This window comes from Peromyscus californicus, unplaced genomic scaffold (genome assembly GCF_007827085.1).
Source record: "Peromyscus californicus insignis strain IS unplaced genomic scaffold, ASM782708v3 Scaffold_14__1_contigs__length_90479793_seg_2, whole genome shotgun sequence".
Lineage (NCBI taxonomy): Eukaryota > Metazoa > Chordata > Mammalia > Rodentia > Cricetidae > Peromyscus > Peromyscus californicus.
Window position 1 is genome coordinate 53,231,278 of NW_026294436.1, and position 72,089 is coordinate 53,303,366.

Sequence of the window (72,089 nt, forward strand, 5' to 3'; positions counted from 1 at the left end):
CCCAGAGAAGCCGTGGAGGGATGGAAGGAGACCAGGGAGGGGTGGTGGGTAAAATCGATGCCTTTGATTCTTCCATGAATAAAGCATAAGAGAAAACAACCAAAGGACCCTGCAGATTAGAAGAAATTTAATTTCAACTAATTACATGCATACAGCTCTTGGATTTTTATTTTTAATGTAAAACTCAGATGCAATTGATATAAATTAGTAAAACTGGTAGTTGGACACTGGGCATAGAGGATATTAGATGATTACCATTGATAGTTCAGCTGTGAAAATATATACTATGTTTTAAAAGTTTGGGTGGTTTTGTTTTTTTTTTTTTTTCGAGACAGGGTTTCTCTGTGTAGCTTTGCGCCTTTCTTGGATCTTGCTCTGTAGACCAGGTTGGTCTCGAACTCACAGAGATCCACCTGGCTCTGTCTACCAAGTGCTGGGATTAAAGGCGTGCGCCACCACCGCCCAGCTAAGTTTGTTATCTTAAGAGTTATGTTCACAGAGTTGGTGACTTGGCTCAGCAGGTAAGACATTTGCTGCTATGTTGGGCAAGCTGAGTTCCGTTCCTGGACCCCACAGGGTGGAGAGCAAGAACTGACTCCTTATAGAACTGTTTTCTAACCTTCGCATGTGCACATGTGAGTGCACATGTGTTCACACATGCGGTTATATACCTGCATATTTATTTATTATGGATGAAATACTCTATTGGGGATTTATTTGAGGTGTGGCAGTGGGCAGGAGTGTAAATAAAATAAGATTTTCTTTGGGTTGGTATTTATTAAGGCTGGGTGAGGCACACTGTACGGTTTATTATACTATTTTGTGAATATGCTTGAAAATTTTCATAATAATTTTTAAAGTTTTTTATCTAGTTTGGCCATTGAGCTTTATTCTTTGAATTGCTTAGTGAATAGCACCATAAATATGGGAGGACAGGATATAGAGAAAATTGAAGGTTATATTAAAATTCTTCAATGAAATGCACTAGTTCCCAGGGCAGAAATGGCATCTGGATGCAGCAGTGAGGCCCACTTGTTTGTACCCCAGGACAGAAATTACAGTGTTTGTTTAAACCCGAACTGAACAAACCCGACACTGTGAGAAGCCACAGCCTGCCTTACCCACACTGTTGGCAGAAGCCCCTGCCTCAGCGGGTGCACACATCCAGATTCTTGGATGTTCATCAGGACCAGATTGAGTCTTTAGGGCTTCACCCATCACCAAGCAGAAGGATGTTCATGCTTCCCTCATCACATATGGCACTGAAGATTGAGGCTTCCTGGTGAACATCTTAGCCTTTGGCAATTGTGGAGAGCACACATCATTTGCTTAAGGCCAGTGGGTGGGTCGAGCTTAGATCCCCCAGTAAGCTTCCCTTTCGTACACAAGGAATGCCATTCTTCCAGGTTATGTGGTTCTTGGAGTGAAAAAGAGCTCCAGAAACCCACCCATATCCACAGCATCCCCCTGAAGTCGCTCAGTCTCTTACTATGAGTGCAAAATCTTTGAGGGGCAGAAGAGGAGGCTCAGTGGTAAGCGGGGGTAAACTTCTCGCCAGGTGAACAGGAGGACTGGAGTTCTGACTCCCAGAACCCATGTAAGTGCCAGGCAGGAGTGGTGTCCTGATTGTAACCCTGTGCTCTGGAGGCAGAGATGCAGAGAAACATAAGCTGTGAGCAAGTTGACTTGCTAGACCCACCTGAATTGTGAGCTCTGAATTCAGTGAGAGAGAGACTGTGCCTCAATTTATAAGGTGGAGAGCAATTGAGGAAAATACCCAGCATCAAACTTCAGCCTCCACACAGGCATGCACACCACACACCTGCACACATATCCAATCACGTACATGGGGGCATGTATATATGTGCACATCATACACACACACACACACACACACACACACACACACACACAAATCTCTACTGAGACATTGATGGCAATACATCACAATGGGCAACTGCTCTTAAAAGGTGTTATGCTCAGAACCTCGCAAGAGAATAAAGGCAAAGGGGATTTAAATCATGTTTTTAATATCTCCTGATATCATCCTACTAGTCAGAAAAAGACAGTAATCTCTGATTTTACATTTATATTTTAATCTCTTGAGGAAATGGCAAATATACCGCCATTGTGCCAAGCATCTATTTTACTTTTCACAGGTTTCTAGTTGATTACAAAGCTTAGTCAAGGCTGACAACCCTTGACTGGAAGGCCTTTACCACCACCGGTGACAACATGAAGCTTTGTCTGTGAACAAGGTGCCCAGTGCTTGTCACATACCCATATGTGAAAAGTCATGGAAGGAGAAAGGAGAAAATGCAAAGTGGTCTGAAAACCTCAACGATTTAACCGAACTAAACTCATCAGCATTTCCTGCTTCCTGATGGCAGTGTGCTCTGATCACCTCTGCAGGTTGCCGTCCAGGGTCTGGCTTCCTCTCCTTTTTGTCTGTTTCTACCCAAGTGTTTACAGAGCACTGAAGAAGGATCGGGAGACTGCTTTCAGTCTTAGTTTAGCCATTAATTTGCTAAATTAACCTAGTCAGAACCAGGGCTCTAGTCATCCCTTCTCTTCTGCAGACATGGCCACGGCCGCCCTAGAGTCCATGGTGGTGATAATAACCTCCAGGAATTCTGGACCTGCATCCAATGTGTTTGCTTTGATATGTTCCCTCCTGCTGGTTCCATCCCATTGCCTTAAGCTCATCTCTTTCAGTGCCCCGCCCATTGGACTTCCGTTTGTTTACAACCTCTGTCTTGCTTCAGACCCTGCTGTTCAGAACTCACAGACATTCAACCCCATCTCCACCATCACTCTAGCCCACCAGAATCCCCACCAGCCTCCACCACCCCCCGCCGCCCCCCCCCCCCCCCCCCCGCCACCTCCCTGAGGTTGGACTGCTAGGCCCCTACTCTTAACAAGAAGATGGGGCCCTGTTGGAGAAGACTTGATAAAGAAAGAAAAGAAGTTAGCCCCAATTAGAGTTGAACCCTCATTCTGCTGTGTCCTGGCTCTGTGATACTCCTTAAACTCTTGCTCCCTGTATTCTGTGTGTCATGCTATCTATAACTCAGAATAATAGAGGGAAAGAGTGACATCATATATAAAATGACTATGATACAGTAGGCAATACTGATATGTAACGCTTCACTTCTAAATCCAAACCTATAGCCTGCTTTTTTTTTGACAATAAAGATGAGTCCTTTCAGCGTTTTTCCATGGCCAGCAAACACAATGTTTTGTCAGTAGAGGATGCTAGAAGAACACAGTTAGAGGGTGGAAATTTCCCCCTGGTTCCTTTGTGTTTTGTGGCAGTATGTTTAACATGTACAGCTCTTACAGTGCTCAGCTCCTGCTGTGCAAATGTCTTTCCTAGGGCAAGGTTACTGCTGGGTGTATAGCCACCCTAACACCCAGCTTCCAAACAGTGCATGACTTCCTCAGTGCTGGGAGCCTACAGCATAAACAGTTTCTCCAACGCCTGGCTCTGGCAGCAGGGAGAGCCTATCATGAGCCATGTCCTGCCTTGAATAGATTCTCCAATGCCCTACTTCTGCAGTAGGCCCAATGCCTAGCAGATTACCTTTGCCTCAAGTGTCTGCAAGGGAGTGCATTTCCCAGGCACCTACCCGTCATAAAGGCTCCTGCCTGATTCTTTGTGAAATTTTCCAGCAGGTTCTTAGGTGCAGGGCCTGGCCATTGACAGCTTCCCTCAACATCCCCGAGGATGATAATTTCCTAGCAAAGCTCACCCTGCTTGTTGCTTTTTATCTGTTATTCTGAGGACTATAATGCTTCTATTTGAGGATGAGGGGAGGGGCTTTCCCTGAGCACTCTATCAGTTTGAGTGGTGGTGATCGCCCCCTTTATCCAAAGCCTTATATTCTTCCAAGATCTCTTTGCTTGTAAATAGTCAGTCTTTTGTTTCTTCACCCCCTGCTGTCACTAAAAAATCAGTTTGTTTATGATTTATTTTGTTTTGTCTTGTGAAACAAGAGTCTTACTATGTAGCACTGGATGGTCTGAAACTTACTATGTAGACCTGATTCTGAGCCTCAATCTCGGCCGCCTTCCTGCCTCTGTTTCCTGAGGGCTGAATTAGAAACTCCTCTAAAATTTCCTTGTGGAGTTATTGTGTGGCCTACAGGCATGTAGTCCCTGCTAGGTGAGTTCAAGACAGAAGATTTCAGTCCAGAAAACCTCGTGTATTTCTGTTATCTATTCTAAGATTTGAAAATCTTCGGTGTAGAACATGTTAGGTCTCCTGATAACAAGAAAGTACAATGTATGCCTTATTAATGCCAAAAGACATAGTAACAAAGCCCTTGGCATACGATATTATAGATTCATATTAAAGCATGGCCAGACTCAGAGCCAGCAATAATCTTCATCTATGACATTTACTCTACAATAGCTTCCCTGCTGACTTGCCTTCTAAAGTATTCCTTTTGATTTCATCAACGAGTTCGTTCTTTTCTGGAATGTCCTTCGGTGCGGTTTCATGGGAAGATGCTGGATGAGATCCGACGTGAGATTTCTTATCGTTGGAAAACAAAATGTTCTTAGACCTCAGGAAAAAGTCGGTGGCAAATCGTCTGCGTTAGTGGTTGCCAAAGAAACAGAACAACAAGTGCGCGCGCACGGAGTCTGGACAGCAACGGTTGCAGTGCTAATTCCTCCAAGCTGGTAGTGATTTTAATTTCCTGTCAATGGGATGGTGTTGAGAAATGTGTCTTAAAATTAAGGACAGTCCCTTTCCCAATGAGTCACTGGTAATTGGTGCCTTTGAAAAGACTGAGCAGGACTTATGACTCGAGGTTTCTCTCTTAATTTGCATTTTTAATTAGATGAGATCTCAAAGGGTTTCTGAGCCTTTTTTCTTTTTGCCTCTTGCATTGCCTTTTTTGGGTTGTTGCTCTCCAATTAGAATTTGTAACAAATGAGTTGCCGGCATATAAATGTCAGCTCTGAGGTAAAATATTATTGTTGCTGGAGACCGGAGCAGGGCCCTGACCATTGCTTTTTAAATGAAAGCACATTCCTCCGAAGAGAGATAATCAGCTGGGCCAGAAGAAAAGAGACTAAGGTTTAACAGCAGTTAGAGTCCTTCATAGGCATTGCTTTCTCTGTGGATGTTGCAAGAATTCCTGACACTAGCATACAGCTGCACTTCAGAGAACTCCAAATCCCTGTTCAGATCTGCACAGAATTAGGAAGGAGACAAATTCGAGAACCCACGAGAAGAAGCTGGATCCATCGATTTCCCAGTGACTTCTGGACAAAGTGCTTTCGGTTGAGTCTGCTCTCTCTCTCTCTCTCTCTCCCTCCCTCCCTCCCTTCCTCCCTCCCTCCCTCCCTCTCTCTTTCCCTTTCTTTCTTTTTACTCTTTACATTATGTGTGTGTTTAGAAGGGGGTAATGTGCACATGAGTGCAGGTGCCCATAGAGGCCGGAACACTGCACTGGGTCTCCTGGAGCTGGATTTACAGGAGGTTGTGAACTGCCCGGCATGTGAGCTGCCTGACCTAGGTGCCGGGAACCAAACTTGGGTCCCCTGTAAAAGCAATACATGTTCTTAACCTCTGAGCCATCTCTTCAGTCCTCAAATCCTGTTTGAAAGTTGGAAAATGACAGTAGAGCCAATATCTAACTAGCCACAAATGGATGAGCTGAAATGATCAGTGTGAAGTCATGTTTTCAAGCTCTCAACTCCACTCACTCACATGCATTCACAAAGCCCACACTATTAAACCTGGTGTTCATAAGACAAGAGACATGGCTCATAGCTTCTGTGGTCACAGTCGACATGGACACAACTGCCCCAACCAGAGCATGTTAAATGTGCAGTGGCCACAGGCAAGGCGGGCTGAGCCTCTGTCACTCTAGGAAAAGATCAACTGAGCGATTTTTAAAGTCTCCTAAAGAAGATGATCCTGTAAACTCCCATGACAAGCCATGGAGCACACTGCCAGGAACCATTTCCTCGCATCTAGTGCGAGCACCTCATGCTATGGGTAAGCCATTTCTCCCTTGTTCTGTTCTCCACTGAGGGAGAAAACAGCCGCTCCCCATCCTGCTTAGGTGAGCCTTTTATAGGCTTCAAGCTGCTGCCTGCCTTCTGTCTACTGTGACAAGAAAGAAACGGAGCTGCCAACGAGGATAACAATAATAATTTTTACTTGGAGATGGAATTATTATTGCTATGGTTACTCATAGGATTTTTTTTTTCCAATGGGAAAGAGGCATTTATTCAGTACTCCACTTCGAAGAAGAACAAAGTGCTCCTAAGTCCGCCTCGCTTTCGATGCCTTGTTGATTACACAGAAACGTCAAACCAGGACCGGTCAAAATATGTCCCATTGCCATTTGGACTGCAGTGGAGGACGTGAGAAAAACCAGTCCTCCTCTCAATTTCTGGGCTTCAAATGTTGACTGCTGGAGCTAAACAGAACCACCATATTATTAAATCAGGGCCTTTGGAGACAGAAACAAGAGTGTGACTTAGAAGTTAGAGCTGCCATTAGGAGAAAAGGAATCTGATTGTTTGTTTCTGTATTTGTTTTTGTTTTTATAACCACTCGGGGGTGGGGGGTGGGTTAGAGAGGTCACAAAACATTCAGGACAAGCCTATGTGTGATGAGTTGCCTGCATCTTGTGATTTAAAGAATGCCAGCCGTGGCTGGCTTCCCAAAAACACAGCCTCTACTGGCCAGCCAAGGGCACACCATTCTTCCATTTTTCATTTCTATAGTTTAAGTCGGAGGAATTCAAAATTAAAGTAAAATTGCCTTCAGGGACAAATAAGGTATTTAGTCATTATCAGTTCTTAATTCTTGGACCTGAATTAGTTTGTTAGTTACAGCCAAATGCAGGACACTGAGGAAGCAGATTTAGGACAGAGGTGGCTGTCTGTGCTGAGCAGCAATGAGGGAGGGAGGGCTGGAATGAGGCTGATGGGACCTTGGCCTGCTGACAAGTTTAGGTCGGGGGTGGTGGACAGGGAGTGCCGTAGAAAACAAGCTGACCAATTTCCCCACTTTCCCTGAGCCTTCTATTTTTATATTCTTACACTACACGTTACTCAACACTAGCGTTTTTGTTAATAAAAATTAAGTTTGATAAATTCATTTCAGTCCCAAGTAATTTTTGCAGTTAATATATTCTCATTCACGCATTCATCTGTGTCCTTTGAATGTGGATTGGGGATGACTTGAACAATTAGAGTGTGACACATGGTACATTATTCAAGAATTAAAAACACAGAGTTAACAATAATTTGAGGAAACCGCCATCACGAGAGCCCTGGAATGGGTGTAAGTGTCACAATTCCCAGCGAGAACAAAGACCAAGGAGGAAAAGGACCATTTGACTTTGCCTACATTACTTCTCCCCCAAGGCTGTGCAGCATAGCACCAGGAGAAACCCCCATCGTCCATAGATATGGCTTCTCTGTGGACACCCAAATAGGGCCCAGTTGAGCTGTCCATCCTTAGACACATCAGCAAGCCTACTAACTTGCAATCTCCAGCAGCAATCAGCATGTGCCGAGTCTCTGGCTACGGCAAACAAGGAAAAGCTTTTGGTGCTGAAGTGGATACGGCAACGCTTACATTGCTGATAATTTCTTCAAAGATGCAGGCACCAACAAGAAGCTATAGGATCACAAGGGCGTAAGGAAACATAGCTCCACCAGAGGAACAAAATGAATCTCTAGCAGCACATGCTACAAAAACAAAGAAAAAAATCTGAGACATACCAGCTGTCTGGCAAAAAAATAAAAAATTAAAATTAAAAACAACCAGTTTAAGAAGGTCAGTGATCTGCAAGAAAAGAGAGATACAAGCCTGTGGTGGTTTGAAAGAAAATGACCCCCAAAGAGAGTGGTATTATTAGAAGGCCACTAATGTGGCTTTGTTGGGGTAGATGTGGCCTTGTTGGAGGAAGTATATCACTGTGGGTGTGGGCTTTAAGGTCTCCTATGCTCAAGCTAATCCCAGCATCAGAGACCACTTCTTGTTACCTGCAAGATGTAGGGTTCTCAGCTCCCTCTCCAAAACTGTGTCTGCCTGCACGTCACTATGTCCCACCATGATGATAATGGACTGAACCTCTGTAACTGTAGCTGCCACTTCAATGAAATGTTTTCCTTTATAAGAGTTGCTGTGGTCATGATGTCTCTTTACAGCAATAGAAACCCTAACTAAGACAGAAGTTGGTACTGGGACTGAGGTATTGCTGTGATAGGTCTGACCATGTTTTTGTTTGGAGGAATTTGGACTTGGGCACTTTGGGTTAGGAAAGCAGTGGGATGCTTTAAGCACTGCTTAATGAGCCATACCAGTAGGAGCATGGAAGACAGTGGTGCTGAGAATGATTTGAACTGTGGGGATCAAGAGGTTTCAGAGGAGAAGAGTGTTAGTATGTGGCCTGGAGGCTGGTCTTGTGATATTTTGGTGAAGAATGTGGCTGCTTTCTGTCCTTGTCTGAAAAGTCTGCCTGAGGCTAAAGTGAAAAGTTTTGGATGAATTCCATTATCAGTAGAAAACTCAAAACAGCCTAGTGTAGACTCTGTCATGTGGTTATTACCAGTAACTCTGATGAAGATTTATAATGAAAGGGAGAAAGCTGAGCAAATAAAAATACAAGATGTACAGATTGAGAAAAGAGACACCAGGAAGTGGAATAGAGCTAAGTCCTGTGTTCAAGGACATAGACAGATTTGAAAATAGAATAAAGGGAGTGCTGACCTCAGGACAAGATCCCACCCAGCTAAGATTCCAACCTGTGAAAAGGGATTGAAGAGAAGCTTAGAGCCAGGTGTGGTGCTCCATGCCTTTAATTCCAGCACTCCAGAGGCAGAGACTGTTGTATCTCTGAGTTTGAGGCCAGTCTGGTCTGCAGAGCAAGTTTGTTCCAGAACAGCCAAGATTAGGCAATAAAGGACAGAAAGCTGGTAAAGATGTAATTGAACACAGGGGCCATGTTCCAGCCCCAGCAGGCAGCTGAACTTGGCAGCTTTGGTCATGTCTTTCTGGATTTAGAGTTAAAGATAGAAAAAAAAATGGGTTATGGAATTTGCCTCTGCATCTAAGGAAAGCTGCTGAGGCCAGTCATGGGGCTGGGATGTCCTTGAAGGGAGGCCTAGAGAGGCCATTGCATGAAGCTGTGAAGGTGAAGCCTGGATTGCCTTGGAGACCCCAAGATGTTGGAGATGTCAGCATTATGGAATACCTGCCAAGGAGAGCTGCTTATAGTGAGTGGAACCAGCTCAAGAGAAAGAAGTATATTGCAGTCAACAAAGCTGAATGGAATTGGAGATCTGAAGAATATTTTGACATCAGACATGGAGATGCAGAGTTTGGAGTTTGCCCAGCTGGTTTTGGGTCTTGTTTTGGTCTAGAATTTTCTTACTATGCTTCTTTCCCTATGTTTTAGAACAGTAACATATATCCTATGCTATTATAGGTTGGAAATACGTGCTCTGTTTTTTTTTTATTTTGATTTTACAGGAGATTACAGTTAAGAGATAGCATGAACCTAAGAAAAGACTTTGAACTTTAGACTTTTAAATAAGTTTGAGACTGTTATAGACATGGGGACTTTTGAAGTTGGACTGAATGCATTTCTGCATTATGATACAGCTATAAGTCTTAGGGGGCCAGGGAGTGGAATGTGGTGGTTTGGAAGAAAGTGGCCCCCAAAGGGAGTGGCACTATTAGGAGATGTGGCCTTGTTGGGGTAGGCGTGGTCTTGTTATAGGAAGTGTGTCACTGTGGGGGTAGGCTTTGAGGTCTTCTGTGCTCAAGCTATTCCCAGTGTCACAGACCACTTCCTATGGCCTGAAAGACGTAGGACTCTCAGCTACCTCTCTATCACTACATCTGTCTGTACACTGCCATGTCCCATCAAATAATAGACTGAATCTCTGAAACTGTAAGTTATCACCTCAATTAAATGTTTTTCTTCATAAGAGTTTCCATGGTCATGGTGTCTCTTCACAGTAATATAAACCCTAGCTAAGACAAAGCCCAAATATATCAGAAAAATAATAAGTGAACGAAACTAGGGTGGCCAGTGGATACAAAATCCACACAAAAAGGACAAATTCTAAAGCAGAAGAACCAAATAATTGAGCTTAAAAATTCAACAGAGAAGTTCAGCACCAGAAGAAAAAAGAATCACTGGTAATCTGTATATCTGGCATAGAATGAATATTCATAATATATACAACTTAATACCAAATATATATAGCAAAACAAAGGTTTAAAATACATGCAAGGAACCAAATAGATACTTTTCTAAAGAATAAACACAATGGCCAATAGATGCATAAAAGATGCTCAACATCACCAATCCTCAAGAAGAATTTAAATCAATGTCACAAGCAAGTACTGCTTATACACCTGTTAGTGTGTCTACTATATTGAAAAACTGAGAAATGTTGGTGAAGATGTAGAGAAAAGAGAACTGTTGTATGCTGTTGGTGGGAATGGAAAGTTATGCAGCTACCACTGAAAACAGAGTGGTTCCTCAGGAAAGTAAGCACTGCAGGCTAGAGCTGTCTTTCTTTCTACTGGATATGTATCGGAAGGCACTCAAAGCAAGACCTTGAAACATTGCTGAACTCTTTCACACTCATCGCAGCAATATTCAGAATGTCAACACCTAGAAGCAAGCTCAGTGTCCACAGGGAGGTAGATGGTGAAAAGTGTAGTTCAGCAGCCAACATTAGGACAAGAAGGAAATGATGCCATTCACAATAGCAGATATAAATATGGAGGACATCGCAATGAGTGGAATAAGCCAGATGTGTATATAAGATACTGCTTATGATGACTATCAGAGATCCAACCGAAGAGTGAAATGGTGGGCCAGACAGGTCTATCTACCCTTCACAGTATGTTCTCCTTTCCTAGTTCTCGTTGACTTTTCTTGGATACCACCAGAAAAATCACTAAAACATATAGCAGTAACTATCTGGTCAGTCATTAGGAATGTGGCTCATTCTCATCTCATGAAAAAGAGATACATTCTCATTAGGAGCATATCTGCTAAGGTAAGTTATTGCTGCAAAGGATAGAAAAACAAAACAACCTTAGCTAAAACAAAGTAGAACCTTCTCCACTCTCAGACATAGTAAGACTGGAGTCAGTAGGTCAAAGGCTAATGTGACAACTCTCTGTCATTAGGAAACAAGGCTCCTTCTGTCTTTCTTCATTGCTACCCTTAGCTAAAAGAGTATTATACCAGCTCATGGGCCATTCAGTAGGATAGGTGAATTTCCAGCCTGCAGGTCCAAAGAAGGAGGAACAACCTTGTAGCTAGAGTTTTCCTGCCTGGCCCACAGTCAGGACAAATCTCTCTCACCTGCCAGTCCCACAGCCACTCAGACCCGACCAAGTAAACACAGAGACTTATATTGGTTATAAACTGTATGGCCGTGGCAGGCTTCTTGCTAACTGTTCTTACAGCTTAAATTAATCCATTTCCATAAATCTATACCTTGCCACATGGCTCATGGCTTACCGGCATCTTCACATGCTGTTTGTCATCATGGTGGCTGGCAGTGTCTCTCTGACTCAGCCTTCCACTTTCCAGCTTTATTCTCCTCCTTGTCCCGCCTACACTTCCTGCCTAGCCAATGGCCAATCAGTGTTTTATTTATTGACCAATCAGCAACACATTTGCCATACAGAACATCCCACAGCACTTTCCCCTTTTTTTTTTCAAAAAGGAAGGTTTTAACCTTTACAAAGTAAAATTACATATAATTTGGGAATTTGGGCGTAGCTTCTCTTACTACTTCCTGCTGGAGGGGGGCGCTGTATCTTATGGGGACACAAAGAAAATTTTAGGATTATGGAATAGTCCATGAGGCTGTATTGTCTGAGCCAATTGCCTTCAAACCATTCTGGATGTTGGATCATCTGGGCCATGGTGTCATCAGAGACCTTTCAGGGGGTCTTGGCTGGTCAAACCTGATGTATCTTAATCTGGAACAAATCCATAGCCTCTGGCTTTCTGTGGGAACAAAAGCAGAGATTCTTTTCCAAAGCAACATATCCTTATATCCAAATTTTGAAGTCATGGTATCTTTAAAATATACATATTGGTTTAACTCAACATCTTTTATGATCAAATGTTTTTCTGCAGTTAAAAATCCCAAAGACAACACAATCCAGATTCTCTGTGTAATATCCATTTTTACGTGGCTTATTTTTTATACTACCTTTACTGTCTCTTTAAAGACTTTACTTTTTAAAACTATGTATTTGTTTCTATAACTCTATATATCACCTTTTTTTGTCTCTTTCAAGCCTACATATCTTTTACACACATTGTAAACTATTACATCTGAATCTGTCTTATTGTGAATCTATTGCTTTAAACTGTAGCAGCTGTGGCTGCTGGCTCCACCCACCTCAGCTTCCCAACATGGTGGTGGTTTAACCAGCTCTGGGAGCTATCGTGGGTCTATGCTTTTATCCAAGCAGCATGTAGCCCAGAAACCTCTTTTTTTTGTTTTGTACTAGCAAAGGCTAAATCCACCATGCAGCTTAATGTGCTACTTGCAGAGGCCTCATTCCCGCCATAGGGCATACTCTAGGAACCCACAAGTAGCTCAAACCAGCAGCTGCCGCTCATTTGAGAGAGACAATTAGGAAGCTGTTTTTAGCTCCATTTTAGAATCTTTTTTTCTCAGTTTTTAGGTGGAAACTCTTGCCACTACATTGGGCGCCATTTGTAGCTGGAGACCACCGCCAAGTCCCGCCAGTCCCAGAGCCCACTTATAAAATAAACACACAGACTCTTACATTATTTAAACTGCTTGGCCATTAGCTCAGGCCTATCATTGTCTAGCTCTCACTCTTATATTCAGCCCATTTCTATTAATCTTTACTTTGCCATGTGGCTCGCGGCTTACCGGTACTTTACATCTTCCTTGTCTTGGCGGTGGCTCCAACCGGTCTCTCCTTCCCTTTTTCCTTCCTCAATTCTCCATGGGACTCTTAATCCCAAGGTCATGGGTTCGTGCCCCACGTTGGGCGCCAGATATTGGTGAAATTATTAAGGCCACTCCATGTAGTTAAAAGGAGATTTATTTAATGGCGTAACTTACAAGTTAAGGGATAGGTAGGTCACAGGGTCTGGGGAAGGTGTATCGCAGTCCAGCAGTGTTCTCCGGAGCTCTGCTTGGCCCACCATCACCGTCCAAGGTCCCCGTGTACCACCCATCCAGATCTCAGGTCTCCAGGCGCCTCCCTTGGCCCCACCTTGTAGGCGTGACAGTTGCCAAAGTCTCAATGGGGGTGGAACTTCCAGATCAAAGCTGGAATGGCTACCCACTACACAACCTAGCAGAGGAAGTTTTCTATCTATTTTTCTGGTGCCACAGAAATTCCTACAGGTATACCCAACCTATGGCCTGTGGGCCACATGCGTGCCAGGGTAGCTATAATTGTGCCCCTACAAAATTGTGAGCTTACTTAGAACATTATGAGATTTGGAAACTTTTTGGGGGGAGCTGGACTCCATGGTTCTCGTGTGAACTTTGTCGATGACAAACGGAATGTCAAAAGATTGGCTGCTCCTGCCAGATCCCATGCATATGCCAGAGTTTGGTTAACTCTCTATCCTTAACTGCTGGAAGATATGGGGGAGGGATACATTCTTAGGGGGGCATTTTTGTTTCTGGCCCCAGTGACATATAAGAAAGTAGAGGGAAGCTTGTTCATAGGGAACTAACCATCTCTGCAGGTCATGTAGAGCATGTGGATATGCTCACACACGTGCAAGGACTTTCTCCTGGAAAGCACATATTCTGTTCAAGGTCAAGAACTAATGGTCTTTCAAAATACTCTCCCACACATGCCAATAAGGAGAGACCACTGGACCTGGGACTGCTGTCCTTCCTCCTTCCCCCCAAAAAAAAATGCATGACAGAAGACATAGTCACGAAGCGATAAAAATTTGCTTCCTGTGCTCACAAACCAGCTTGCTTTAAAGGGCTGAAATTTCCCAACAGCATTATAAATTTCCTTTGAGATGTTTCCATGGAACCAATCTCTCTGTTGCTTCCTCCTGCAGAGACGGGGTGTATTGTGTTTTTCCCAGGAAGCATGCAAAATGGGATAGTTGGCACACAGCTAAAATAAGTTCTCTAGAGACTCTTTTAGCCTTAGACAGATGCTGTCTCTCTATGAGGCAATTTGGAGGGAAGAATGCATCCTTACCCATCTGAACGAGAAGTCCTAACATCTAGAAGGGTCTTCAGATACCCCTGGGAACACTAACCGTAAACACAGAGGTGAGGAGAGCAAATGGAATTGGAAGAAGTTTAGGGAAGGACTGGGAAAGAGGGTCACCCTCTTGAAAGTGAGTGCTGTATTTTTTTTTAATGTCGGATCCGCCAGCAAACTGCTGGCAATAAAAGGAAGATTCCCAACTCACCTTGGAACGTGCAGATACTTTTGAATTTATGAGAAAGGACATCTGTGGAGCCTGAAAAGGAAATACATTCAAAGTGGGCAAAGAGATTTGCTTTGGGATGTTTTCTGGACTAGAAATTGAGATTTGCTCCAGGTTTATACTGGGACCTTTCTATACATTGTTCAAATCCTTGAATTCCCCTATCAAATTAATCTCTGAGGACTCGTGTACTGACATCTGCACAGTTCCAGAGAAAGGAATTGTTTCCTAACCCACCTGAGACACTTTCTAGTCACCAAGATCCTTTTTCAGGGGTGTTGTCTTGCCACTCAGTGGGGTCATGTGGGTGATTGGCAGCCTTGTGGTCACTATCATAATTAAGCTATGACATAACTTCCTATCTTAAAATCATAACTCCAGTAGATGAATTGATTTTCAGAGGCTGTGGTGTTTGAATATCATTTGGCAAATATGCATATTCTTTTTTTATAAAGCAAGAATTTTAATTTTTTATTGATGTGTATATGTCTTTATGCAAGTACATGCAGGTGCTCAGGGAGGCCAGAAGAGGGCATTATATCCCTTGAAGCTGGAGTTTGAGGCAGTTGTGAACCACCCCTTGAGAGGGCTGGGTACCAGACTCTAGTCTGAAAGAGCCCCCAAAGCTCTTAACCACTGAGCCATCTGCCCAGCCTCCAAATATGCACGTCTTACGTCCACTTCATGGGTGCTTTAGGACTGCTTCTGAGGAAAAGAAACAAATTTTGAAAAGAGAAGTAATTGCAATTTTATTTTTTAACTGCATATGTATTATAACATACACACATATACATATACATGTGCGCGCACGCACGCACACACACGTATACAACAGAAGGTTTAAGTCTCTGCTGGCGAGACAAACTCCATGGAGCTGGATCATGGATCAAGCATTTAACTGCTGTGTGTCTGTGGACAAAATATTTGTCTTCACAGTGGCCTGGCCCTCTTCACTGCCTCTGTCCCATTTCTCCTTGCTTCCACTTCTCCTGGGCTACAATCCTTAATGAAGTAGCATTGCCTAGGCTGTTGCCTCAGTCTTGCTTCATGGGGAACCCAGCTTACAACCAAATCTACAGTTATCCATTTTAACCGAGACTGACTTCTTTTCACACAGAGCTAGTGTATTTGCATACTCAAAGCTCCTGCCTTGTATGGTGACTTGATCTTGACCATGGTTTGAATGTGTATATCAACATATTTCTTTGGTAAAAGTTCAATTTACTCCCTCAGTGTTTTCTTCAATACTAGATGCTTCTCTGCAAAATATGGAGACATCTTCGATTTAAAAACTGCCTGCCTCATTGTAGGAGCCAGAGGGCCAAGGACCCCATAAAAACATGACCTACAGAATCAACTAAGCAAGGCTCATAAGTGCTCACAGAGACTGAAGCAACAGTCATAGAGCCTGAATGGGTCTGAGGTAGATCCTCTGAATATATGTTATGCTTATGTAGCTTGGTGTTCCTGTGGGACTCCTAACTGTGGAAGTGGGGGTGTCTCCGACTCTCTTGCCTGATCTCAGGACCCTTTTCCTCCTATTGGATTACCTCATCCAGCTTGGATATGTGCGCCTACTCTTACTGCATCTTGTCGGGCCGTGTTCAGTCGACATCCCTGAAGAGCCTGCTCTTTTCTTAAGAGAAACGAAGGAGGAGTGAATCTGGAGGAGAGGGGATGAGGGGGCACTGGGAGGATAGGAGGAGTGGAAACTGAGGTCAGGATGTAATGTATGAGAGAAGAATAAATAAAAATAAATAAATAAAGTTGCCTGCCTCTTTTAGATAAATACAACTGAAAATCTGAGAGGTTATCTCTCAAGTATTGTCAACCCTAATTCTACCTAAAATATCCAATACTCTGTCCTCAAGGTTCCTTGTCATGGGGACCTCATCATTCTAGCCCTCTTTACTCCCTTATCTCATGGGGTGATGAGCCTTTCTTTGATCTGTCTATGGTGGTCCTCTTACCCCCCACTTCTGGTAATGAATTCTAGGACTTCTGTCAACTACTGTCACATAACACCTTTAGCATTTGTACTCTGTTATTTATACAGACTTAATGGGACATGTAGCAAGATATGATGTGAATTTGACTCAGGTGTATTGGGGATTCCTAAATAAGCCTTGGCTCAATATTATTCACGAGGTTGCTATTTATTATTGAGTTATGTTTATGACTCTATGGCTATATAGAAAATAATATCTACTAAAAGACCCAGCATGCTTTAATAGCTCTTTACTTTCTCTTCTTTCTCTCATGCTGACTTAAGAAGCCCTTTCCACCATTTTTTTTCTCTTGCCTAGTGACTAATTCTGAGACAGATGTGCCCTGCTTTTATTCTATCTGGGTTTGTTCTACCTCTTTTTTCATGATGGGAACAATCTGTGATGTGGGAAAATCATTCAAGTATTAACCTGACATCTCAGTTCCCCATTATTACCCAAGATGAAAAACTACAAGGAGGTAAAATTTCACAAAAACAAATTTTGGATTTGTATGTGTGTGTCGGGTGGTAGTTGTATGTCTCTGTGTTCCCTGTAAATGTATGAGTCTGTGCATGCATGTAGGCCAGGGGAAGACTGGGTGTCCTGCTCTGTCACTCTCCATCTGAATCCCTTCAGACAGGGTTTCTCACATTGAACCTGAAGCTAGGCCTGTAGCCAGTAAACTCCAGTGATTTCCTCAATGCTACATTGGGGTTACAAACATGTGCATGACCTCACCAAGCTTTTTACATGAGTTTTGGGGATTCAAACTCAGATCTTCACTCTTATTCACTGAGCAATCTTGTAGCAGGAATCTTAAATGATCTTATTAATAACAACAAACCTGAGGCCAGTTATTGGGGTGAATGCTAGAAGACCAGAGAAGCAGAACAAGCCACAGCTACCTGACCTCGCCAGTTCCTCAGCTGATCCTGTTTCCTCAGACTGGAAGCCTCTGAGTCCTTATCCAAATGAATCTCAGCTGAACTGTTGCTCCAAAGCCTGAATGCTTAACTAACCAAAAGCTTAACCAGCTGAAAGCTTCTAGTTTCTGATCTTCACGCTTTATATATCTTTCTGCTTGCTGCTATCACTCCCTGGGATTAAAGGCTCACTTTCTGGGATTAAAGGCGTGAGTCATCAAGCCTAGGTGTTTCCAATGTGGCCTTGAACTCACAGAGATCCCAGATGGATTTCTGCCTCTGGAATGCTAGGATTAAAGGTGTGTGCTACCACTGCCTAACCTCTATGTTTAATATTATGGCTGTCCTGTTCTCTGACCCCAGGTAAGTTTATTAGAGTACACAATATTTTGGGGAACACAATACCACCACAAATCTCTTTGCTGTACTTTAAATGGACCATTCCACATCAATATTTGGCAGAGAGAAATGAGAAGTAGGACATTTTTAAGCCACAAAATGTGACCTTTGAGTAATGGAAGTATGACCTTTAAGGACAAAGGGGTGAAAACGGTTGTCATATGTGTTGGCTTGGAAGAAGTGCTGAGTGAGAAGAAAACTAAATTCTCAGGAAAGGCAGAGGAGACCCCACAGGTGCACCTTAAAGGGGAGTCTCTGCATCTTATCCTACCCTACCCGACTCCCAGTAACACCTTCCCAAGGAACTTCCTGAGGCATCCTTGTATGCCGGCAGAAGGCTAGCAATAACAGCATGTCCAACCTATGCAGAGAGGGTAGCCTGACCGGTCTTCTCATGAGCTTATAGTGATGCTGGAGAAAAGTCAAACTGTCTTGGGTATAACTCAATAGAAGTAACCTCAACAGATCTTCAGTGGCCTTGTAGTTGGGCTGTGAGGTCTGCGGTGTGGCAAATGACCAAGGACCATGCTGAAATATTATTATGGCTGCCAGAGGGAGTGGAGGGTGATACACACTATGCATTTAGCTCGAGAAACCCAAGATGCTCTCTATATTAATTGCACTATTAACCAAAATCCCCAAAGCCTCATGATGGATTGAAGACCTACTATGTGGCTGAGCTTTGTCTGAGCCCAGATGGTCAATATAACTACATACAGATTATTTATCAACAGAGCTCTCTGGGAACATGAGGACAGGTTCTCTTTTCTACATTCCTTGAAGCCCCATCAACCCTTCAGCTTGTTGATCTCCACTCACCATTTCCAACTAGGGCTGTTCATTTTAAAAACAGGAAATGCTATCACTAGCCTGAAAGAATACAATCTCATATTTAGCTGCTCACTTTTCCCTTGCTATATGATATTGTCTGCCAGCTGGGCAGTGGTGGCGAATATTTTTAATCCCAGCACTCGAGGCAGAGGCAGGCAGATCTCTGTGAGTTCAAGGCCAGCCTAGTTTACAGAATGAGTTCCATGATAGCCAGGACTGTTTCATAGAGAAACCCTGTCTCAAAAAAGAACCATAAATAAATAAATAAATAAATAAATAGATAGATAGATAGATAGATGGATGGATAGATAGATAGATATTGTCTGCCTCTTCTGGTGGTTTAAAAGAAAATGGCCCTCTAAGGGAGTAGTGCTGTTAGGAGGTGTGACCTTGTTGGAGGAAGTGTATCACTGTTGGGGTGGGCTTTGAAGTCTCTTTTGCTCAAGCTTCCCTCAGTGTGATAGTCAACTTCCTACTGCCTGTCTGTCAAGATGTAAGGACTCCCAGTTTCAACATCAAGTCTTCCTGCATGCCACCATGCTTCCTGCCATAATGATAATGGACTGAACCTCTGAAACTTTAAGTGAGTCACCCCAAGTAGATGTTTTCTTTATAAGACTTGCTGTGATCACGGTGTTTCTTCATAGCAATAGAAACCTTAACTAAGACAGAAGTTGGTACCAAGACTGGGGTATTGCTATGATAGGCCTGACCATGTGTTTGTTTTGAAGAATTTGGACTTTGGTACTTTGGGTTATGAAAGCAATGGATGCTTTAAGCACTGTTTAATGGGCCATACTAGTAGGAGCATGGAAGACAGAGGTACTAAGAGTTATTTGAAATGTTGGGCTCACTCAAGAGTTTCAGAGGAGAAGAATTTTAGTATGTTGGCTAGAGATTACTCTTGTGCTATTTTGGTGAATAAAGTGGCTTCCTTTTGACCTTGTCCTAAGAGTCTGCCTGAGGCTAAAGTGAAGAGTTTTGGATTAACTCTGTTAGCAGAAGAAATCTCCAAACAGCCTAGTATAGACTCTGTCATGTGGACATTAGTGGTAACTCTGATGAAGATTTATAATGAAAAGTAGCAAGCTGAGCATAGTAAATTACAAAAAGTACATTTTGAGGAGAAAAAGAGTACCAGGAAATGGAATAGAGCTAAATCCTGTGTTCAAACAGATAAGGGGATTAAGAAATGGAATAAAGGGAGTGGTGACCTCAGGGCAAGATTCCACCTAGGGAAATTTCCAACTTGTGAAAGGAACTAAAGAAAAGCTTAGAGCTGGGAGTGGTGGTGCACACCTTTAATCCCAGCACTGGGAAGGCAGAGGCTGGTGGGTCTCTGAGTTTGAGGCCAGTCTGGTCTGCAGAGCAAATTTCAGGACAGCCAAGCTTAGGCAATAAAGGACAGAAAGCTGGTAAAGATGTAATTGAACTAGGGGGCCATGTTCCAGCCCCAGTAACCAGCAGAAGTTGGCAGTGTAGGCCATGTGGTTCTGGAGTTAAGAACAGAAGAAAGGAACTATGGAATTTGCCCCCAAGAACAAAGAAAGCTACTCACAAACCTAATGCCAGGGAAACTCTTAGGAATCCACAAGAATGACCCCAGCTAAGACCCCTAGCAATAGTAGAGAGGGTGCCTGAACTGGCCATCTATTGTAATCAGATTGATGAATACCCTAATTGTCATCAGAGAACCTTCATCCAGTAACTGGTGGAAGCAGATGTAGAGATCCACAGCCAAGCACTGGCCCTAGCTCCAGGAGTCCTGCTGAAGAAATGGAGGAGGGATTGTAAGAGCCAGAAGGGTAAGGTCATGACAAGAGAATCCCCAGAGACAGCTGACCTGAGCTCAGGAGCTCATGGACTCTGGATCAACAGTTAGGGAGCCTTCATGAGACCAACCTAGGCCCTCTGCATGTGGGTGACAGTTGTGTAGGTTGGTCTGTTTGTAAGGCTCCCAGCAGTGAGATCAGGACCTGTCCCTGGCACTTAGCTGGCTTTTGGGAACCTGTTTACCATGCTGGATTACCTTGCCCAGCCTTAATGCAGGGGGAAGAGCTTGGTGGGAATGGGATGGAAGAGGAGGTAGAGGAAATTGTAGTGGGTATGTAAAATAAATGAAAATAATGTTAATTAAAAAAAAAGAAAGAAGAAAGACACTGAGGTCAGGCATGTGTCAGGGGTGTCCCTGAATGGAGGCCTAGTAAAGAGGCCATTGTGTGAAGCTGTGAAGTTGGAGCCTAGATTGCCTTAGAACCCAAGATGTTAGAGATGCCAGAGTCTTAGGATACCTGCCAAGAGCTGCTGACAGGGAGTGAAACCAGCCCAAGAGAAAGAAGTGTGTTGCTGCCAGCAAAGCTGAACAGAGTTGGAGATCTAAAGAGTGCTCTGACATCAGACATGGAGATGTAGAGTTTGAAGTTTGCCCAGATGATTTTCAGTCTTGCTTTGGTCCAGTATTTCCTCACTATGCTCCCTTTCCTCCATTTTGGAATGGATGCCACCCAGTGAGTCAGTCGACTTCCTGCTGCCTCTGAGTCAAGATGTAGGACTCTCAGCTTCAGCACCACATCTGCCTGCATGCCGCCATGCTCCCTGCCATGATGATAATAGACTGAACCTCTGGAACTGTAAGTGAGCTCCCTCAGTTACATGTTCTATAAGAGTTGCCGTGGTCTTGGTGTCTCTTCACAGCTACGAAAACCCTAAGACACCTCTTCACGGCATTTTTCTTCATTTTGCTTTTCAGTAAGGGGGAGAAAACGACATTTTCATCCTATTTAAAGAAAGATAGAAATGCACTCAATGGTATATGAACTGAAAAAAAATAACTAAATCAGACCAATACTCGTTTTAAGCATTTTCACAGATTAAATGCTAGATGAGTGTTCTAGGACACTTTAGAAGCAAAAGTGGCTCTAAGAAAAAGATGCTTTGGGCTGGAGAGTGTCTGCTTGCACAGCCAGGGACAGATGAGATCCTTGGGGAAAGTTGCGGAATGGGGACATTGCTCCTTGGGAACACTGACCAAGTACTCCACACATAGTCAGATACTCTATCTAGCACCACTGTGCCCTTTGGCTTTTCTCCTAGGAGATGAGATGCAGCATCCTTCTACGGCTTCCAGGGAACTGGGGGGCTCATCAATTTCAACCTAAAGCTATTAAAACGTTACTTTGGTAACAATAATTAAGGTGTTCAGCCAGGGCTCCCTATAGATCACAGTTGGAGTCAGGGTCATATTTTTCTCCTATAGCACCTCAGGTGTCTTAAATTAACAAATAGTCAAAGGAGAGGGTGGGCAAAATGGATCTGTGAAAGGAAGGAGAAGGGGAAAGGAGTCACTAGTTTACAGGGCATCTTTTCCTGTTTCCTCCTTTAAAAATATTTTTGAGGTGTGTGTGTGTGTGTGTGTGTGTGTGTGTGTGTGTGTGTGTGTGTGTGTTCATCTGTGTGCATGAGCATGTGTGCACATGTGTATATGTAAGAGTGGAGGAAAAGATTACATTGGGTGTCTTCCTTAATTGTTCTTTACCTTATTTTTTGAGACAGAGTCTCATTAACTTAGGGCTCAACAGTTTGGCTAGAATGACTGGTCAGTAAGCCCCGGACGCCTTCCAGACTCTGCCTCCCCAGTGCTGGGGTCATAGGTGCATGCTGCTGTGCATGCCTTTGTGAGTGCTGGGGGTCCAGACTCAAATCTTCATGCTGACGTGGTGAGCACACACAGACTTAGACATCTCTCCAGCCCAAAGCATCTTTTTCTTAGAGCCATTTTCTCTCCGAATGTATCCTAGAACACTTATCTTGCATTTAATCTGTGAAAGTGCTTAAAATGAGTATTGGTCTGATTTAATTTTTTCTTTCAGTGTGAGTTTTTAAGTCATCAGAGACACTACAGTTTTCCTTCAACTTTGGCTGATAAAATATGTAATAATAATGCTATATATAGGCTATGTGTCTCATACCGCACTCTGAGAAGCACCTTGTCATCTAGGTCGTGTTTCTGGAATCTCATTCATAGTTCCATTCTTCACCCTGGTTCCCAACACTGCCTGTATCTTCAGCTTCACAAGAGAACCCCATTGCCCACTCTGCTACCTTCTAAAACTCCAGCAAAGGCATCACCACGTACAAATCAGCCTAAGGAAGTTTCTTACAGAAATGTCCCTGGTATGGAATTCTGAGGACACCTGATATTAAAAACAAGGCTTGTGGACTTTAAAACTTAGGTACATAAAAACCACAAGAAGTGACCAGAAAACAGAGTCTGCAGTCTACGCGAGGCTGCTTACTAGGGAGAACTGTTTTTGCTTTCTCTCGTTCTCCTTGGGTGCGTAAGGATTGCAAGGTCTGTACTGCACTGTGCATGGAAATGGTTGGGGATCCTGAAAAGGATCCAGGAATCTGCTTTCCCAAACTGTAGGTTAGCATCTGATGCAATGTAATAGCTATAAGCATGGATTCTAGAAACCTAACTCTTAGTAATGACATGACCCTGACCTCAACACCCACGCAGCTTGTTTCCTCCAACTGGTAAGTGAAGACACCCACCTCAAATTTGCTGTGAGATTTAAATGAGATGATGTGTGAGAAGGAAGCCCCACACACTGTATTCATATTTGGTTGAGTCTATGATAGGTTGAATTCTTGGTCACAGTTCTGGAGATCTCTCTTGATTCCTGATCCTTGTCATATGACTTGCTTGGTCAATGGCATCTGGGCAACCCGTCATCAGTGGCCAGTCCCTCTCCTAATCCCTCAAAGGAACCATGTGTGTCTGTCCTTCCTCCTTCACCTCCACTCTTGTCAGGAGAAGATGCCTAGTGAGCTGATGGATCCACAGAGGATGAGAACTTAGAATGAGTGTGCCTTCAACTTCAGTATCATTAAAACGAACATTTCCAAGACTATCCCCAGAAATCCCATTTGGTAAGTCATTGTATTTTAGTGAGTTCCCTGGGGCTGTTGATGATGTCAGTCCATCTGGTCTCCTTTTTCTTCTTGCTTTCTCCCTTCCTCTGTTCCCCTTTTCTTTTTCCCTTCCCACATCCCTTTCGGTGGGTGCATCACCCTTGCACCAAGGTCCTGAAATAGACAGAGATGAAGTTTGTCCCTTCAATGAGCAACATGATTGACTTGAACATGAATTTTTAGAGCGTGCTTCTGGGGATCATTTTAAAGAGTTTCTAGGAACATCAACACTGAGAGGAGAGAGATAGAGAAGAGAGCAGAGAGGGTGGTCCAGGGAACCACTGCCTTAGAACTGCCCACTGGAGTCCAGCTTGTTTCCGCCAACTCCCACCAAGCCCTGGGATGTAGTGCTTATTTATAAAGCAAATGCTAATTTCTAGACACCACTGACAATGTCTGCTTATTACACAGCAGTAGCTGAGCAAAGTAGGTAACTGCTCAGCCAAATTATAAATTATTGAATATATGATCGCTTTTCCAATAACCAGACTTTTTGGAGCAAGGCAAGAGGCAAGCTCTAAGTTCTGAAGAGATGATAGGCCAGCTCTAAAAGTCTTTAAAAGTCCATGGAGCAGTAATTTTTCTTCAGAACAATTCCCTGCCACTTACATTGTTATCATTTTTCTTTCCTTCATTTTTTTCATTACTCTTTTCCTGCTTTAACTCAAAATGTTCTAAGAACTTGAAAGTTCTTTAGAAGCAGATCTGAAAGTGAATTCAAAGTCATGCTAGTGACTGATGGAGCGACCTTGTTTTGTACCGGAATATTTTAGGGCATACCCCATCCTATAATACAAGGGTGAGACAGAAATGGAAGGGAGGTGAGAGGAAGGAATGATGGACTTACAAAGTCCGGGGAGCCTATACAACCTCAGTTCTGGAGATCCAGCAAGAGGGTAGAACCTCCTTCCTTATGCCCCACACTGAAGAATTATTTATCCGAGCAGACAACTTTCTCCCATAGGCTGTAAGTCCTCAAGGACAGAGATCTTCGCCTTGTTCTCAAACACTTACAATCATGCCTGGGACATACTAGACATTCAACATATTTGTTGAATGAAAAAAAAAAATAAGCCAAATCCCCCAGAGCTTCAGGTGGTTTCCGAAGGTAGTAGTTTGCTGGGTGTGCAAACCATCCCTGACTTCCCCATCACGGTGCTTGCCTGACATGAACAGGGCCACACAGCAGCTCGCAGCTCCCAGTTCTGCCTGTTTCCCCCACGATAACAGTAACACTTGAGAGCAGTAGACACATGCTCTGCTTAGACGCAGCTGTTCCTTTGTTCTGAGAATCCTTTATTAAGTCTCATTTCTCACATGGCTTTACTTCCTTTAAGTCTTCATCGCTCCACGATTCCCTCCCATTAAAACATTTCCAGCACTACTTGGGGGTAGATGGGGGAGGGTGCGGCTTTATTTTTTTTTAACTCTTTAAAATTTATCTTTAATTGACAAGTAATAACTGTGCTTATTTCTGGGGTGCAAGGTTCCTCTTGGACCTATGCATGCATTACAGACTTTGCTGGGTATAGCATATTGAATTTGCATATTACTGTCACATTTATATGCAATATTATAGAAGCATGGTATAGCCCTATACAGAAAGTGAATAATTTACCCAGGACCATAGGAGTAGCTGGAGGTGGAGCTGAGACTTGAACTTGCTGACAGAAGATTTTTCCTCCACTGCTCCAAAATGTCTGAAAAGTATTTAGTCTTTTTTTCTGGGCCAATCTTAAGCTAGTGATGCCAGTAAATTCTATTTAGTTCTCTGGGTCTACAAAGTGGAGTGTTAACTGCTATGCTAATGCTCCAACAGGGTAATAAAGATGGCTGACACATCTAGAACACTCTAGAGCCTGGGAAACACCCTCAGACACAGTCCTGTTCGATATCAAAGGCCTTGCCCTGGCTGAAGTGATGGCTTCCTTGGCAGGTGCCCTCTCCCTCCAGAATGGGGAGATCCCCGATGTCACCATGATACATAATGCTATATTGGCTCTGTTGCTCTCCAAACCCGGTGAGGGCGCAGACTGAGCTGGACCAAGGCTCTGAAAAAGCAGAAATTATTCTCGGGGTCTCAGACTGGAGCCTGGAAGTGAGATAATTGAAAATGGAGCAAGAGCAGCGAACAGGAGGCAGAGAGAGGAGGAAGTCTCGACATCACTGAGGCAAACGCTGACAGGAGTGTGCACAGTAAAATATTTTACTACGAAGCAGAATTACTCCAAAGACTGATGGACTCGCTCGTGAGACCCACTCACATTTATGAAGGTCATAAGTTACCGACGCCTGGCTCACTCACAGGAGCACAGCCATCACCTTTTATGGGTGAAACTTCCTGCAATATATTAAACTCTCCAGAAAACAGACAAGGGGTTTATGGCAAACGATAACTTTAATGCCTAGAAACCATTTGGTGATTTTGGGAGGATTATTAGTAACAAGGGCAAGATGCTGAGCTGTTTCCAAGCCCGGGCCCTCTCTCTCCTGCCTGCTTGCAACAGTCTTCGCTTCCCTTCATGTTTCGGCCAGAAATGTGGAGCGCGAGGCCATTTGTGGTCGAGTGGAGTGGGGAGAAGGTGTCTAAGCAGGATAGAGCCTCAGGGGGTGAAAAGTACTCGTAGCCTTTGGGTTATGAGCTCATGAAAGGGGGAAAAAGGAGCCTTGGGGGAATCTTTAGGCTGTGGCTGAGACTCGTTGGAAACCCTGTGTGAATATTTCTATTCATTTGAAGGAAGTAACTGAAGGACAAGGTGGGGGTGTCGTCTCAAGAAAGACCTTGTTCTACCTCAGGATTCAGAGAGGGCCTTGCTCATCGAAGTCTGACTATTCCTGGGCACTCCTCAGAGCCTGAGGGCCTCAGTGAGCCAAAGTTCCTCCCTGCATGCAGCCTTGTTTTCTTTTTCTTCCTATCTTTCTTTCTTTCCTCTCTCTCTCTCTCTCTCTCTCTCTCTCTCTCTCTCTCTCTCTCTCTCTCTCTCTCTTTCTTTCTTTCTTTTTTCTGAGACAGGGTTTCTCTGTGTAGTTTTGGTGCCTCTCCTGGATCTCACTCTGTAGCCCAGGCTGGCCTCGAACTCACAGAGATCCACCTGGCTCTGCCTCCCGAGTGCGTGTGCCACTGCTGCCTGGCTGCAGCCTTATTTTCTGTGATAAGGGCCTAGAGTTGCCCCTCTGAAAGTACAGCCTGCTGCTGTCACTCAGGGGAGCTGGTTTCTTTATCCACAGTGGAGACAGACACAGTTCTCCCATGGAGTTCTTTCCTCAGTGCTTACCTGCATCCCACACCCTGCTCTAGCAGCTCTGACCCAGCACTGCAGACCTCAGCGTTCATTCAGTCTCTCCCACTCCTTAAAAGAATGTTCTAAAAGAATGTTCAGGGGGAGGGAGGAGAGAGGAGAGGGGGATCTGTGGTTGGTATGTTAAACGAATAGAAAATTTCTTAATAGTAAAAACGAAAAAAAAAAAAAAAGAATATTCAGCTCATTCAAGCAACTGAGCACCAAGCATTGAATCATCCTGCAGAGAATCTGCAAGAACAAAATCAGAGCTCCCCCAGAAGGCAGAGTTCAGAAGCCTGGCCTCCAGTCAACTGGCTGAGAGAGCCTGCAGGACCCCCACTTCTCCTCTGAACAGTGAGTGGGTACAGATAATAGTTGCTTGCACATTTAAGGCCCGTGTGCCAACCATAGCTCTAAATTATTTACAAATTCAGACTTGTTGAACTTCCGTGACTCTTAAGGTAGGCATTATTATGATCCCTGTCTTAAAAATACGGGCCACTTTCCTTACCACCTGGCTCTGTTTCTCTCCTAGACTGAATCAGTCTCATGTAGTTCAGGGTGGCTTTGAATTCACAGAGATCCAGATGGCTCTCTGCCTCCCGAGTGCTAGGATTAAAGGTGTGTGCCACCGCCGGGCGGTGGTGGCGCACGCCTTTAATCCCAGCACTCGGGAGGCAGAGCCAGGCGGATCTCTGTGAGTTTGAGGCCAGCCTGGGCTACCAAGTGAGTTCCAGGAAAGGCGCAAAGCTACACAGAGAAACCCTGTCTCGAAAAACCAAAAAAAAAAAAAGGTGTGTGCCACCACTGCCTGGCCTCCACAGTGACACACTTCCTCTAAGACGACCATACCTATTCTAACAAGGCCACACCTCCTAATAGTACCACTCCCTCTGGGGGCCATTTTCTTCTAACCACCACAATAAACAAATACTAGTTACAATTATCACTATGATTACTAGAGACATTCCCATTGTTAATATCAGTCTAGTGAACACATATTATATTGGAATTTTTAAAGAAGTTCATATATCTGAATTTCCAGCAAATTCTTATTTCTTTATCTCAATATCACTTATAATTGTCAAATATTTTGCCAAAATAGTTTTCAAATTACAAGAATTATTCATAGCAAATCCCTACTAATTTTAGGGATTACTCTTGAAAACACTGATTATTTGTTAATTCTCTATTGTAAACTTTTCCTACACTAGGTATACTTAAATTGTTAGGATTCAGTTTCCATATTAATCATTGCTTGCCTTCTGCCAGAAACTCTCTGCTGTAATCTGAAATTGGATTTACTGGTTTGGGTATCATATTTGATATGTTTCTTAATGATCGTGATTTTAGTATCCTATCTACATATGAAAACAGAGTATTTTCATCTACTCCTGGGCACTGGAACCCTGTAAGGAGGCATCTTACCATCTCCACAACTAATTTGGGCAGTGACTCCTTTCTGCTGAGGGGGTCTTGATCCCTGAAGAAAAACAAAGAACTAAAAATAATTATTCTTCATTTTTTGGTAGAAATGCATGAGAAATCTGTGAGTACTGAATGCCTGGGCAGTGCCAAGGTCCACATGGAATGAGACATATGAAGTGTCTGTCTCTTATGCTCGAGTGAAAGTGCTTCTTAAAGTCCTCCCCATCTTCCCTAGGACACATTTTGATTCATGAAAATGATTTCATCCCATGCAAACTCTTGTTTGTTCCTATCGAAAGCAGAGGATGAAATAATCGGTGGATTTTTTTTTTTAATCATTTAAATATGCTTGAGTAGTCTCTTTCAGGAAATGCATTCTGGCATCTAATCCTGAATTTGTGCTATACAACTAGAGTTTTCAACCTGTCTTATCCTTTCTTCATCAGGGTGGAGATAACTTGCATAGGCTGATCCACTGTTGTGTGATATGAGTATCTTCTTATAAGTCAAGGGTACCTGCTAGTTATCTGCTGCACAGTGAGTAGTATCCAGACCCCATAAGCTACACACTGAACCTTACCTCCCTCCAAAGCTCACGCTGAAGACCTAACACCCAGTATGACTGCGTTTGGAGACACAGACTATAAAGAGGTAATAATGTTAAATGAGGTTGCGAGGACAAGGCTTTGGTCTGATGCGTCTCCTTCTGAAAAGGCAAGTTAAGTTCTCCTTCCCTCTCTTCTTCTCTCTCCCTCTCTTCCCCTCCCCCATCATTCTTTCTTTGTTCTCCTCATCTCTCTGTCTTGTTTCTCCTCTTCTCCTCCCACCGTGAGGACACAGCAAGAAGGCAGCAACCTGGAAGCTACCATGAGAGGCCTAACTGAGAGCTGGCCTGTCAGATCTTGGTCTGGCCTCTCAGCCTCTAGTACTGTGAGAAACAACTTCCTGCTGCCTCCCATCCTGCCTGTGATTTCTTGTTATGGCAGCCTGAGCTGACCAACGTGCTGTGGAGTAGGCATGAACATCAGATCACACTGCTGCACTTAAATCCAGAGCTGAGTGCCTAATTGTTGGTTGGCCTTGGACAAATGACTATTTTCTTACAATCCAAGTCACTTCATCTGTAAAACAAGGTTTTTAAATTTTATTATGCCTGCCTCGAAGGGTTGTTCTTTAGATTAAAGGAATAAGGTGTGAAGTCGGTTGTTTCCTAAGTTGGCCACCCTGTGGAACCATCTAGAATTCTTCTAAAACTGTTCACGCCTACATTCTACCTCTATATACTGTAAAGAGTCTTTTAAATGTGCATACAGCTTCACAAGTGACTCAAAGGTTCAGCAAGGTTTGGAAACAAGGGCATTATTACAATACTAGGTTCAGAGCAGGCATCCAGCCTCTATTGCCTTCCCCCGCCCTTGCTTACTTTTCTGTGATATAGTGTCTGATGGCTGATCATGTCTCTGAATAGCCAAGCATGGTGCTCTGTTGCTTACGTCTGGGTTGAACAGGTTGGGTCATTCTGGTGAGAACTAATGGCTTGAAAACATACGGGCGGTGGTGGTATACGCCTTTAATCCCAGCACTTGGGAGGCAGAGACAGGTAGATCTCTGTGAGTTCAAGGCCAGCCTGGGCTACAGAGTGAGTTCCAGGAAAGGCTCCAAAGCTACACAGAGAAACCCTGTCTTGAAAAAAAAGAAAAGAAAAGAAAACATAAAATCCTTGCTCTCATGGTGCTGACGTGCTCATGAAGTTTTCTATATAAACAGTTTTTGTATCTGTTCGTCCATGCTTAGACCGTCCAGTTCCCAAGGACCTGCGGTCTTTACCACTGCCTCCAATCAGTATGCAAACTTGCCTTCAATCTCACTTCTCTTCTTTCCTCCCCATCCTCCAATAAACACAGCTCTGACTGGGACCTATCCCAGCTCCTGAGTCCTCAGACCCACAAGAACTGCTGTCAGAAGGAGGTGGCTGCACTTACCCGCAGGTCTGTCACTTAATAGGGAGACTGCACCTGTCTTCTGTCCCGTGGGGCTATTACCTCTCAGCTGGGCACTCCCAAGGGACACTCCAACTCCCCAGTTCCATAATCTAAACATGAGATTATTCACTTGCCTAAACTCTCAGTCCTCAGAGCCTTATCTTCAGCCTTGACAACTAATTAATAACTTCCATTTTCCTGCTAAGGAATTGTAGGGAGATAAATGCCGGTCTTTCAACCCCTAGTTCTCATTATCATCGATTATAACATTTCCCAATTCAGGACAAGTCCTCTGCCCTGGATGTTTCCCTTCCAGCCCTAAGGGTCATGGATGATGATATCCTACTTCTAAGTGCTTCTACTATCTGGCCTTCAAGTTCCAAGACAGCCTCAGTGCCATGCTTCCCAGCAGAGCTGTGGGAAAGATACTGGAATCTTTGCAAAGACATTCACCGGTTCACCAGTCTTGTGTCAGATTGGGGCTGTGTGTCACACTTATTTTGGAAACCTTTATGTTATCAGTCACCATACCAGTGACCTTTTTTATATTCATTTATCTTACTTTAGGAGTACGAGTGTTTTCTCTACGTATATGTGTGTTCACCACTTGAGTGTCTGGTGCCCTCAGGGGCCAGAAGAGGGTGTTGGATCCCCAGAACTGGAGTTACCGATGGTCATGAGCCACCATGCAGGTACTGGAAACAGAACAAAGTTCCTCTGCAAGAGCAAAAAGTACTCTTAATTGTTGAGCCACCTCTCCAGCCCTGCCAGGAACTTTGTTATGATTCTGTCTTTAAGAATGTCTGAGTAGGTGAATACAGGTGACTCTAAATAATCCTTTCTGGTCTCTGACCACTGGGGTCATTGGTGCAGATTTTACAAAATACCGATTCCCAGGTCCTGTCCTACATCATTAGATTAGAATCCTTTAAAGTAATGTCTGAAGTCTGTAATTAAGGAAAAGTAAAGGCTTTGGATGGTTTTGGAGTCAGGTAGGGCTGAGAGCCGTTGGCATGGTGATTAAGAGTCTGAATTCTGGGCCCAAATGTGGAATAAATTTTTATAGATGTCATACCTCACCTAGCACCTCACATCTCAGAGGGACTCATAAATCATAATTAAAACTGGCCATTATTGAGCACCTATTATATGTAAGTGATGCACTGGATATGAACACACAGTATTTCATGCTGTTCTTACAAAAGACAGCTACCCACACCATGTCCAGAGAGACTGAGCCTTCCTGCAGAGCGGTGGTTCTCAACCTTCCTAATGCTGTGACCCTTCAACCCAGTTCCTCATGTTGTGACGACCCCCCAACCATAAAGTTATTCTCATTGCTATTTCATAACTGTAATTTTGCTACTGTTATGAATCATAATGTAAATATCTGATATGCAGGATGGTCTCAGGTGACCCCCGTGAAAGGGTTGTTCAGCACCCAAAGGTGCTGTGACCCTCAGGTAGAAAATCACTGCTATAGAGGAAAGCCTGGGGCCCGAGTCATCTTCCAAAGCTAATCCCTATTTCACATCACACCCTCCACACACACTTATGGAATGTGTGGACCTCAAGTATTACAGCCGCAGAAAATAGCAGAATCCCTTTTATTCCTCTTGTCTCAAATGCAACGCCACTGTCTCTGTTGGGCGTATACAATGAGTGCCCAGTCATGTAAAAGCGGGTGAAAACAGCACCAGTTTTAGGTAGACGCCTGCGTGGCAACCAGGAAAGTTCAGCTGGCCCCAAATGGATAAATTCTGATTTTTAAGCTTTCAAGCTCTCATTAACTTGTGGCCATATATGGAGTTTCAGACCAGGACTGAGCAGGAAGAGCTTGCAGCCTGTGGAGAGCTGGGAGGAAGTGCTCTGGTGATGAGAGGGAGGAATCGGATTGGAACTGAGTAGGCAAGGGCTTATGGGAAGATTCTGGTGTGGAGCAGGGTGCTCAGTCATTCACCCAGTGCCTTTCACCCCTAGACAGTGTTTCATAACACACAGTAATTCAAATTGTATTTATTGTCATTATGGATATATATGCTATGGGAGGGGCACGTGCTATGTCACATATCGGAAGGTCAGAGGAAAAGTCCGTAGAGGCAATTCTCTCCTTCCTTTGTGGCTTTCCAGGGATAGAACTCCAGTCATCAGGCTTACTCAAAAAGTGCTTCACCTACTGAGCCCACATGAACCACAATCTTAATGGCCACAAATAGCATTTCATGGTTTACCTTAGGCCACACATACCAATTTGCATAGGGAAGCTAACATTTGAATTTGGATTCCAGAAATGAACATAGACTCTCAGGTAGACTAATGCAGACAATTGGCATGTCTAAGAAGGGGCAAAGGGCAATCGATAAGGCCCCAAGCTCACTTAAAGGAGCTGTTCTGGGAAGGAAATGACACTGAGCTTGGCTGCTATGATCAGGCAAAAGGCTGTCGGTCATCAAAGGTCTGTGGGCAAACTCTAAGCCCTTCTGGTCCCTGCAAACGAACAGTGTGCTCTGAATTCTGCACCCAGTCCTCACAACAAGGATTTCTGTGACTTGCGGGTCAGAGAATCTCCTAGTTTCACAGGTTTAGATCCCGGGGGTGGGGGTGGGGGCAGTGATAAGCTCTAGTTTAGCTGCCTGGTTTCTGCTTTGTGCACACTCACAGGCAATATAAACACACACACACACACACACACACACACACACACACACACACACACACACACACAAGAAAACAAAACTATACACAAGCATGAACAAACATATGAATACGGGCATATACAAACACACGCAGTCATGTTCAAACATGCATATGTAGGCATGTGCAAATACAGGCAAGCGTAATCATACACACTCATACACTCCAAGCACATGCCCTCACCAGATTCCCACCCCCTGTATGTATGTACTACCTCCCTTGCCCAGCTCTTTTACCTTGTAAAGGGACATTCAGGATGGCTTCATTGCTGCCCAAGACTAAAATCAGTTGAAGTGTCGTGCTTGGTGGCTTCACCAGGGCATCAAGAACCAGATGAATGGGAGTTAAATGGTAAAGGACATATCTTGAGGGGGTAGCTGTCCTTCAGAGATACGGGAAGACAAGGGGTCCTCACAACAAAGGACACGTCTCCCTTTTAGTTCATTCCTGGTGCCACCAATGATCCAGAAATTGAGTCTTAACGCCTCATTTGTTCAGAAGTACATCTTCCCTTGAATTGGTAAATGATGCTCAGTGACACAGGGAGACCTTCACGGCAAAGGTTTCGCATCGCTTTACCTGTTAAAATTCTCTTAGTTCATTTTAATTAAAAACATTGTGAGCACTGTTCACATCATAGAGCCTCCTCGGGTTTAAGTGAGAGGCTTTCCAGCCTTGACAACAGATGGGGAGGGAGCGGAGCAGGGACGGAATGAAGGGTGATGCCCGGCTTTACCTAACGTAGCAGGTGTGCAGTGACTGGGGTAGCATTATTATGAGCGGGACAGTGGTTTTCGGGACCTCCACTCTCTGACTGAGTGGCTCTGACCTTCTAGACAGACCCTCTGGGTCCCCCACTTACCTGCCTCCCCAAATGGACAGCCCTCTTTTTCCTCCCAGCTTCACAGTAGTCTGATGACTCTTTCTTTCCAGCCTGCCTTCGCTGTCCTGTGACTGCTCTCTCTGTGATTAAAAAGACATGACATTCATGTTCTTTAAAATCCTTTCCCAGATACCATCTAATTTTTCTCTACACAATCTTCCTCTTAACCCACGAGGCACATGCCCAGGATTGCTTTTCTTCAGGTAGTAAACTGTGAAGACCGCGGTATGACTGCTCTATTTGTGCTATTTCTAGACAACGCAGTCTGCCTTCCTTATTGATGCGTATTTTAGAGTCTGCATTACTTACCGGCAGAGCCTAATGCACAGTGTGATAGTCAAAACAGTAAGCCCAGGGTATGCTGGAAGCCTGTGATCCTGTTACTGAGGTATTATGGGGGCTCTGGTCCTCAATCCCTATACTTCAAGCTTTCCGACCACAGGCTAACCTGCTTTAGGAGGCAGTTAGAGGCCTGTCACTGGAGGGGTGTGAACCGTGAGAAGATGGTCTTCTGGTGTTGCTGAGGGAACTGATGGAGAGAGTAGGGTGTAAGAGCAAATCCCCGCACTTCCAGTCAACTGTGATACTCTCACTTTATGAAAGGGTCACAGAAAGGTCTTGCTAAAACTGTCCTCTTCTACAAACACTTTGCAGCCCAAATTTTTTCTAGGGTTGTTCCCTGCCCCCCCCCCTCTCTCTCTCTCATGATTTTGTATATGTGTGTGTGTGTGTGTGTGTGTGTGGCGGGGGGGTGCTGTGTGTGAGTGCAGGCACGCATGTGCCACAGCACATGAGTAGAGGTGAGAGGAAAACCTCAGATGCCAGTCTTTGCCTTTCACCTGGAGACGGTCCTCTTCGCAGTCCTCAATGCGTAGGCCAGACTAGCTAGCTTGAGAACTTCCAAGGATTCTCCTATACCAGAATTACAAATAGAGTCTCCCACATCTGACCTTATGTGGTTCTGGGGATTCAAACTGAGGCTCTCATACTTGTGTGACAGTTGCTTTGTCTACTGAGCCAGAGCTCTAGTCTCAAACATTGCATTTTAAGGGAAACATTTGGTGCGTTTAAATTCTGCTAACCACCCTTGTCCTCAAAGAAAGAAATCTTTGGACATTTGTTCAGTTTTTCTTCCCTTAACACTACACAGCACCAGCCAAGTCTCAAAGCAAACGCCCTGTTTGCAACTTTGGAGGCAAAGCCCTTCCAATAGAGCAGAATCCGTCAGTCAGAAGCTCTGGAGTCAGCAAAGGCAAGGCAGGAGGATCTGCTCCCCCCTCCTGCCCTGGCTGATGAGTTCTCCCTCCTCCTCCCTTCTTTCTAAACCTCCTGCGGCACTTTTAAAATCCAGTCCTCAGCATCCTCCAGGGCTCTTTCCCCAAGCATCATTTGGTCTCGGAGAATGCAAACTGTTCTAATGTTAGCCTGAGGAAGCATTTCCCAAAGTGTGATTAGAGGAATACTTGCCTTAATAGGTACTTCTGGTAAAGAGGTCCTTGTGCTCAAATATTGCTGCGTGCATTCTTCCCCTTTGGAAAATTCCAGTGCACAGTAAAATTCCAACACAGTGAAAGTTTTGAGCAGTCTTGTGCAAAGAGACATGTTCCACATTTTAAACCAGAGTTTCTCAAATATATTTGATCATACTAGATTTTCAGAACACTGGTTTGTGTGTATATGGGCCTGCACATGCATGCATGCATGCGTGTGTGTGTGTGTGTGTGTGTGTGTGTGTGTGTGTGTGTGTGTGTATGTGCATGCATATTCACCTGTGTGAGGGAATTCATGTACACACATTTGGAGACTAGAGGCCAACCTTGCGCAATGTTCCTCAAGAGACACCCACTTTGTTTTCTGAGACAGGGTCTCTTACTGGGATGTAACGTTCACTGGCTAGGCTAGGCTGGCCAGTGAGCTTCAACAATCCTCCTGTCTCGACTTCCCCAGCACTGAGATCACAAGCATATGTACCACTACACCTGGCTCTTTTTATTAGTGCTAGGGATCAGACTCAGGCCCTTGTTCTTGTAAGGTAAGCATTTTACTCTTTGAGCTATCTCCCCAACCCCTAGGACATTAATTTTTATTGGAGGGGAGGTGGTGGGGAACTGACCTATGGCTAGTGAGTTAGTACTTAAAATATCTGCAAAGCCTTGCTTAGGGGAAAGGATCCTGCTATCATTCATAGTTAGGAGGGCATGGTTTTAGTTTTATATTGTTTGGATTGACTGGTACCCACCTGCATCTCTAGGCATAGTGACATCAATAAGTGATACCACCAGGGTCTTTCATCAAAAGCAGAGCCCTGGCACTTCCCTCTGGAACAGTCTTTGATGAGTGCTACTGACTTATCTCTGAGTCACTATTAGTGACATTCAGGGCAGGATGACCTTCCTATTCGGGGCTGTGCCCAGGTCTCATCTGCAGGTTCCTCCAGCAGCAGGTGTATTTCATCTTCCAGCTCCAAGGCATTTGTCCTGCAGCACCTGGTGTGGAGCGATAATTTCTGCCACGGGGATGCTCCTGGTGAGCCACTTGGCAGGAGCCTGGGGCTCAGAGGCTCTCTTCACAAATCTCTAAATCAACTGGCCATGCAGATGCTGGAGCAGCAGCAGCTGTTTCTGAGGCAAAGGCCATTCATCTTCTGCCTTTTAATCTCTTGTTTGTGGGGATCCTGGAAGAGTGCAGGTCTCTGCCACCACACATGGTATGCCTGGGTGCTCACCAAGATTCATCCAGACTTTAGAATGTGCGAGGTGCTCTCAGAAAGCCAACATGTGGATGGGCAGCATCTTTTATGAGCAGGGCTTGGAGTTAGGAGGTTTCTATTTTAAAGACCTCAGGAAATACTGAGGTCCTGCTCTATACTTTCTATTGTGTGAACTCAATACAAACTGGGGATTTATTGTGCTAAATCCTGTGCTAAGAATGGAGGAAGATTTGGGGGAAAAGCAGGAGATGCCGAATCTGACTTTCTGATAAGATAATGATATCAGTACTTAGAGAGGACTTAAAGTAGAGGCTTTGGTTCACCCCAGCAATCTCCAGCCTCCCTCACACTACCCTAGATAGCTCTGATGTGAACAGAAAAGGGAGAAGCACTTTGTTAACATGGTACAGACAGCATCTCCTGTGCATGGTCAGGAAGCGTCACCCACTTACTGTCTCCAAAGCTAAACGCTTGGTCTTTGCTTCTAGCCCAGATGTCCCCAGACCTGCTCATCTCAGTTAATAACAACTCCAAATGCCTTTGGACAAAAGTCTCCCTGTCATTCCAGGCACTGTCTGTTGCTAAGTTATTAGACCTACACCCCAAACTAGCCCACACCTAATTCCTCTCTCAACCTTCACTTCTTAAACGCTGCCTAGCTCGCCATGCTGTCAAACCAGTTTTGTGACTGACAGGTCTTCCTGTCACTGCCTTCACTTCACCTATGTCCATCTTTGACTCAGCAGCCTCACTGATTCTTAAGAAACTAAGCAAGAAAATGCCACCCTTCTGCACACAGCTCCTCTGATGCCATCCTTCTTTATACAAGGTGCAAGCTACAGCCCTTCCATCATGCACAGGGTTCTCCATGAACTATCCCTCCTGCCTCCTTCCCATTTCTTTCCCTGCCACGCTTCTCTCTTCCGTCCCTACAGTACTTTTCCAAACAGATTGGGTGCACTGCACCTTGGAACTTTGTGCTCATCCCTTTTGCCCAGAAATCTTTTTTCTCGGGGTCTCTACAAGGTTGGTTCACCCCTCTCATTTCCCAAGTGTCTGCTTCCATCACCCATTCCTCACTCTCACATAAAGCACCTACTGTTCCCCATTGTTGCCTTGCTGTTCTAGCAACTATCACCATCTGCCACAGGTTATTGTTCCCATTTATGTCTCCTTCTCCCTTCTAGCTTAGAAGTGTCTTAATAGTTGTGGTTTTCTTGGTCTGACTCAGTGCAGTGTTCCATAGGACAGGGACAGACAGGCATATGGAAGCCACTCAACAAATACACATTAAGTGAAGAAACCAAATGATAACAACACTTATTATAGTAACGCTTATTAAATACATGCTAATATATAACATAAATATGTAACATGAGGCAAGATATGCATAGTATATATACATATGTGCAGTACACATATATAAATTTTGTTTAATACTTACAACTTCCCTAGAGGGAAGTATAAGAATAGACTCCCTTCCCGATTCTGAGAAAATTGAAGCACAGAGGAGTTGGTGACTTTCATCCAGTTGGCTGATGTCTCAGGAAGATTTTGAACTCATGCCTTTGCTACTCTTCCTCCCCGATTTGAAACATCAGGCAACCCTAGGCTCACAGGGACTCGATGGAAAGAGATGTGAGTTGTGGCTCTATGAAAGATTCGCTCATGAGCTAGAATTTGACGTGGGACCCAGCAGCAGAGCCAGTCCCTCTTAAGTCAAGAGAAAGAAGACTAGCATCCCAAAGAGGTTGGATGCAGAACAACTCAATATGTGGTTCTTCAGGAGTGGCTTGGACCAGTAACCTCAGTCCCACTTGCGGCAACTTTCTGGTTCCAAAGCTTCCAGTTGAGGGGAATCCTCATTCCTCGCAGAACTAGGGTACTGAGTCACTATATGTAGCAAATGGACGGTGTGAGAGCACCCAGCATCTGTTTCTATTCTGGAGGAAGCACTGACAGTAGAAATGAAAAGGCATTTTGAGTTTGTGGGAACGGGCATGGAAGACAGCAGTTCTTAAGAGGGGGATAACGAGCAGAAACAGAAACCGACAGGAAACACTGAGCGAACCATGCCATGATGGGCTGGCTGTGGATTCCAGAGTAGCTGCTGGGAGATGGAAGCAGTCAGGCCTGGATTCATCTGCCCCTGAGTCTTTGAAATGACTGCTGCCCCTCGGCGTCATCCCCTCACAATGGCTCTCTAGCCCTGGCTCCCAGGAGTGCATAGAGACGAGGCTTCCCCCAGACCTTGGTGCCTAGCGGTAGTAATGAGTCAAAGAAAGCTTCTGTCTGGGTTTCTGTCACCTCTGGCTTCTCTTTCGTCAAGATGAACTGTGAGCTGCTTTTCCCTAGAGCCATGAGGTTTGAGGTCACGGTCCTCCCAGACCCCACACATCCTGGTTGCATCCATTTTAGCACTCCATGTCATCTTTTTGGAGCTCACACACTGTGACTCAGAGAAAGGCCTTATTTGAAGAAATAGAAGGCCAAATGCTTGCACATTTAAACAAGAAAGAAGTACTAGGGGCCCCGTGAGTGCCCTTAAATCCTGGCAATGGCTACAGTTATCTGTGAAAGCGTTACTGAGAGCAACAGCACTGGATACAACACACCCCACACAAACTGCTGACACTGCCTTCCTAGCTGCGGCCGACTTCATATCAAGTACAACCATCCTACCATCAGAGGTCCTCAGCACTTCAGGAACTGAACAGGGCAGGTTAGTCTCCAGCAACTACTACTGTTTCAACAGTGAGAAGCAATAGCATGTCCTGGGAGATGTGTACTGCCAACACACACACATACACACACCACACCACACACAACCCATACACACTCCACACAAATTACACACAACACAACATTCAACACACACACCATGTACACATTGCACACATCACACACATCCACACTACACACACACCACATACACGTGTATAGACTATGCACACATACACATACCACATACATACACACATCACACCTACACATATCACATATATACATACCACACACACACATACACACATATACACACCACACACATCCCACAACCCACATATATAACACACACACATCCCCCCCCACATATACATATACACACACCACACATATACACATACCAGCCACATATACCAGAACACACACTTCACACTCATACACCACACACACACACACACACACACACACACCAAACATATACCACACACACACTACGTATACACATACCACATATACCATACCACTTACACTATATATACTATAAACACACATATAGTACACCACACACACTTCACATGCTATAATACACATACCACATATATATGCTACATACACATACCACCCACATATACCATACCAAATACACATACATCACACACATGCATATACACACACATACATACACACATATATACACACAAACAGCACATCTACATATACCACACACAAACACATACACTACACACAAATACCCACACACACTCCACATCACACACACCACATAGTTTCTTTAAAACCTTCACAACACACAAACAACCCCATCTGTCAAGACAGATTCCACAGTAGTCTCTGAACTGAGTGCTTGAAAACAGTGTTTGTCTCCATTTCTTCAGGAACAAAGCCAGTGAAGGCCGAGAGTCAGAGAGGCGGAACTCAGCTCCTGTGAAAACATCTCAAGCTTAGCTGCGAACAGAGCAGGAGATGGTGTGGGCCCGGCAGGTTCGTCCCATGATGTGCATGGCTAGCAGTTCCTCTCCCCACCTCCTTTACTGGCTTGGATTTAGATGCACAGAGGTTCAGTCTAGACACATCAGCTACTACCTATGTGAGTGGGTAATCCACTTAACTTCTGAATTTTATTCACTGATCGTACAGGAAACCCCTTCCTTGGTCACTTCAAAATTCCCACTCTAACTGTGAGAACACAGAGTGTCCTGTCCAGGGAGGAAGACACATCTGCCCACAGCTGCTCTGGGTTTTCCCACTGCCTCGATCCCCGCCCCCACTCACTTTACACTGCAACCTCTATTATCAGACCCAAATGGGTAAAATGATGCCCGCTTTCCCTTGCCATTGGTTGATTTGTGAGATTTGTGCCTCGCAGAACCACTTGCATGAACCTAACTAAATTTAAAACTTAAATTATCTCTTGTTCATTGGAGGCTCAGTCATTACTTTGAACTTGATCAGTAGGGAAAAAATTCCTTTAGGATATAACTATGATTAAAATCTCCCAAGTCCTCTATGCCACCAAATGACTCTTCGGGAAGAATCCTTTGATGAGGCAAGTATGAATTAACCGAAAACACCAAGATTAATCCACTCCTGGGTATAGACATTATGGAAAAAGCAGTTTCAAGATGTCTCCAGTTTTGCAGACCGGCTTGCATCTGGCTTTCCTGAAGGACGCCTGCTGAGCAGAGGGAAAAGCCTGGTTGGCTCAGCCCAGCCTCCAGGGTGTCCCTGCAGCCATGGGGTGCCTTATTCTCCAGGTGGAGCAGCGGAAATGATTTGATGGACGGGACTTTCACTGTAACTGTTCTCCCAGCAAAGCTCCTCTCTGGGGACCTCAGACTGGCACCTTTCACCGTTGTTAAATTCACTTAAGATAAAAGCGACACCAGGCGAACGACAAGGGAAGAGCCATTAAGGGCTGAGTGTAAGCCTTGACTGACAAGCAGGCTCTCCAAAATGCTCAGCTGCCAGCCTAGACCAGCAGGAATCACTAACCCGAATGCCTTCCTTAGCCAGTGCTTGACAAACAGGCAGGGCCCAGGTCAAGCCTACAGGGCCTCGGTCCTTTGTTCCCACCACCTCAGCCACTGGGAGCAGCCACCTACACCACCAGGAAAGAGGGGACCCCTGCCTGCCAGGTGAGACCCTCTCCTTTGCCTGCTTTCAGGTTGGTGCCTGAGGATGAGCCATGGGCTGTAGAGCTGTGATTCCCTCACTGTGTAGTTGGGAGAGACAGGGTGAAGACTGGACTCAGCAAACCACAGAGAATGCATAGGCTGCCTCTATAGCATAATGCAGAGCCTGTTTTCCCCTCTGAGGACAGAGTCGTGTTGACTGTCGTGTCTTTCCTTGGGACTGTGAACAAGGCTAGCCTTTGGGGCCCTTTGTTGAGATGTGCCACCACGTATCCTGGCCCATGCAGGGCTCTACAGCAAGGAGTTTTTGTAAACAACCAGCTAAAGAAGTTTTAGGAAAATTATCATCATCGTCGTTGTCATCATCATTATCATTATCATCATCATCATCATCATAAGGTTTTACTACGGAGCCCAGGTTAACCCGGAATTTTTGATCTTCATACCTCCATCGTCTGAGTCCTGGGACTACAGACAGACATCAACATGCCCGACAATGTTAGGAAATTTTATTAAGGTAACTTCTACCATTGGAAGTTTCTGGAAAACATACAAATAGAAACCCCAGAGAAAATTGCCATCACACAGTAAATCCACAGTTGAAATACACAGCTGCTCCTAAGCGCAGTGTCTCCTAATACTTGCTGGATTCCTTCTCCAGCTCGCCCATGTCTTAGCTGTGTGACCTGGAGAGAGTTACTTAACCTCTCTGTGCTTTCATGTCTACGTCTTTAAGATCAAGTAGAGGGCCTCCTGCCTGGAGTCACAAAGAACATTCAATGAGTTTGAAATGTGAAACCCAGGCTGAGGGATAGCTCACCCACTCAAGTATTTGTTGCACAAGCATTCAGAACCCCAGGACTCATGTGAAAAAGAAAGAGAAAGAAAAGGTGTGCATGGTGACGCTCATGTAATTGTAACCCCAAGACTAGGGAGGAAGAGACAGACAGGTCCCTGGGGCTTGCCGGTCACCTAGCATAGCCAAATTAATTGAAGAATTCCACTGAAAATCTCAAATAAATAAGGTGGATGATGGATGGCACCTGAGGAACAACCCGAAAGGTTGACTGCTGGCCTCCACAGGCTTGAGTACATGCACACACCAACATACACATGCGTGTCATAAACACACACACACACACACACACACACACACACACACCATGAAGCCAAGCACACTGTAAATAATAAATGCATAAGTATTGCTGAGCATCAATTTCCACCTTGCCTTTGGCTGTGATTGCAATTCCAATATAACACTGCTTCTCTGTCTGTGGTACTTTGAGCCTGGGGATGATCTAATAGTGCTTAACAATGCTTTGGGCTACCCCATCTACATTAGGGGTCCATTATTGGTAGCTAGTGGGCATATCATACAGCCTTGCTCTCTATTGCAAAGGATTCTGAAACACCAACAAGTGAGAAGGTTGAAATCCCTTCAACAGATTCAGGTATACTACTTGAAACAGATTCTTGCCCAGTTGCTCACTCTGGACTCAGCTCTGGGTGTGTTCTTTGGGGGACCTGAAATGTGGGCATGTCTAACATGTGCTTAGAAACACAACTTTCCTCCTCCCCAGCTGCTTCATCACTTGCTGCCTCCATCCATGAGATGCCCCCTTTGGAGGAATAACTATCCTGCATCGGTGCCACTCTGGGAGTGTAGACAGTCTAGGATGCAACTGTCATGAAGGTCCTGAAGGGCCCTGTTGGTGACAGTCTTTTGTCACCACAGTTCTTCAATTTCTTTCTCTAAAGTCTCTCCCAATGCGGGGGAGAAAATCTAGCTGGTTCTTGTAACCCATGTCATCAAAATCATCCCTTCTCCTTTCCCCTCCATCACTTCAGTGGTCTCCATCATCAAAATGTCTCTGTTTTGTTGTTTGTTTGTTTTTGCTCTTTTGGGGGCCCACAACCCAGCTCCTGAATAAATCACACATAGAGGTTTGTTCTTACTTCTGAATGTCCAGCCTTAGTTTGACTTGATTGCCAGGTTTCTTTCACTTTTCCCATTCTCTTACTTCTGTGTATCTTACTCTTACTCCTACTCCATGGCTGTGCAGCTGGGTGGCTGGCCCTTGATGTCCTCCTCCTTCCTCTCTCGTTCCTTGATCTTTTCTCCTCCCAGATTTCTCCTTCTATACATTTTCTCTGCCTGCAAGCCCCGCCTATCCTTTCTTCTGCCTCGCTAATGGCCACTGAGAGCTTTATTAGACGATCAGGTGTTTTAGATAGCCTCAGTAACACAGCTTCACAGAGTTAAACAAATGCAACATAAACAAAAGTGACACACCTTAAAATAATAGTCTACAACACTGTCTTCCTCCAACTGAGATCTGGTAGACTTAATGCATATTGTATGGTCTCATCAGGTTGCATAGTGGAGCAATATTCTTTCCACTTTACACAAATTTACAGAAGCATAACTTTGAAAACCAATATTGTGATGTTACCACTTCCACCAAGTCTTGAATCCTTCAATAAGCAAAACAGCATGGATGTAGTCAGAGGGCACGCAGTTGTCTTCCACATCTCAATTTTATTGACCACTGAGAATTTTGTTTTATTGTTATATAATATTTTGGGACTCTTTCCGCTTTCATTAGACAATGAGGTTCTTCTTTCATATTGAAAACTAAGCGCCACTGTTCTGCCTTGTATAGCAGCTTCCCACGCTTATTTAGTTATTTTCTGAGCATAACTTCCTAGAATATAGTTTAAGGATCTTTTGATACATAAAGATTTTTTTTGAATTGCAAGGGCTCACACTTAGTTATATCCATTGTCTTAGTTAGGGTTTATATTGATGTGAAGAGACACCATGATCCCAGCAATTCTCATAAAGGAAAACATTGAATTGGGGTTGCTTAAGTTTAGTCCATTATCATCATGGAGGCATGCAAGTAGACATGGTGCTGGAGAAGGAACTGAGGGTTCTACATCTTGATCTGCAAGCAGCAGAAGGAGACTGTGCCCACACTAGGTGTAACTTGAGCATAGGAGACCGCATAGCCTACCTCCATATTGACACACTTCTTCCAACAAGTGTTGGCCACACCTACTCCAACAAAGCCACATCTTTTAATAGTGCCACTCCCTTTGGGGGCCATTTTCTTTAAAACCACCACATTCCATTCTCTGACCCTCAAAGGCTTGTAGCCATATCATAATGCAAAAATACATTCAGTCCAACTTCTTCCAACAAGGCCACACCTGCTCCGACAAGGTCATACTTCCTAATAGTGCCACTCCCTATAAGCTTATGGAGGTCAATTGCATTCAAACTACCATACCCATCATAAGTTGAAAATATTATAAATTAAGAATGTTCTCTTAAATACACTAACTTACAAAAGGTATCAGCTAGGCCAGTAGCATCTTTTTCTCCATAAGTTAATTTGTTAAAAGATAAGAAATGTTTGGGATGAAGCAAAGGCTTATGTACATATTTATTTAGATAGTTGCTTATATTTATTTATTTGTTTGTTTGTTTGTTTATTTAGTTGATTAGTTACTTAGTTAGCTAGCTAGCTAGTTAGTTAGTTAGTTAGTTTATATTGTATTTGAGGTGTCCCTCCCAGTGGCCCCCTCCCTCCATTTTTCTACTGGCCTAAAGGTGTCTGTGTGCCCCTCTATAGTAAAGATTCAGTTTTTTTTTCTAGCAGTGAGTATGGAAATAACTGCAGTAGGATCCCCGCCCCCATGGCTTGGTGCAAGAGCACAGAAGTGCAGTAACAGGATTCCTTGTCTTGGTGCATAGGCACAGAAACAGGTGTTGGCTGGTTTGGGGTTAGGGTTGGACTCCCAGCTCTCTCTTTCTTTGTGATATAACCAGGAAAGGAAACCCATTGCATGGAGGGGAAATGACCTACGTTTCAGGAAAATGAAAACTTGATGCTGGGGACAAAGCCATACAATGAAAACAAAAAACCAATGGGATCATTACATGCCCCACTTCTCTCATCCCGGGGCCCACACCCACACAAACACCCCAGATTAGCAGCCCAATGCACTGTGAAATATCGGCGTTTTCCTCTGCTGTTCACGTGACTGATGGGAGCGATGGCACTCTGCAGCAGGCCAGCTTCAGCTGTTTAAAATTACTGTGTAAGCCATCAGAAATCGGGGACTGTTTTTTACCATAGATGAAGGGCATGGTGGCTGATTTTATGTATCATCTTCAGTGCATCGTGGGCTAGCCAGATAGTTGACTAAACCCTGTTACAGGCTTGTCTATGAAGATATTTCCAGAAAAAAAAAATTAGAATTCGTACTGGTGGACTGTGTAGGGCAGATGGGGGGCTTGAACAGGACAAGAGGCTGGAGGAAAGTTGAGTGAGCTTTGTCTGCCTGAGTGAGTTGGGACATCTATTGTCTCTGTGTCTCATCTTCAGACTAGACTACGTTCTATGTTCTGTACTTTTGCCTTCTTGGCTCTCAGGACTATGCGCCAGTAGATGGAAGATCATGGAACTTCTCAGCCTCCGTAATCTCTGGAGCCAACATGTTAAATGCACGTGTTATTTATACCTATTTCCGGTCCATCAGCTTCCTCTGGAGAAGGTAATACTGTAAGTTTGAGGGGTTCCTCTTCTACAGCAGTGTCTTCCCACCAGAAAAAAAAATCAATGTCTGAATTGGCTTGAAAAGTGAGTGCTTCAGTTACTGGAATGTTCTGCTTAACTGAGAATTTCCATCTGCCAACATCACATGTGGGATAAACATGTTATCACTTAACACTGAATTACACAGAGTGTAATCCCATCTTCCTTGGAGAATTTCAAAGGCACTCACAGTACTTCAGGATCATTATCATAATCTCACTTCTCAAGGCAGAGCTTCAGAGGATGTGTGGGGAAACCGTGGCAAAGAATTGTCAGCACGTAGAGTTTCATTGTTTCTGTTTTTTAATGCGAAGAACTGTGTTGACCAAGTTCATCAAGACAGGACATGTCCTGAAAGATTCTTTTTTGGGTAGTATGTGACAACAACTCATTTACATGTCATTTACCTCTTCCTCATGAAAGCAAAATCAAGAATAGTAAGCTGTGTCTGGTAATCCCAACAATGCCTTTACTCCCAACACTAGGGAGGCAGAGGTAGAAAGATCTCTGAGTTTGAGGCTTGCCTGGGCTAAAGACTGAGTTCAGGACAGCCAGGGCTACACAAAGAAACCCAGCCTCAAAACACCAAAGTAGCAACAACAGCAACAAAGACTATGTAAAAGTTCCTGTCTCCACTTTTGAAGTCAGCGTTCCTCATGAAGATATTTCTCTCTAATTTTAGCATCAGAGACGGTGTTCATTTGTGACGTCTCCCAACATGCACCAATAATAAAAATAAGACTACTGATAACAGGAAAGCGCTGCAATGAAAAGAAGTCCTCTGCTTCTATGAATCCAGGGAGTGCGGAATCTGGAAACAGACCCAGCACTATTCCTCAGGGGCTCTTGCAGCGTTGGCCTTGGGAAAGTCAATTACCCTTTCTGAAGCATGTTTTCCTCTGGATGATGAAAAGGCAGTGGTTTCTAAAATCCCTTTAAGGTCTAAAATTTCTATGATTTTATGCCTTGGCTCCCTTCTTTTGAAATTATGTTCTTTCATTTTATTGAACTAAAGGAAACTATATTTCTGAAGTAAAATGAGGTTGAGTGGGACTTTTCTCAGTGTCCTGGTACATTGTTGAGAACAAGGACTGAGAAGTATCTCCTCACTTTAAAGGACTGAAAGTCTCCTACTCAATATACTGAAGGGAGGCAGCACCAGCCCACCTCCCTCAACCCCATCAGTATCCAGAAATGAATAGATAACAGCTTTGGAGTGTCACATTGGTGACTTAAGAGTTATATGGGGGGGGGGGGGTTAATGTAGAAAGTCACAGCTGGTCAAAGTGCAGAGACTATGACCATGGAGTGCTCAGTCACAAATGGGACATCTGTATCAAACGCCACCATACAAAGCTCAGGGACCATCTCGGAAGACAGGGCAGAAAACTATAAGAGCCAGAGGTCAGGAAAGACAAGAGAAAAAGTTCTTCTGCATATGACAGGACCACTGCACTAAGGAGATCACAGCAGCTATGGCTGAAGACCTGAAGAATACCAAGCTAACCTGTATTCCAGCGTGGGGAGGGGGAGAGCTCACGAGTCCCCACTCCTGGCTGAGGCGCTATTGATAGTTGGTGGCTTCTTGGCTAGAAAGAGGCAGTTTCTTTAAGAGTATAGTCCCTGGTAGGCTGACCACACCCTGGTGGATAGCCCACACACCCATAATTACATGAGCAGAACACATTGTACTCTGGGGGTTATTTAGAAAAGAAAGATAAAGGCGGGGGTGGGGGGTGGGGGGAAGGAAGTGAGGAATGGGTTAGGGAGAAGCTAGAAGAAAGAATGAGGGGTGAATGTGATCAAAACACATTATATGTATATGTAAAATTCTCGAGGAATTAATGGAATAGTTTATGTAATGAAAAGAAGGGATACTCTGGAAGGTTTTCCAGACTGGAAAGGGGTGCTATTTTACCAGGTGCCCTTCCCTAAACCAAGTCATGGGCACTCAAGAGAAAGAAAGATTGAAGAGGTTGATGGTATAGGATAGAAGGGCAGTTCACTATCTAATTGGAATTTAGTGTGTGTGGAGCTGTGGTGAGCTCCAGAGTTGAAGAAAAGAGGTGGAAGAGAACCATCCTGGGAAGGATTCTTCGAGGACTCACATGAAATCTCTAGAATTGAGGTTGAAGACCAGCGGTAGAGTGAAGAGACAGAAGTGACAGTTGCTGTCACCCCCACTAACACTTTGGTCTGGCAAGGGTTTATGTGATTCCTGTGGATGGCAGGTCCATTGGGAAGTTCCATGTAAGAAAGGGTATATCAGGCAGCATTATGTCCGCAGCTGAGCTATGAGGTGAGCTGCCCAGACAGCCAATGAGGAGTATGGTGGCACCGATGACCGGAATGTCTTCTCTTCATCTTGTCCCTCTGCATGTGCTTGGACCCCAGGATCTCCAGAAACAAAGTGAAAAGGTGGTCGGCTGGAAGAGCATCTGTACCTTCTTCCTCTGTAGGTGTTTGCTGGTTTGTCTGTGTGCTTCATAGCTGAGGAAACAGAGGTAGAGACTTGGGATTTCAGCCAAGGATCTGACTGAGCTATCGTATGTGCTGCTGGGTTTCCCCCTCATGGTCTTGTGTATTGCATTTTCTCTGGCCTTCTTCAGTTTCACAATGGACTGTGACTCCATTTCCATAGCAGCAACAAAATGAAACGAGTAAATATCACTTCTTCATTAGATAGAGAGATGGCCTGCTTTGTTTGTGAGCTCTACCTGTGAGGACTCAACATGTTGAGATTAAAAAGCATTTGGAAAAACGTTACATCTGTACTGGACACTTTTTGTGCCCCTATTCTCTGAACAATACGGTGTAACAACAACTTACTCAGCATTTATGTTATATCAGGTATCCTAAGTGATCTGGAGATTGTCCAAAGTCTGCCCTGGAAGATTGCTCAGTGGTTCAATCCATGGTTCTGAAAACAAGACTATCACAGTTCAGATTCTCAGAATTCAAAGAAATGCTGGATGGGAATGGTAGCCCATTTGTAATTCCAGCCTTGGAAAGCGGAATCAGGAGGTACCAGGACTGAGCAGACTAGTGAGAACAACTGTATTGCTGAGTACTGGGTTTGACTGAGAGATGCTGCTTCAAAAGAATATGATGGATGAGCAATCGAGAAAGATTCTGGACATCAACCATGCACCTCCACATACATGTGTGCATGCACACTAGGGCACACATGCACTAGCACACGTGTAAACATACATGCACACATGCATGTGTAACACACAAATACCATATCTACGCAAAAAGAAAAAAAATACAATATGCCATTCTATATAAGGGACTTGAGCATCTGTGAACTTGGGTTTCCTCAGCACATCCTGGACCCACTCTCCTGTATATACCAAAAGATGACTTCATATACATAGGGCAGCTTATGACAAGGTAATGAGAAAAATCTAATCACAAAATGTAATGTATTGGTGGCGCACGCCTTTAATCCCAGCACTCGGGAGGCAGAGCCAGGCGAATCTCCGCAAGTTCGAGGCCAGCCTGAGCTACCAAGTGAGTTCCAGGAAAGGCGCAAAGCTACACAGAGAAACCCTGTCTCAAAAAAAAAAAAATGTAATGTATTTTAATCCTGGAATTGTTGCTTTGAGGAAACTTCCTCCTTAGATATGTAATAGATTAACAAAGAAGAAAGGATATTCCTTAGAGAAACTATGTAGGAGTTTTGTTCCTGGAAAGTTATGGTCTTTGAAGATAAGATAGACCCATGTTAAATTCCCAGTTCTCCCACTTGTTACCCCGGGCAAATAATTTCTATGATGGCATGAGAAGATTATCTGGAGTCACGCACCCCAGAGTGACTCAAGGGAGAGTCAATAAGTTCCTGACTTCTCCCTCGACTCTTGGTCTTAAATACAAATTTATATGATTTTTATTTTTCTTATTAAATATATATGTAAAAATACACTTTACTTATTTGGGTTTTAAGGGTTATAAATATAATTCTGGGTAAGTTAAAGAGGAGTATAAATTATGTTACAGTCTCTAATATCAGTATCCTAAAATGTCCTTTATTATAACATTTTGGGGGAAGGTTTTTGTGGAGGACTCTCTTTCATACTTTCTCTTTACTTGGACAACATCTTTTACCCATTACCCTGAAAATTGCTTTTTCTTCGTTTGAGGCAACTTTTGTTGCCAGAATGGGTGTGGTGAGTGGCGCAAGGGGAGTTTAATAATGTATTGTCAATTCAGTTTCCAAGACAAAACTCTGGTCCTCTGAATAATTTCTTTCCCTCTGGGCATTTGGCTTTGTGAGTGGGATGAGAGAGAGCTACTTACTGGACTGGAGGCTGTTCATGACGTATCACCCTGAGAGCTCTTCATGTTCGGAACAAATGCAGTGTCTGGGTCACCAGGAAGTCACATGTTAGAAACTGTCAACCTTTCTCCCCATCTCTCCTTATTACTTAAGGGTGTTAGCCAAGATCTCAACATCTTTATCTCCCAGAAGTTGGATGCCTGGGCAGCTTTGCTTCCTCCTTATCTTTCTGTCTCCAGAGCTGTCTTTCTTTGCTATTGTTTTTTAGGAAAGCATTGTTGGGTAAGTTTCAGAATTGTCTGTCTCAGCAAAAATTTTTAGAAACCTGGATTATAATGTTGATGACATCAGAATCAATGAGACAGAAAGAAAATCTATATCTGCATTTGATTTGGAGCAGAGTACAATGCAGACTTAGTCATGGAAGTTGGAGTGTTGTATTTCAAAGATCATCAGAAACCGTCATTCCCTTCAGTTTTCTGCATAGATAAGGACCTAATGTCTGTGAAATGATGGCTTCTGGTTCCCATTTTAGAATATTAACAACAACAAGGTTATGGATGCTTCTGATGTGCCAAATTCTATTTGGAGCATTTCCTACACATTTAATCTTATTTAAGCCCTACAACAACCATTTCTGGGTGAAGAAAATTATGTCCATGAATATTAGGTGACTTTTGCAAAGTATTGTGTTTACAGTGGTGAAGTTGACTTTGAACCTAGAACCATTTTCCTCTGGATCTTGTGTTCTAATCTAGCCTCAATTTTATCTAGTAGGAGAAAATATCCTGATTAGATTTCATGCAGGGTAATTAAAATCATTCTAGGATTCCCAAATCCTTAAGACAGGGGTGTAGTGAAAACTTTCTTCCAGCACATGGTTGGGTAAGTGTGTTGCATAAGAAAGGACAGTGATATAGTCAATATATTTCACATATTATGAGATAATCAATCATAAAGGCAGTAAAACATTTTATATGATAAAATGATGTGTTGGGGTTTGAACAAGGAACGTCAGTAGGTGTTGCTGTTTGGGGAGGCTGTGGAGCTATCTGGAGGTGGTGCTTTGCTGGGGGAGTATGTCACTGGGGTGGGCTTTGAGGGCTTATAGCCTCTCCCCACTTCTTGTTCTCGCTCTCTCTGCTTCCTGTGTGGATGAAAATGTGATCAGCCTGCCTCATGCTCCTGCCTCTGTGTGTCTCTCGTCTTGTCTTCCTTGCCTTAATGGACTCTACCCTTCTGGAACCAGAGGCCAAAACCAACCCTTTCCTCCTCTGAGTTGCTTTTGGTCAGAGGATTTTAAGACAGACATAGAAAAGCGACCAATACATCATGTTAACATGGTTCTCTGATTACGTCCAAGGAACTGGAACATCTGTTCAAATTTTGGGATTAGAGAAAATCAAATACTCAAAAGTAAAAGAGACTTGAGAAGTCTTTGCAGTTTATTTTTTTTCCTCCTTTGACTCCTTGATTGCAATTCTCTGCTCCACTTCTTTGAAATGTGTCAAAGATCATCTGTTCAGAACTCGCTGGCAATGGGGATTTCTACTTAACATGACAGACAGAGAGGGGGAGTGAGACATGGAAATGCACAGCTACAGCGAAATGTCCGCACTGCTCTACAAGTGCTATGTGCCAGTTACAATGGAAGTGTGGAAGAGGGGCCTGATTGGAGGGAGAGGACATTTAACTAGGTACAAGGGAAATGACATTTGTTTGGCTCTCTCTTGAAGGAAAGAAATAAGTCTGGCAGTTCAGGGAAAAAGCATGGAAGTAGGAGCAGGGAAAAGTCCAAGTCATTGGCAAGCACATGGAGCATGTGACAGGTGTCTCCATGTATCTAAGGTGTGGGTGGAGATGTTGACAGAAAGGTCACATCCAAGACTGGAAATGTATGTCCCATGATGAGGACTTGAAATTTTACCTTGAAGACAAAGGGAATCATGAAGGGTTTCTAGGGTGACCATGAGGAGGGACCCATTAGTGAAGACACACAGAAATCCATACCATTACTGTTCAGCAGTTTCGGCTAACAGGATTTGTTGAAAACTTGGATGCGCTGTTGACAGAGATTGGAAGATGTAGGGGATAAAGCCCTGGTTTCTAGCATGGGCATCTTGCACATGAGGTATAGGCTGGGGGAAGGAAGACAATGTTTGGCCCCATAACTGGAAAATTCTATTCATAAAATCCCAGCACTTGGGAGTCATTGGCAGGCAGATGGATCTGTATGGATTTGAAGCCAGCCTGGTCTACATATTTGAGTTCCAGGCCAGCCAGGGCTACATAGTGAGACCTTGTCAAAAAAAAAAATTCTTGAATTGACTTTCAAAAAACATTCTTCAGCTTGGCCCTAGTCTCAGCTTCTTCGATGATCCAGCACTATATTGTCGATGTGCTGAATTTCAGATCCACAAAAACACACTGATAAACCGCTTACTATACCGAATGTCTGTTCTCTCTCTCTCTCTCTGTCTCTCTGTCTCTCTGTCTCTCTCTCTCTCTCTCTCTCTCTCTCTCTCCCTCCCTCCCTCCCTCTCCCTCCCTCCCTCCCTCCCTCTCTCTCTCTACGCACCCCCTTCCCCGCAACTCTCTCCTTTCCCTTCCTCGTATGTTTGCCCTGGAGCTCCTAGCATTACAAAATACCAAGGTTCTTCTCCTGTGGTATATTTAGCACCTGAAGAATAGGCTTAATGTCTGAAATTTTATAAGCAATGAATAAATGAAATCCAGCAAATGCACAGACTGAAAGGAAGCAGATGGACTGTGAAAGGCTCCCCGGGCCCCGGCCCTCCGCTCCTTGTTGTGGCCACTGGCCTTTTCATTGCTGCACCTTATGCATCTTGTCACTCATCCCAGCATAATGACAAGGAGGCCGACTGCAGCTCTGTTCCCAGCACAATACTCCCTGCTTCACAAAAGCCCCTGGGATAAGAGAATCAAATATAGAATTTGCTGAAGGGCACAAATATCGGCAGTATTCAGCTATCCAAATGACGTTCGGTGAAATGCCGAGTGTCAAAGATGCCATTCACCTTTTGCCACAATTGTTAGTGCCTTTCCCTTTTTCTGTCCTTTTATTTATTTATTTATTTCAAATGGAGCTTGTGTTTTGACTGGGTCAGTCACTAACTTTCACCCAAGAAAGAGACAGGGTGGATGAAGTGGCTTTGTGCAGATAACTTGGCTCGGTGAGGCGATGACAGTTACTGTTTCTGCCAACGTAGTTCTTGCTTAAGTAATCAGTGCAGCATCAAGCCGCTCGACTTCCACTTCCTGTAAACACCAACATTTCCCAAGATCACTTGCAGCTGGGGGTGGCGGGGCGGGGGGGGGTGGTGAGTCAAGCAGGAGTAATGACTGCAATTGCAGGTGACCCTACCCTACTTCCTTCTCTTAGGGTGTAACAACATCCACAACAGTTGCCATCGACCTGGCCGCTTCTGCACTGCTCAGTAGTTGGCATAGCAACATAATCTCTAACCTCAAAAATGGTGACAGAGGCCGGGTGTGGTGGTGCATACCTTTGATGCTAGCCTTTGGGAGGCAGAGGCAGGCGGATCTCTGTGAGTTCGAGGCCAGCCTAGTCTACAGCATCAGTTCCAGGATAGCCAGGACTGTTACAAAAAAAAATCCTGTCTCGAAAAACCAAACCAAACAAAAATGGTGACAGGGTAATGATACCATGATTGGCCAGGAAAACCACAAATTCATGAATTACCGTAGTAATTCTAAGTCTGGTCTAAGGTAATAGGTCATAGGAAAACCAAATACATGACTTAAACCATAAGCAATCTACCCACAGTCCCAAATTTCTTTGTCAAGGAAGTCTTCCTGTGGACTATTGAAAGCCCAGGCCAGGTAAGCAAGCCCTAAGCAGTTAAAACTTCAAGCAGGGCTGGTTCAAGAGCCAACCCCCTACCAGGCAGGGCCCAAGGCAGCTTGATGGAAATCAGCCATTGACCAAGCTTCATTCTCTATCTAGTGTCTGTGTGTCTACTGTTACATAGCCTCCAGTCCTGCCCTGCCACCACTGTCACATAGCATAGGTAACATATGAACTGAGTCTGTTTCCTTGCAGTGCGGAGCCTCCTTTTCCTTCAGAATCCTTCAGGAGTCATGGTATCTCACTTTGTCCCTTAGGCCTGTGACTCTCTGCTCCAGTGCCCTGCGGCCAGGCTGGAAGGGCTCTCCTCATCATCCTGGAAGCTTGTTAAAGCATATTGCAGAAGCTTCCATATACTTGATTCTGCATCTTAATTCTTGATACAACCAGAAGGTCATTCTCAACATCTGCTGAAGTTAACTATTTATCAACAGATCCCAGCCTGTACTACCACTTGAGAAATCTACAAAGAACGCTCAAAAATAGACACAGACTTATAAGAAGCAAATGCGTGTTCAAAGTGATGGTTTATTTACACTTGGGTTAATAATTTGTTGTAAAAAGGTAAGTTTCAAGATCATTTCTAGAAGAACTAACGTTCAAGTAAAAAGAGAAGGACGGATGAAGCTTTCATAAGCACAGGGCCAAAGGTTGGACAGAAGGTATTGGGCAGACCCTACCCCTTCTCAACAAAGAAGACAAGGATAAGAAAGGAAGGAAAGATGGAAGGAGGGAGGAAAGAAGGACAGAAAGCAGGGAGAGAGGAAGTAAAAACAAAAGCAAAAAATAAATGATATGTAAATTCTAAAAGCAAGCACTCCCCCTGACTGACAGTGCAATCTGTAGCCCAGGAGGGCTCGAAAGTTCTCCAAAGCTAGGTCATCCGAAAGATAATGGGAGAACATTCTTCAAAGCACACAGACTCTCTGTTGCAATCCATTTCTATGCCCCTCCTTCTCCCATTGTCCACGTGAGTTGGGATTTGGGGTGAAGGGGAGGAGAGGAGATTGGAGATCACGTTTTACTAGACCTCCCACAAACTGCTTTGGACACATTTTCATTTGATTATCAAAATTCTCCCACATCATAGATAGTATTCTTCCAGTACTTCAGAGATGAAGAAACAGAGGCCAAGAGAAGCTAAGAAAAGTTGCCCAGGGCCATGAAACTGCTCTGCATTAGGGCAGAAATGTGGATTCGGGTCGGTCTGAATTCCAAGCCTTGTTGTGGAACACCGTGGATGCCTTGCGAATCCTCATTTATTCAGGACTCACATCAATATTAAACACTCTCCTTCCCCAGCCAGGCCTCTCCCTCGTTGCTGGGTGAGTGACCGTGCTGTTAGTCACCATGGTGGAAGGAAACCTTTGTGACAGTTAGTGGTCTGCGTGCATGTCGGGGACGGAAAATAAAGCAAAATCGGCTCTTTGCATAAATAGAATCCGCTCAAGTGTCAGCAAGTACACACTAGCAACAAATGTGAAAACGAGGCAAAGGCGGATAGCACACCTCCTCATGCCTCACACCCACCCTCGTCCCTGCAGCCTCCGTCCCCATCCCTGCCAGGGAGCATGTCCTGTCAGATAAGCCCGAGCTAGACAAACATTGTCATTTGACTTCAGCCCATCACTCTGATCCAGATCCGGTCCAGGTCCAGGCTTAACACCCAGTCGTGAGTGGAATTTGCTTTGACATGTACCTGGCTGTGATAGTCAAGTCCCTGCCTCTACCCCTGCCCCACTTGACCCCGATGGCCTCATATGTCAGAATGTGACATCCCAGGTGTCAGCTGTGACACTGAATGCTCAGAGCAGGGAAAAGATGGACAATGACAGCAGAGGCTCTGGTGCATGCTCCAAGTCTGGCACCAGGAATGGGCTTCTGCCTGGGAGAAGGGAGCTGGATTTACCAACTGCATGTCAGAAAGACTGGGAGTGCATGAGCTGTCCTGGCTGCCATGGAATCTGGGATGCTTCTTGCTTAACCATTGTCCTCTCCTGGCTGCCATGGAGTCTGGGATGCCCCTTACTTACATATCGTTTTTTTCTTGGGTTCTCTCTGAATCATTCACTGTGAATTTGACAACAAGCAGCATTATCACTGGAAGAGCCCAAGTGAGTGCAAGGGTATAGACATAAAATTACCAAGGACATCATAAATCAGTTACCCTAGACCAGTGGTTCTCAACCTGTAGATCACGACTCCTTTGGAGGTGAAACAACCCTTTCACAGGAGTAGCATATCAGATATTTACATTACAATTCATAGCAGCAGCAAAATTAGATTCATAACAGCAGCAAAATTACAGTTATGAAGTAGCAATAAAAATAATTTTATGGCTGGGGGGTCACCACAACATGAGGAACTGTATTAAATGGTTGCAGCATTAAGAAGGTTGAGAACCACTGTCCTAGACACAAAACAAGAAAAGTAGCTAGAAGCCAACAGTGAACATTCAGTGCATGCAAATAGAAATAGATGCTTTGTGTAGCTTGCAACAGCTTCCTCTAAGGGGGAAGGGGTGTATTTCCAGACCCTAAATAGATGCCTGTGTCTACAGACAATACTAAGCACTTCATGCACTCCAGTTTTCTCTTTATTTATCTATTAATAAGTGTGTGTGCATGCATGCACATAGGTGCACACATACTATCATCACATGTGAAGGACAGAGGACAACTTCCACAGGTCAGTTCTCTCCCTCTGCCGTTTTTGGTTCCAGTGATTTATCTCAAGCCATCCGGCTTGGCACGGGGCACACTTTTACCCAGTGAGCCATCCAATTGGCCTCACATCCTCTATTTTTCTAAATGTACTACCTAAGTTAAAATGTAATGTATAAGTTAGTCAGAGTAAGAAATTAACAATAATTCCCTGTAACTTTTGCAACCCCAGAACCACATTTTTGTGAATATAAGAATTTTCACACTTTGCGTAGACATTTTATGGCTCTGCTATGGCATTTCTGAATGGGTTCCCCACTGTATTTGTACTTGGGTTCCATCATTAAGTGAAGAAACAGTACTTAAGCACAAGCTCTGTGATATCGTGTCAGGGTGTACAGGGCAGATACACTGGATAAAGGGATGATTCATGTCCTGGTTGGATCAGAGTCCCATAGTATCGGATCTTACCACACTGCTCAAAATGATGGGCAATTTTAAATGTGTTAATGGAATATTTTGTTGAACATTTTCTAAATATAGGGGATCGTAGGTAACTGACACCGTGGGAGGCAAAACCATGGTAAGGAGGGACTATAGTACAGCATATGGCTTTATTGTCACAACAGTAGTGAAGGCCCACACAGGAGCCTGCTTAGGATTAAACATCCACCAATTAAACCATATACACTATTAGGATGTGGCAAACCCTATGGCAACCTTTCTTTTCCTTTTTACAGCATTTTATTAATGTGTTTTGGGGGATGTGAGAATTGATTACATTTTTCACCATATGTATCTTTGAGATCCAACTCAGGTCATCAGCCTTGGCAAAAGGGCTTTCACCTGATGATCCATTTTGCTGCCTGAAACCTTTTTTTCATGGCATCTCTCACCTGGAGCACAGAACACAGAATTGGGCACATTAGGTACCTTTCTAGTCCCTTGCCTTAATCCCTTTTGACATGTCAGGACAAATACCTTCCTACTTCCTGAGCCCATATACTCCAAAGACAGCTCAAGGGCTTCCCTCCATATGTATTCTATGGATTTCTAAGATTGTGCAGGTTCCTTGCTGAGCCACATGGGCCTTGGGCTCTATGAGGGTAGGGTCTTACCATGACGATGCTCATGTGGTTGGCGACTGCATGATGGGATGATGATTGGAATGATTACAGGAATCTCCTGTTTATCTTTGTGAACTGCCGGAAACAATGTAAATAGCAATTTCCAGACTTTAGAATTTTAAGGGAATATTTAGGACTGTCATGCAATTGTCATTGTTTCATTTCATTAAGTGAGCATGTAAACTACCCTTTTTGTTATCTTTACCACATTATAAAGAGGAAAATTTTATGTACAAACAGCAGACTTTCTCAGGAATAAAAACTGGTAAAGCTATACGGATGTATTTACATATCTTACATGTTGTTACAAATGCACAAAGATATCACGAACCACCTGTAAGAGCCTTTATCCCAATGATGCTGAGGCCGGTGGTTGCTGGGAAGCCCTGATGAAGATGCAAAGACCTTTATGGAAAGTCAGGCTACCCAAGACCCATCCTTGGTTCCTACTAACATCTCTGTGACTCGGGGCAGTCACGGCGTCTCTGCAGTATGCTGCTGCCTCCTCCGTGGGCCAGAGTAACAATACCCTCCTTAGACCGTCCTGAGCATTGAACAAGGTCCTAGAATGTGAAACATAGCAAAGAAACACTAATGCGTTCATCCTTCAAACAAGAGAAATATATAAAATGAGCTGGTGTCCCATTCAGTTCTGTTTTCACAGGAAAGTAGCCCAAATCATGAACAAATAAACAACAATCAAATAAATGAATATGTCTTGGATAGAAACTTTTCTCCCCTTTACATCCCTCTTCTCCCCTCTCCTTCCTCCTCTTCTTTCCTTTCCCTGATTTTCTCTTCCCTTTCCTTTCATGAGACAGGGTCTGATTCTGTAGCCTAGGCTGGCCTCAAACTCGAGGAAATTGTCTAGCCTCAGCTTCCCAAGTGCTGGGAGAGAAAATTTTTTTCTTGAAGACAGACTGTCTCTTATCTAGATAGTATCCTAAAAGACCTGGGGCAGATCAGATTTGGAGTAAACCCTGGCAAATTCTGTTTGTTTATTTGTTTACTTTATTTATTTAGTTACTTACTTGCTTACTTTCCCTGTGGTCTTTTGTGGGATGTTTCCATTTCCCCCTCCACCATTCTTCCATTTCTGCCCCTGAGTCTCTTCCACTGGAGATCTACTGGGAGCAGCAGGCCCATACTCTTCCAAGCTGTCAATGGGGTTGTCATCTTTGACTTAAGCTCACTTGCTCTCCCTTATATGCAGACCAATTTTCACATTAGGTACATAAGGCCAGAGACAGATTAAGTAGAAGAAATATTTTTTAAAGTTCAAAATATGGTTTGCAAGCATGACAGACTCAGTCCACGGAGCACCAGGATGGGGGCGGTGTACCTGCTGCACCTGCCTTTGCCTAACTCTTGGCCTTCATCCCATTTCTAGAAGCCAAGTGCAACTTGTTCAGAAAAGCACATTTATAGATCTGTCAGCCCCAAGAGATTCTGGGAGGTTGAGAGAATCATCTCTCTCTCTCTCTCTCTCTCTCTGTGTGTGTGTGTGTGTGTGTGTGTGTGTGTGTGTGTGTGTGTGTGTGTGTATGTGCATGCGAGCACATGCGTGTATGTGTGTGTTCCTCAGCAGGGAAGAATGATGGCAACCCACATGTTAAGGGACCCAACAAGACACCATGCTATGAGATAATGTTCTCCGACAGATCGCCGCCATCATGGACACGAGTCGCGTGCAACCCATCAAGCTAGCTAGGGTAACCAAAGTGCTGGGCAGGACCGGCTCGCAGGGACAGTGCACGCAGGTGCGTGTGGAATTTATGGATGACACCAGCCGCTCTATCATCCGAAACGTCAAAGGCCCTGTTCGAGAGGGTGATGTGCTCACCCTATTGGAATCAGAAAGAGAGGCTCGGAGGTTGCGCTGACCTTGCTGCTGGGTCCTGGATATCCAACACTTGGCCCATGATGACCTGCAACTATTAAATAAAGCATTTGTATTGTTTTTTTTTTTTTAAAGAGAGATAATGTTCTAAAGGTCATATTTCCAAAATCAAAGTGCAGCTGAAAAGGAACATCCACAAGGGGAGTGACTTTAGCAACTCTCACTAGGAAAGAATGATTGAGCCAGGCACATCTTACAGCCTCACCATCATTTTGCTGCAGATCAATTAGCCAGCTAGAGGAAGCCACATCAAGCCCCCAGATTTCATTACTTGGAAATATGTGTTTCGGGACTGGGTAGGAGTAGAAAGTGGACAGTGGTTGGGGGCTTTGTTGACATCCACCGTGGAGGAAGTTTGCAGCTGCCCATCTCAGCTTCGCAATCTGTTCTTTCAAAGCAAACTTAAGGTACATCCAAGGAGTCCGTAGTGCAGGTTTCTGAGCTCTTGCCTTATGTGGACCTCTCTGTCTTTTATTATTTGAACATGTAAAGTAGAAGCTTTTATCCCAAACCTGTAAGTTCTGTCACCTTTTTCTAAATAGCAGAGATAATGTCCGTGGAGCCCCCAAAGAGGCATCTGTATAGGAATAGAATAATCAAAAGGATGAAGCGATTCAAGCGGCGGGCACCCCATTCTTCCCCTTATCTCATGTTGCCACCTCCTTCCCTCAGGAAAACTGGCTTTTCAAATGCTGCAAATCTCAGTAGGAAATTGCTGAAGATTCCAGAAGGAAGTTTCATAGGGTCTGCCCTGTGCTTGGTCACCTTGCTGCCGGAAGGGACACCTGCTGTTGGGAAGAATGACAGCTCATATAAAAAGAGAAAGAAACAGCAGGGGCAAGCATCCCTGGACAGGCTGCCCAGAAACTTCCTGGGAGAGTAGGAAGGGTTCTGCCTAGACCCACCAGGCTTGGGTTGTGGCAGTATCACCCACCTCCTGTGGAGACGTGTAGGGGAATTGCTCACCAGGAAAGGAAGATTGAACGTACCTCACAGAGTCACCAGCTTACTCTAAAGAACTGGCTCTGTGGGGGGTCTGGCAAAAGCCATAGACTCAGGGGGAAATGTATGTTATGAGGCTGGGGAGATGGCTTAGTCAGTAGGAGTCTTTGTCTTAGGGTTACTGCTGCTGCGATGAAACACCACGGCCAAAAAAGCAAGTTGGGGAGGAAAGGGTTTATTGGCCTTACACTTCCACATTGTAGTCCATCACTGAAGGAAGTCAGGACAGGAACAAGCATTTACTATAAGGAATTGGTATGCATGATCATGGGTGCTCAGAGATTCCACAATCTTTTTCTGCAAGCTTGAGTTTCAAGATACTCAGAGGTATAGCTTCAGTTAGGTTTGATGGCCTGAGAACCAGAGAACCAATGATACAAGCTTTCAGCACGTCGAAACCCTAACAGCCAGGTCTTCTGATGATGTCAATTCCAGTCAGAAGGCAGAAAAGGTAAGACTTATAAGTCAACTCTTCAGAGCAGAGAAATTCTGCCCACCTTAGTCTTTGGTGGTTTTATTCTGACCTCCAGTGGGTGAGCTGTGGCCCACTTATCCTGGAGACAGTTTTCTGCTTTACCTAATCCACTGCCCAAAACATGTCTTTTCTAAAAACCTTCACATACATGCTCAGAAATGACTAACCATATGTATGGGCACCTTGCAACCTAGCCAAGTTGACATGAAATTATCACAAGCACCCATTTGTGAGAGAGCCCTAAGGGACCCTAGAGGAGAACACCAGCTGATTGGAGTCTGTGTATAAACTATTACATTCTGGTCAATGTGTGCTCTGGTCCTATCCCTCAGCGTTCAGTAGCCATATCTTAGTTTCTGTTTCTTTGCTGTGAAGAGACACTATGATCACGGCAACTCTTAAATTCTCCTCCTCTGAGATGTCTTGAGTGAGCCCCCGACAGTTCCAATAACTCTTAGCACATTTGTCTTCCATGTTCCTACTAGTATGGCCCATTGAGCAGCGCTTAAAGCATTCCACTGCTTTCTTAACCCAAAGTACCTAAGCGCAAATTCCACCAAACAAACACATGATCTGGTCTACCATATCAATACCCCAGTCCCTGGTACTAACTTCTGTCTTAGTTAAGGCTTCTATTGCTGTGAAGAGATAACACGACCATGGCAATTCTTACAAAGAAAACATTTAATTGAGGTGGTGGCTTACAGTTTCAGAGGTTCGGTCCATTGTTATCCTGAAGGGGAGCATGGCATCATGCAGGCAGACATGGTGCTGGAGCTGGCTACATCTTGCAGGCTACAGGAAGTTGACTGACTGTCACACTGAGGGAAGCTTGAGAAAAAGGGACCTCAAAGCCTGCCCCCGCAGTGACGCACTTCCTCCAACAAGGCCACACCTCCTAGTTGTGACACTCTTTTGGGGAGCATTTTCTTTCAAACCACCACAAGCTGTTTCTCATTTTTTGGAAATGGAAGAAATTGATTTGCTGGAGTGCTTGTGATTATTGCCAGGTTTTGTAAAAGGAAACATGTTGCATCTGTGTTTCAGAAGGACACAATGACCAGAATCACCCAAATGCCACGTTTTCCGTTTTGCTTCAACTGGTACCAGCAGCACTTTCCTATGGACAAGGACTAGTGTCATGGGACCGTGATGTACAAATCCCCATCAAAGTGATGGAAATGGGGTTACTCTGCCCTCCATGCTTTAATTTCAAATTCATGTACCCTATATATCAAGGACGCAGCATCATATAAAGAGTATTGCTTTATAATATACAGGAGATGCTGGAAAACAATGCTCAATTACCACAAGGTATCATTTCTAAGTAGACATTGACTAAGATTCCTTTACCAGTGGCGCTGAGGTCATGGCATCAGGTGTGAGTACTTGCTCTGCAAACATGAGAACCTAAGTTCAAATCCCTAGCACTGACATAAAAGGTCAGACATAAAAAGCGTGGATATAACCCCCACATTGGGAGGGGTGGAGACAGGTTGAGAGCTCACTAGCCAGTTAGTCTAGACGAAATGGAGAACATCAGGTTCAGTGAGAGACTATATCTCAAGGCAATAAGGTAGACAGCCATAAAGGAAGACACTGGATGGACATGATGTTCTGCTCTGGCCTCCACAAGTGTGCATAGGCATGTGCACGCACCACACACAGACATATAGACACTTACACAGACACAGACAAACACACATATGCACACACGCATGGACACACACACATGCACCACACACAGACATACAGACACTGACACAGACACACAGACACACAGACACACAGACACACACACGCACACTCTCACGGGCATGGACACAGACACAGACAAACACACATATGTACACACATACGGACATGCATACATGCACCACACACAGACACATACAAGGGCACAGACACACATGCACACATAGATATACAGACACACACACACAGACAAGGACACAGACACACACAAACACACACACACACACACACACACACACACACACACACACACACACACACACTTACTCCCTTTCCCTGCTGACTATCTGGATGTGCTAGGAAAAGCAGATTCCTGGTTTTTTGCTCACTGTTAACTCTTCTTTGCTATAATAGAAAAAGAGTTTTGGTCCAATGAAATACAAATCAGAAGTCTTGTCAGTGGAATCCCCCAGAGTGACTCTAGCTAAGGACTTAAAGGCAAGAACAGCTAACTCAGAGAACTTACCCTGTTGGAGGAGGGGATGGTAGGGAGAAGGTGGAGGGATCGGGAGGAGGGATGAGAGGGGGATCTGTGGTTGGTATATAAAATGAATAAAAAACAAAACAAAACAAAAAAAAAAGAGAACAGCAAACTCAAATGGCCTGCATCCATTTAAACTGATGGCTTTTCCTTCTAGGGTAGAAGAGATCTCATGATGTCAAGTTGCTAAAAGCGGTTGTTTCTCCTGCAGGGATGGTACCACACTGACATCACCCAGTGGGAGGATTCCGTTTTGTCTTTTCTGTTTAGTCATTGATCAATGGAAATAAATATGTCATCTTTGCTGAGTGGGAAATTGAACCCTTTATTGCATGGACATACCTACTGTATCAAGACCCAGACAGCCAGTCAAAGAGCGGGTGTTGGTCATTTCCTGGGTTCTTTTATTGCTTGATTGCCAGTGCCTCCTCTATGGTGGAAACTCTTAGGAAACTGGTAATAGTGATGCTAAGATCTTCATTTCTTTGTGTCCACACACACACACACACACACACACACACACACACACACACACACCTTTCCAGAGCCTTGTGTCTGATTTTTATGTGTCTTTACTTCTGCATTCCCAACCATTAGCTAAGCTATTGCCAAGAGTCTGTCTGTCGGTCTATCCCCAGAGCTCTGTCCATTGGGAGGATTTCCCCTTATCAGTGTATTGCAGAGCACTAGGTGGGTACAGTCCGGCTGTTAGCCATTTGAGATTTCAACCATACACAAAGCTCAGCCTATCTCCCCTCCCCCAGCTTATCATCAGGGATCCCTCAAGCATCCAAATGTATGCGCTAGTGGAAACACACCACTGTAGCAATAGGGGGATAAATTAGAGTCTGAATTACCTACTCATGCAGCAGACTGTGTCCTATGGGCCTATTTGTTTCTAATCTTGTATATACCGCTTGTCTTAGAAATAGTCAATAGGTTCACCAACGAGTCTACTGTACTTTAAAATTTGGTGAGTGATTGAACCTAATTTATGATAGAATGTCTGGTCATATGGTCATTTGGTATCCCATGGTCAATCTAAGTAAGTCCCACTGGATTCCATGGAAACAGAAAACAGGAAAATTAGCATAGTTCTGGGCAAAATCATAAATACACATTTTGTCTATGCCATGTGAATATAGACTTGTTGTACTTCTTCATACCATGGAAGAGGACATATTTGGAATGTGAGAGGCTATGTAAAATATCCAAGGCTGCGTTAATATACCCTTGCAAAGATTCTACACTCAACACAGCAGTTGCAATTGGGGTTACTATTATTTGAATCAGCAAAGATTCATGTATATGTCTTTTCAGTAACATGCAACTACCATTCTCTAGGATCCTTTAAGTTTTTGTAGGTACCAAATTGGTGCGATGAATGAGGATATAGTAGGAATCACCATTCTGACATTGTTCAGGTTTTAAAGTAGGGGTTTGTTCAATTTATTCTAGAATGCTTTTGATTTACTGTTTTGGTAGAGATGTGGAGGTTGGAGGGAGAAAGGTTTCAGAAGCTTGCTCTTGGTCTACTTGACTATAGCAGTTCTTATTCCACCATCCGGGGATCCCTGTTATATTTTGGTTGACTGATGAGCATGTGATTTTCCATTACTCAATCAAGGACTGAAGAAATTATCAGAGGTGTATCTGTGAACTGTGTGGCTTCACCATGAACAAATGTACAGCATGGACATAGTAGGAACCTTTCTCTAAGAACAAGACCTTGAGAACTAACTCTCTGGGTCCCAGATATCAGTGTCAACTTTAGGCTTGTGCCCAACAGTTCTCTACGTATTCAGGCCATCTTCTTTCCCTCAGTAGATGGTCACCTGAGGAAATGGCCAAGAGCTTTTTTGAGCAATCATGGGACAGTTACTTCTAGGTTTATATTCTCTAACATTTGAAGGGATTTTCCATCAAAGACCTTTATGGTTAGGGTCTAGAAGCTGAGTACTGTATCTTGATTTTTCATTCAATGACTGGTTCAGCCTCTTGATCATCAATATCCTTGATTGATTTGATTATGTACAGAGAGTAATACTTATTGGCCACCCATTTGTCTCTTCTAGGAGACCTCCAGGCATGAGCAACTTCCTATCTCTTGAAATAACTTACTTCATCATTAAACATCAACTCTGTGAAAACTCTTTCTTATGCACCAGAAATATGTTTCTTGTAATTTCTACTCATGTGGGATTTTTTTTAATGTATAGGAAGGGAAGGTAACTGCCATGCAAGTCTTTCTTATTTTTCTCATGAAGACTATTCCCATTTGCTTTTGGATAATCTCAGAAATTGGCCTTCAAATTCACTAAAGAAGTCAGAATGCTAATTAATCTTAGGTTATCTGGAAGGGAAAGAGAACACATGTGCTCCATGGAGATTGGGTAGAATAATAAAACAATAACCACCAGCCAGCCAGCCACATAGATAACACACACGTGTTTACCACGTGACAGGTCCCATGCAAAGCACTTGACTCAAATTATTCTCATGACGAGCATTCATTTATGCCAGAAATATTTATTAAGCACCTAAGTCATTCTAGAAACTGGGGATACAGCAGTAAAGAATACAAAAAAAAAAAAAACCCTGCCCATATAGAGCTTACATTCTAGAGGTGAGAATGTGGAAACAGGCAATAAATAAGATAGTCAAGTGCTCTGTATAGAATGTTAGGTGTTGTGTGTTAAGGAAAATAATAGCATAAGGAAAGAAAATAGAAAATGGAAAATGTGGTTTGTGGTTTAGATACTGTGTTCAAAGGAGGCCTAGCTAATGGGTAACTTGAGAAAGACCTGAAGGAGGTATAAAGGTGACCTTGTGGATAAATGGGAACTGTCCCAAGGAGAATGAACAGTAAGGGCAGAGACCCTGAGGTAGTATTATTATCTCTGTTGTATGCACGACCTGCCTAACAGCCTACTGCTTGAGGGTGGAGCCAGGATTCAAACTCAGGTCTGCTCAACTGTAGACCTTGTTATTGACCATTGAGCTGTCTAATGACAGAATGTGACATTTGACAGTGTAGAAGTGCTCTATGTCACCAATGACGACACAAGATCCTGGATGAGGGAAGCACTTGCTCAGATGGATAATGGTTGAGCTGAGACTAGCACGTGGTCACTTCTGGTCCATCATCTCTGCCTGCAGAATCTAGACATTTGTCTTCTGGCTAAAACTAGTTTCCAAACCAATCAATGGGCTTGGTAAAACTTTATGAACAGATTTTTCTGATAGGCATTTTAGAGTTCTATTTGAGCTTAGCTGCACTAAATGATGTCTTTGAGCTCTGACTTCTCTCCCTGGCAGGTGTGGGTTAATAACAAAGCATAGACTATAGAGTTAGGTATATCTAAACCTGAAAATAGTCTCTATGCTTTTCTATCTATGTGGCCTTGGGCAAATGGCTAAATATCTCTGACTTTCAATAGCATCATCCACTGGAAGATAGGAATGCCTCTTGGAGGTGTGGTAGGGATTAGACAAAATAATACATGTGCAGCACCTCCCATGGTGACTGGCACATGGGGGATGCTATACTTGCAACCATGTTCTCTCCCCTGTGTGATTAGTTGTCTTGTCACATGCATAACTCTTACTTTTTAAATGTATTACATTTTGGGGGGGAGTTGAGAGGTTACCTTATATATCTAGCTACTCACCACATTTTATATTATATGGTGGTACACAGGAAATGCTTAAGCGTGATGATTCGGTTGCTGGATTAGTGGAGAAGAGAAAGAATAGTGATTATTGCTTTGGGAGTCTTGTCGATCCATTCCTCATCTAGTTGCAACATCTGCGAGCTCCCTGCTCACCAGGCTTGTTTCTTCTGATGTCAGTGGCCAGCAGACACCTCTTACTTCTGAGCAAGTCAATATGTATTATTTTGGAAGATGGGCCACTCTTCAGGCAGAGGAAGACTTTTTTTGTTGTTCAGTAAAGAGAAGAGGGGCAGCTGTCACCATGAACATCAGTAGGTTCTTGACAGATCCTGGGAAGAAGACAAAACTCCACTTTAGTTCACAACTTTAACATCTTCCACCCGGCTCGTTCATCAGAACTGCTATCAAAGAGTCAAATTGACCAATTTCCATTTTTATTTCTTTTCCCCACCCTCTGGCAAGATCTCAGTGAGCAGCTAACCAGCTGAAAATAAGAAGAGAAGAGAAAGGCCTGGACTTCGATGACTCCAGAGATGGCTCATCAGTCGCCAAAAATTGAAGTTAGTTTTTCATTCATGTGATGTAGAAAAAAATCTCTACTATAAATATTAGCAAGAGTTCAAAGGAGTAACTTGTTTAGAATGTCATTTATTTTAAAGAAAAAAGTAATTTATTTTTACAGCATCCCCCTACATTATCTTGCTTAATCCTCATGACAATTCTAAGAAATAATTGTTATTGTCCATGTCTTAGAGATGAAGTGCAAATGGATCCTAAAGGCATCAACTTGTTCCAGATGACACAGCTGATGAGTCTCAAGACCAGGATACTATCTAGACACTCTTGAATCCAAAACCACGCCCCTCAACTTTGTTGTCTGCCTCCATAACTAAAAAAGATGGACGACAAACGCTTTCCCCTGATCCTCTCACAGGTTAGTGAAGGTTTGACAAGGGAGACCACATAAGTGTCTTCTTTTCCCTAGTGAATCATGTATAGAACCCCATACTAATGCAAAAACATCGAAGAAAACTTTCCAACTTTCCCCCAAGAGTTAATAGTGTATCTAAGAATTAATGTTTGTCTCTACATAGGTGAGAAGACTATGAAACTTGACCCCTTGACAATATGAAGGATCAGGGTGATGTCTGGACTCTTGTTTTGTGGTATAGGATCAAGAAAAACAAAGAATGTTCAGCACAGTTTGGAAGAGTATCATCAACTGTAACTTCTGAACTCAAACACTGGTTAAGTTTAGCTTAACATGCTTTTATGTATTTTTTAAAATAAACCAAACTACTAAATTATTAACTGTGTATATGTGGGCGACTATCAGGAGGACTTTATAGACAGTGAACACCATTGGGATGGTAGGATTATAATGACATGTCCACCCTTTTATGCTATGGTTATATAGTATTTATATCAACAGATATAAAGTGATAATTATGTGACTTTATTGGAGACCCTTGTAAGTACCCATTTGCCCAGAGCAAGGAGATTTCTTTCCATCAAATTCCCAGTCTGACAATTGATTAAATTGATACTGGAGAAAGACAGATTTCTTCTGAGAGAGAGGCACTAACAATGTTACTTCAATGATGTATTGATGGAAGGCGTTGGGTCTCCTGGAGGTAGCACACTTGCACTCGAAGATGGATGGCTCAGCTTTGCCTCGTACTCATAATGCATGTAGATGTGGAACCAGAGGCTTGGGTTCTGCTTCCTCAGTACAGCTTCTCCAGTAACTTTTTTTTTTTTTATTTTACAGGGGTGAGAGTTTTTAATAATCAAATACCCTGGTAAATATCCTAATTCATTCGCCTTTGGAAATTCTTATTTAGCCTATTCATGCCATTTTTTCCTTGGGATGCTAGAGTTTGAGGGACAGACAATTGACTTCTTTGTGCATGAAGAGACTGACGCTTGGAGAAGTAGCTTTCAAAGTTCAAGTTCACAGCAAAGCACACACTATAGATTTCTTAGTGAGAATCACGCACTACCCTACAAGACAAGCATGCCTGTTCTCGATATTGCTGCTCTTCTTTGTTGTTCTATACAGTACATTGGTTTATTAGAAAGTACTCTAGCCTGTGTTATTGGGGACTCTGAATATACTTGGAATACAGTGTTTTCATTCTCAATAGTGAAAGACACTAAAATGTATGAAGCGACACATGGACACTATTTCTAAAGAAACTTACAACTCACTTGTTTTCTCATGGGAGGACATTTTCCTAGGATTTGAAAGCCTGTGATGGGGTCAGTAGAAAAAGGAGCCAGAGAATGAAAGGCATGAGGGCAGGTTTTGCTGGTTCCCCTTGTGGACTCTCAGGGGCATTCCTTAGAGCTGTCTTCACTTCCTTGGAGGGATAACATGTGGGTGTCACGCCCGGGCAGCACCATTATTGGAACTTGGTGATGCTATGAAACTCCAGATCTGCTGATTATTATTTGTGTGGTTTTTAGAAATCACTTGATGTTTCCAGGTCTGTAGCTTCATCTTGTCAAGGAAGTGAGTTGAACTTCAAACTCTTGAAGTCCTTGGGGCTGCACAAGGATAATTAATTTAGGCTCAAGAGAGTGCACCATGGGCAGTTAGCTCACAGACTTTAGGAAACCTGGATAACCTGTGTTGGAAAGTGAAATGGAGCCAGGACAGGTTGTTGTGAGGGTTTGAGAGGGGTGGAACTGCTGATAGAAGGGCCAAAGTGCAGGTGGCGGTATCACTGGTGTACTAGCTATATCAGAGAGAACGAATTCCCTTCCATTCTCTATCTTTATATCTCCCTACTCAAGCCCAGGGTCCTAGGACACTGACTCCTGGACCTAGTGTAAGTCTGTATGACCACCTTACCTAGAAGACCACAGACAACTTACTTTGCAGCCTCACAAACACAGCACTCAGTAGTGGGAAGGCTAAGTAATCAGGTAGATGCTCAGTGGGCATCTAGCTGTTTCCCCTAGACCGCACCCTCCCACCCCACCCCCACCCATCTCCCTCTTCCCTTTCTCTTCCTACCTTCTCCTTATGGCTCTTCCAATCATCAATTGGCTTTCATATTTTGGGGAGGCTATGTTTTAGCACATTAGGGAAGGTTCCAGTCCCCATTTCCCTCCACACCTTCAGAAGGATTAGGATCATAGTGGGAAGAGAATGAGACCAGTTGCCCTGGCTACAGCTGGGGACCAGAAAGCCAGAAAGCAGCAGTATTCCTAAGGACCAGAGCCATTGGAGCAGATGGCTCATAGAACAGTCCACTGAAGCCCCCCAGGTACTGCTGCTAGTCTGAGGGGTTTCCTTTCACAGTGATCCCATTAACACATTTTCTTGGCTTTCTCTTTATGGCTGCTGGGACAAGAGGCTTTTTTTCCATTTCCAAACTGTCCTTATCAGTAATGCAACAATAGCTAATTTAATTAGCTGACCTGAATGGTGGCCAGCTTGGGCTAATTTGGTTTTGATAGTGCTCCTTGGCACATGCAGAACTGATAAGCATATTTCTCTCCAGATGAACAGTGGGGCTTGGGAGCAGCGTGTGAATGAGGATAGCTCTCCCAAAGCCCCTCATATACCTGGGGGACACAGTGCTTGACCAAAGGCAAGTTATTCTGAAGTCAGTATTCCCCGCAAGGACCTGTCAAATGTGTCAGCTGAAAGAGATAAAATAGACAACCAGGAAATTGCAAAGGCAAAGTGCCCAGGATGAGGGTGTTGGGACAAAAATATTCCCCTTAGCAGAAAGAATGCTTGGCTGGGAGGTCTGGATCGGAGCCATGGACTGACCTTCCCTCTTTCACTCCAGTTCTGTGGGTCACCCACCTGATGCATCATGTGATCACTGGGCACTTCCTTCACAGCTATGTCTCAGCACATCAGTGCAGTGTAGATAAGAGGATGGGCAGACAGACAGACAAACACACACACACACACACACACACACACACACACACACACACACACACACCATCTCAATGGAGAGTGCATTGAAAATGAACTGAGCTGAGTATTCTGAAAGTATGCATTCTCTGGTTCTCTTTGGTAGGAACGAAACACCGTTACTCATTGTGTCTCTAGGTCCTAATATGATATGTATACACAGAAGGTACTTATCATATACTTAGTGACTTAAGGATATAGGAAAAGGGATATGGGGGCACATGGAGGGACAATTTCAGGCATGGGGAAATCAATATGCAACTAAGTAGCATAAAACAAACTCACAACCCTCTCTATCCTCCCAAAAGAAAAAACTCAGAAAACAATTGTTTTGTAAGCCCAGTGAGACCCCATTGGAGCCTCATTTTCGAGTGGTCACCGTGGAGACAGCTTCTGGGTTAGGGATAGGCATGCGTTCACTTCTCCTTTCAGTTCTAGGACCCCATCTACAGCAGAGCCCTGCAGACTGTGCATGCTGCCAAAGTCTCTGTGAGTTCATAGGTGCCTTGGTGCTCCTGTGTTCAGAGGGCAATGTTTCCTTGCTGTCCTCTGTCCCTTTGGGTTCTTACAATCCTAGCAGTAGATGGCCAACACAAAATGAACTCAATGACATCTTTGGAAGTCCTTTGTCTCATAATGATTTGTAATGGATTTTTTTTTAACTGTATAGGTCCTTTGCATATATATCACGGCTTCCCGTTTTGTGTTTTTAAGGGATTCCCGTGGGTATGAATGTTAGTGTCTCTGTGTCTTTATGTGTTTCTTGTGCTTTTTCTTTGGATCTTTTTCTTCTATTTGCTTGTTTATTTTGTGCTCTTTTGGTTTGTTTGGTTTTATTTTATCTTATCTTTATTATTATTCT

The 72,089-nt window shown here is 43.9% G+C and overlaps 2 protein-coding genes and 1 long non-coding RNA gene across 4 annotated transcripts in view; 1 reads left to right on the plus strand and 2 right to left on the minus strand.

Annotated features, from left to right (window-relative positions):
- Positions 1 to 11,190: 11,190 nt before the first annotated feature.
- LOC128109940 (uncharacterized) lies at positions 11,191 to 46,041 on the minus strand. Its single transcript, XR_008217969.1, has 3 exons — positions 45,449 to 46,041; positions 33,831 to 33,931; positions 11,191 to 15,173 (listed from the first exon to the last, which is right to left on the minus strand). It is a non-coding gene; the product is annotated as an uncharacterized LOC128109940 (long non-coding RNA).
- Positions 46,042 to 59,658: 13,617 nt separating this feature from the next.
- LOC128109451 (40S ribosomal protein S28) lies at positions 59,659 to 59,962 on the plus strand. Its single transcript, XM_052736616.1, has one exon. It carries the CDS (start codon positions 59,674 to 59,676, stop codon positions 59,881 to 59,883), a length of 210 nt encoding a protein of 69 aa, XP_052592576.1. The 5' UTR covers positions 59,659 to 59,673; the 3' UTR covers positions 59,884 to 59,962.
- A 6,160-nt stretch (positions 59,963 to 66,122) lies between these two features.
- Pbx1 (PBX homeobox 1) overlaps positions 66,123 to 72,089 on the minus strand; it is a 313,516-nt gene continuing 307,549 nt past the window's right edge. For both annotated transcript variants that reach the window (XM_052737516.1, XM_052737513.1), the window contains one exon: positions 66,123 to 67,616. Coding sequence is in view for 1 of the 2 variants with exons in the window: in XM_052737513.1 (XP_052593473.1) it covers positions 67,596 to 67,616 (21 nt within the window). In the remaining variant the exon portion in view is untranslated. The remainder of the gene's footprint in view (positions 67,617 to 72,089) is intronic.

What these genes read in the sequence shown, in the direction of transcription:
- LOC128109451 (XM_052736616.1), top strand. Translation starts at nt 59,674, where the DNA reads ATGGACACGAGTCGCGTGCAACCCATCAAGCTAGCTAGGGTAACCAAA.